This window comes from Chiloscyllium plagiosum, unplaced genomic scaffold, assembly GCF_037043375.1.
Source record: "Chiloscyllium plagiosum isolate Xiang-an unplaced genomic scaffold, Cpla_swu_hap1 HiC_scaffold_1, whole genome shotgun sequence".
NCBI classification, from domain to species: Eukaryota; Metazoa; Chordata; class Chondrichthyes; order Orectolobiformes; family Hemiscylliidae; genus Chiloscyllium; species Chiloscyllium plagiosum.
In genome coordinates this window covers 167,758,112-167,830,200 of record NW_028270139.1, presented here as the reverse complement: position 1 = coordinate 167,830,200, position 72,089 = coordinate 167,758,112, and the positions used below count along the sequence as shown (strand labels likewise).

Here is a 72,089-nt window from a genome sequence, read left to right as displayed (position 1 = left end):
TGTTGCAGGAGGAACATTGCACTGCCTTCACTGCCATCCCTCTAAAGCTAACTTTTATTTTAAAAAAAACTGGGTCTAAAGAATACAACAAGCAAAATTCAGCACTTACCTACTTACCACAACAGGTGTTATTATTAGGTTAGAGGAGGAGGGCGGGTGGGAGGCACTACCCGTGTAGTGCCTCGGGTTCCTCTCCTTCGCGCTTTTATAGGGGGAAAAAACCTACCCAGGTAAGCTTACACTAACTGCTTCCGGGTCTCGGCTGCCCCTCTGGTCGTCATCACTTCCCCCTGGTGCTCCCGCTCTTTCTGTGAAGAGAGAGTGAAAGAGAAAAAAAACACCGCTGCCCGCTACCGGTAAGCACTTTTAAAACCAAACGGTCTTACCTTCGCTGCTGCTCGCACTGGAAATGACCGACGGCTTCGAAGGGTGAGTATAAATACTCACCGCTTTCCTTCCCGGCTGCCCCTCTGGTCGTCGTCACTTCCCCCTGGTGCTCCCGCTCTTTCTGTGAAGAGAGAGTGAAAGAGAAAAAAAAACACCGCTGCCCGCTACCGGTAAGCACTTTTAAATGTTTACGGAGCTGCCTCCTCCAGCATTGTTCACAACTGGATGTCATGATTTGGAGGTGCCAGCGTGGACTGGGGTGGAAAAAGTTAAAAGTCACATGACATCAGGTTATAGTCCACCAGGTTTGTTTGAAATCACAAGCTTTCAGAGTGCTGACAAAGGAGCAGCTCTCCAAAAGCTTGTATTTGCAAATGAATCTGTTGGACTGTGAACTGGTATTTTTTTTAAACAAGTCCACACCGACCCGCCGAAGCAAAACCCACCCACACCCCTACATTTACCCCTTACCTAACACTACGGGCAATTTAGCATGGCCAATTCACCTGACCCTGCACATCTTTTGGATGGTGGGAGGAAACCGGAGCACCCGGAGGAAACCCACGCAGACACGGGGAGAACATGCAAACTCCACACAGTCAGTCGCCTGAGGCGGGAACTGAACCCAGGTCTCTGGCGCTGTGAGGCAGCAGTGCTAACCACTGTGCCACCGTGCCACCCTGTGACCTGGTATTATGTGAGTTTTAATTTGTCCACAACTGGATGTGACAGGATTGTGGAGTATAGATCTGATCCATTGGCTGCAGGATCTCTCCGTCCCATCTATTACTTTCTGTTTATGCAAGTAGTCCTGTTTGGTAGCTTTACCAAGTTCACATTTCATTTTTAGGTGAACTTAATACTGCTTATTGCATGCCATCCTGGACTCTTGATTGAATCAGGATTGATCCCCAGCTTGCTGGTAATAGTAGAGTTGAGAGTATGCCGGGCCAAGAGGCCAGGTTGGGTTGGAGTTTGATTCTGCTGCTGCTGATGGCCCACAGCACCTTGGTGTCAAGATTTGTTCAGTGTCTAGTCTAGTGATAGTTATTGTGTTTATTTCCTCCCTCATCCCCTTTACTATTTAGTATTTTCGGAATGCTTTAATCCTTCACTATTTAGTATTTTCGGAATGTTTTAACCCCTTCACTATTTAGTATTTTCGGAATGCTTTAATCCCCTTCACTATTTAGTATTTTCGGAATGCTTTAACCCTTCACTATTTAGTATTTTCGGAATGCTTTAATCCTTCACTATCTAGTATTTTCGGAATGCTTTAACCCCCTTCACTATTTAGTATTTTCGAAATGCTTTAACCCCTTCACTATTTAGTATTTTTGGAATGTTTTAACCCTTCACTACCTAGTATTTTCGGAATGCTTTAACCCCTTCACTATTTAGTATTTTCGGAATGCTTTAACCCTTCACTATTTAGTATTTTCGAAATGCTTTAACCCCTTCACTATCTAGTATTTTCGGAATGTTTTAACCCTTCACTATTTAGTATTTTCGGAATGCTTTAACCCTTCACTATCTAGTATTTTCGGAATGCTTTAACCCCTTCACTATTTAGTATTTTCGGAATGCTTTAATCCTTCACTATTTAGTATTTTCGGAATGTTTTAACCCTTCACTGTCTAGTATTTTCGGAATGTTTTAACCCTTCACTATTTAGTATTTTCGGAATGCTTTAACCCTTCACTATTTAGTATTTTCGGAATGCTTTAACCCCATTCACTATTTAGTATTTTCGGAATGTTTTAACCCTTCACTATTTAGTATTTTCGGAATGCTTTAACCCCTTCACTATTTAGTATTTTCGGAATGCTTTAATCCTTCACTATTTAGTATTTTCGGAATGTTTTAACCCTTCACTGTCTAGTATTTTCGGAATGTTTTAACCCTTCACTATTTAGTATTTTCGGAATGCTTTAACCCTTCACTATTTAGTATTTTCGGAATGCTTTAACCCCATTCACTATTTAGTATTTTCGGAATGTTTTAACCCTTCACTATTTAGTATTTTCGGAATGCTTTAACCCCTTCACTATTTAGTATTTTCGGAATGTTTTAACCCCTTCACTATTTAGTATTTTCGGAATGCTTTAACCCCTTCACTATTTAGTATTTTCGGAATGTTTTAACCCTTCATTTTTTGTATTTTCGGAATGCTTTAACCCCTTCACTATTTAGTATTTTCGGAATGTTTTAACCCTTCACTATTTAGTATTTTCGGAATGCTTTAACCCTTCACTATTTAGTATTTTCGGAATGCTTTAACCCCATTCACTATTTAGTATTTTCGGAATGCTTTAACCCCTTCACTATTTAGTATTTTCGGAATGCTTTAATCCTTCACTATTTAGTATTTTCGGAATGTTTTAACCCTTCACTGTCTAGTATTTTCGGAATGTTTTAACCCTTCACTATTTAGTATTTTCGGAATGCTTTAACCCTTCACTATTTAGTATTTTCGGAATGCTTTAACCCCATTCACTATTTAGTATTTTCGGAATGTTTTAACCCTTCACTATTTAGTATTTTCGGAATGCTTTAACCCCTTCACTATTTAGTATTTTCGGAATGTTTTAACCCTTCACTATTTAGTATTTTCGGAATGCTTTAATCCTTCACTATATAGTATTTTCGGAATGCTTTAACCCTTCACTATTTAGTATTTTCGGAATGCTTTAACCCTTCACTATCTAGTATTTTCGGAATGCTTTAACCCTTCACTATTTAGTATTTTCGGAATGCTTTAACCCCATTCACTATTTAGTATTTTCGGAATGCTTTAAAACCTTCACTATTTAGTATTTTCGGAATGCTTTAACCCTTCACTATTTAGTATTTTCGGAATGCTTTAATCCTTCACTATCTAGTATTTTCGGAATGCTTTAACCCTTCACTATCTAGTATTTTCGCAATGTTTTAACCCTTCACTATTTAGTATTTTCAGAATGCTTTAACCCTTCACTATTTAGTATTTTCGGAATGCTTTAACCCCATTCACTATTTAGTATTTTCGGAATGTTTTAACCCTTCACTATTTAGTATTTTCGGAATGCTTTAACCCCTTCACTATTTAGTATTTTCGGAATGTTTTAACCCTTCACTATTTAGTATTTTCGGAATGCTTTAATCCTTCACTATATAGTATTTTCGGAATGCTTTAACCCTTCACTATTTAGTATTTTCGGAATGCTTTAACCCCATTCACTATTTAGTATTTTCGGAATGCTTTAACCCCTTCACTATTTAGTATTTTCGGAATTCTTTAACCCTTCACTATTTAGTATTTTCGGAATGCTTTAATTCTTCACTATCTAGTATTTTCGGAATGCTTTAATCCTTCACTATCTAGTATTTTCGCAATGTTTTAACCCTTCACTATTTAGTATTTTCGGAATGCTTTAACCCTTCACTATCTAGTATTTTCGGAATGCTTTAATCCTTCACTATCTAGTATTTTCGCAATGTTTTAACCCTTCACTATTTAGTATTTTCGGAATGCTTTAATCCTTCACTATCTAGTATTTTCGCAATGTTTTAACCCCTTCACTATTTAGTATTTTCGGAATGCTTTAACCCCTTCACTATTTAGTATTTTCGGAATGCTTTAATCCTTCACTATTTAGTATTTTCGGAATGCTTTAATCCCTTCACTATTTAGTATTTTCGAAATGCTTTAACCCCTTCACTATTTAGTATTTTCGGAATGCTTTAATCCTTCACTATTTAGTATTTTTGGAATGTTTTAAACCTTCACTATTTAGTATTTTCGGAATGCTTTAACCCCTTCACTATTTAGTATTTTCGGAATGCTTTAACCCTTCACTATTTAGTATTTTCGGAATGCTTTAACCCCTTCACTATTTAGTATTTTCGGAATGCTTAACCCTTCACTATTTAGTATTTTCGGAATGTTTTAACCCTTCACTATTTAGTATTTTCGGAATGCTTTAACCCCTTCACTATCTAGTATTTTCGGAATGCTTTAATCCTTCACTATTTAGTATTTTCGGAATGTTTTAACCCTTCACTGTCTAGTATTTTCGGAATGTTTTAACCCTTCACTATTTAGTATTTTCGGAATGCTTTAACCCTTCACTATTTAGTATTTTTGGAATGCATTAACCCCATTCACTATTTAGTATTTTCGGAATGCTTTAACCCCTTCACTATTTAGTATTTTCGGAATGCTTTAATCCTTCACTATCTAGTATTTTCGGAATGTTTTAACCCTTCACTATTTAGTATTTTCGGAATGCTTTAACCCTTCACTATCTAGTATTTTCGGAATGCTTTAATCCTTCACTATCTAGTATTTTCGCAATGTTTTAACCCTTCACTATTTAGTATTTTCGGAATGCTTTAATCCTTCACTATCTAGTATTTTCGCAATGTTTTAACCCCTTCACTATTTAGTATTTTCGGAATGGTTTAACCCCTTCAGTATTTAGTATTTTCGGAATGCTTTAATCCTTCACTATTTAGTATTTTCGGAATGCTTTAATCCTTCACTATTTAGTATTTTTGGAATGTTTTAAACCTTCACTATTTAGTATTTTCGGAATGCTTTAACCCCTTCACTATTTAGTATTTTCGGAATGCTTTAACCCTTCACTATTTAGTATTTTCGGAATGTTTTAACCCCATTCACTATTTAGTATTTTCGGAATGCTTTAACCCCTTCACTATTTAGTATTTTCGGAATGCTTAACCCTTCACTATTTAGTATTTTCGGAATGCTTTAACCCCTTCACTATTTAGTATTTTCAGAATGCTTTAACCCTTCACTATTTAGTATTTTCGGAATGCTTTAATCCTTCACTATTTAGTATTTTCGGAAAGTTTTCACCCTTCACTGTCTAGTATTTTCGGAATGTTTTAACCCTTCACTATTTAGTATTTTCGGAATGCTTTAACCCTTCACTATTTAGTATTTTCGGAATGTTTTAACCCCATTCACTATTTAGTATTTTCGGAATGTTTTAACCCTTCACTGTCTAGTATTTTCGGAATGTTTTAACCCTTCACTATTTAGTATTTTCGAAATGTTTTAACCCTTCACTATTTAGTATTTTCGGAATGTTTTAACCCCATTCACTATTTAGTATTTTCGGAATGTTTTAACCCTTCACTATTTAGTATTTTCGGAATGCTTTAACTCTTCACTATTTAGTATTTTCGGAATGTTTTAACCCTTCACTATTTAGTATTTTCGGAATGCTTTAACACCTTCACTATTTAGTATTTTCGGAATGCTTTAATCCTTCACTATTTAGTATTTTCGGAATGTTTTAACCCTTCACTGTCTAGTATTTTCGGAATGTTTTAACCCTTCACTATTTAGTATTTTCGGAATGCTTTAACCCTTCACTATTTAGTATATTCGGAATGCTTTAACCCCATTCACTATTTAGTATTTTCGGAATGTTTTAACCCTTCACTATTTAGTATTTTCGGAATGTTTTAACCCCTTCACTATTTAGTATTTTCGGAATGCTTTAACCCTTCTCTATTTAGTATTTTCGAAATGCTTTAACCCCTTCAATATCTAGTATTTTCGGAATGTTTTAACCCTTCACTATTTAGTATTTTCGGAATGCTTTAACCCTTCACTATCTCGTATTTTCGGAATGCTTTAAACCTTCACTATTTAGTATTTTCGGAATGCTTTAATCCTTCACTATTTAGTATTTTCGGAATGTTTTAACCCTTCACTGTCTCGTATTTTCGGAATGTTTTAACCCTTCACTATTTAGTATTTTCGGAATGCTTTAACCCTTCACTATTTATTTTTCGGAATGCTTTAACCCCTTCACTATTTAGTATTTTCGGAATGCTTTAACCCTTCACTATTTAGTATTTTCGAAATGCTTTAACCCCTTCAATATCTAGTATTTTCGGAATGTTTTAACCCTTCACTATTTAGTATTTTCGGAATGCTTTAACCCTTCACTATCTAGTATTTTCGGAATGCTTTAAACCTTCACTATTTAGTATTTTCGGAATGCTTTAATCCTTCACTATTTAGTATTTTCGGAATGTTTTAACCCTTCACTGTTTAGTATTTTCGGAATGTTTTAACCCTTCACTATTTAGTATTTTCGGAATGCTTTAACCCTTCACTATTTAGTATTTTCGGAATGCTTTAACACCATTCACTATTTAGTATTTTCGGAATGTTTTAACCCTTCACTATTTAGTATTTTCGGAATGCTTTAACCCCTTCACTATTTAGTATTTTCGGAATGCTTTAATCCTTCACTATTTAGTATTTTCGGAATGTTTTAACCCTTCACTGTCTAGTATTTTCGGAATGTTTTAACCCTTCACTATTTAGTATTTTCGGAATGCTTAAACCCCATTCACTATTTAGTATTTTCGGAATGTTTTAACCCTTCACTATTTAGTATTTTCGGAATGCTTTAACCCTTCACTATCTAGTATTTTCGGAATGCTTTAAACCTTCACTATTTAGTATTTTCGGAATGCTTTAATCCTTCACTATTTAGTATTTTCGGAATGTTTTAACCCTTCACTGTCTAGTACTTTCGGAATGTTTTAACCCTTCACTATTTAGTATTTTCGGAATGTTTTAACCCCTTCACTATTTAGTATTTTCGGAATGCTTTAACCCCATTCACTATTTAGTATTTTCGGAATGTTTTAACCCTTCACTATTTAGTATTTTCAGAATGCTTTAACCCCTTCACTATTTAGTATTTTGGAATGCTTTAATCCGTCACTAATTAGTATTTTCGGAATGTTTTAACCCTTCACTGTCTAGTATTTTCGGAATGTTTTAACCCTTCACTATTTAGTATTTTCGGAATGCTTTAACCCTTCACTATTTAGTATTTTCGGAATGCTTTAACCCCATTCACTCTTTAGTATTTTCGGAATGTTTTAACCCTTCACTATTTAGTATTTTCGGAATGCTTTAACCCCATTCACTCTTTAGTATTTTCGGAATGATTTAACCCTTCACTATTTAGTATTTTCGGAATGCTTTAACCCCTTCACTATTTAGTATTTTCGGAATGTTTTAACCCTTCACTATTTAGTATTTTCGGAATGCTTTAACCCCTTCACTATTTAGTATTTTCGGAATGTTTTAACCCTTCACTATTTAGTATTTTCGGAATGCTTTAACCCTTCACTATTTAGTATTTTCGGAATGCTTTAACCCCATTCACTATTTAGTATTTTCGGAATGTTTTACCCCTTCACTATTTAGTATTTTCGGAATGCTTTAACCCCTTCACTATTTAGTATTTTCGGAATGCTTTAATCCTTCACTATTTAGTATTTTCGGAATGTTTTAACCCTTCACTGTCTAGTATTTTCGGAATGTTTTAACCCTTCACTATTTAGTATTTTCGGAATGCTTTAACCCTTCACTATTTAGTATTTTCGGAATGCTTTAACCCCATTCACTATTTAGTATTTTCGGAATGTTTTAACCCTTCACTATTTAGTATTTTCGGAATGCTTTAACCCCTTCACTATTTAGTATTTTCGGAATGCTTTAATCCTTCACTATCAAGTATTTTCGGAATGCTTTAACCCATCACTATTTAGTATTTTCTGAATGCTTTAATCCTTCACTATCTAGTATTTTCGGAATGCTTTAACCCTTCACTATTTAGTATTTTCGGAATGCTTTAACCCTTCACTATTTAGTATTTTCGGAATGCTTTAATCCTTCACTATCTAGTATTTTCGGAATGCTTTAATCCTTCACTATCTAGTATTTTCGCAATGTTTTAACCCTTCACTATTTCGTAATTTCGGAATGCTTTAACCCTTCACTATCTAGTATTTTCGGAATGTTTTAATCCTTCACTATCTAGTATTTTCGCAATGTTTTAACCCTTCACTATCTAGTATTTTCGGAATGCTTTAACCCTTCACTATTTAGTATTTTCGGAATGTTTTAACCCCATTCACTATTTAGTATTTTCGGAATGCTTTAACGCCTTCACTATTTAGTATTTTCGGAATGCTTAACCCTTCACTATTTAGTATTTTCGGAATGCTTTAACCCGTTCACTATTTCGTATTTTCAGAATGCTTTAACCCTTCACTATTTAGTATTTTCGGAATGCTTTTACCCCTTCACTATTTAGTATTTTCGGAATGTTTTAACCCTTCACTATTTAGTTTTTTCGGAATGTTTTAACCCTTCACTATTTAGTATTTTCGGAATGCTTTAACCCCTTCACTATTTAGTATTTTCGGAATGCTTTAATCCTTCACTATTTAGTATTTTCGAAATGCTTTAATCCCTTCACTATTTAGTATTTTCGAAATGCTTTAACCCCTTCACTATTTAGTATTTTCGGAATGCTTTAATCCTTCACTATTTAGTATTTTTGGAATGTTTTAAACCTTCACTATTTAGTATTTTCGGAATGCTTTAACCCCTTCACTATTTAGTATTTTCGGAATGCTTTGACCCTTCACTATTTAGTATTTTCGGAATGTTTTAACCCCATTCACTATTTAGTATTTTCGGAATGCTTTAACCCCTTCACTATTTAGTATTTTCGGAAAGCTTAACCCTTCACTATTTAGTATTTTCGGAATGCTTTAACCCCTTCACTATTTAGTATTTTCAGAATGCTTTAACCCTTCACTATTTAGTATTTTCGGAATGCTTTAACCCCTTCACTAATTAGTATTTTCGGAATGCTTTAATCCTTCACTATTTAGTATTTTCGGAATGCTTTAACCCTTCACTATTTAGTATTTTCGGAATGTTTTAACCCCATTCACTATTTAGTATTTTCGGAAAGTTTTAACCCTTCACTGTCTAGTATTTTCGGAATGTTTTAACCCTTCACTATTTAGTATTTTCGGAATGTTTTAACCCTTCACTATTTAGTATTTCCGGAATGTTTTAACCCCATTCACTATTTAGTATTTTCGGAATGTTTTAACCCTTCACTATTTAGTATTTTCGGAATGCTTTAACTCTTCACTATTTAGTATTTTCGGAATGCTTTAACTCTTCACTATTTAGTATTTTCGGAATGTTTTAACCCTTCACTATTTAGTATTTTCGGAATGCTTTAACCCCTTCACTATTTAGTATTTTCGGAATGTTTTAACCCTTCACTGTCTCGTATTTTCGGAATGTTTTAACCCTTCACTATTTAGTATTTTTGGAATGCTTTAACCCTTCACTATTTAGTATTTTCGGAATGCTTTAACCCCATTCACTATTTAGTATTTTCGGAATGTTTTAACCCTTCACTATTTAGTATTTTGGGAATGTTTTAACCCCATTCACTATTTAGTATTTTCGGAATGTTTTAACCCATCACTATTTAGTATTTTCGGAATGCTTTAACCCCTTCACTATTTAGTATTTTCGGAATGCTTTAACCCTTCACTATTTAGTATTTTCGAAATGCTTTAACCCCTTCATTATCTAGTATTTTCGGAATGTTTTAACCCTTCACTATTTAGTATTTTCGGAATGCTTTAACCCTTCACTATTTAGTATTTTCGGAATGCTTTAACCCTTCACTATTTAGTATTTTCGGAATGCTTTAATCCTTCACTATTTAGTATTTTCGGAATGTTTTAACCCTTCACTGTCTAGTATTTTCGGAATGTTTTAACCTTTCACTATTTAGTATTTTCGGAATGCTTTAACCCTTCACTATTTAGTATTTTCGGAATGCTTTAACCCCATTCACTATTTAGTATTTTCGGAATGTTTTAACCCTTCACTATTTAGTATTTTCAGAATGCTTTAACCCCTTCACTATTTAGTATTTTGGAATGCTTTAATCCGTCACTAATTAGTATTTTCGGAATGTTTTAACCCTTCACTGTCTAGTATTTTGGGAATGTTTTAACCCTTCACTATTTAGTATTTTCGGAATGCTTTAACCCTTCACTATTTAGTATTTTCGGAATGCTTTAACCCCATTCACTCTTTAGTATTTTCGGAATGTTTTAACCCTTCACTATTTAGTATTTTCGGAATGCTTTAACCCCTTCACTATTTAGTATTTTCGGAATGATTTAACCCTTCACTATTTAGTATTTTCGGAATGCTTTAACCCCTTCACTATTTAGTATTTTCGGAATGTTTTAACCCTTCACTATTTAGTATTTTCGGAATGCTTTAACCCCTTCACTATTTAGTATTTTCGGAATGCTTTAACCCTTCACTATTTAGTATTTTCGAAATGCTTTAACCCCTTCATTATCTAGTATTTTCGGAATGTTTTAACCCTTCACTATTTAGTATTTTCGGAATGCTTTAACCCTTCACTATTTAGTATTTTCGGAATGCTTTAATCCTTCACTATTTAGTATTTTCGGAATGTTTTAACCCTTCACTGTCTAGTATTTTCGGAATGTTTTAACCCTTCACTATTTAGTATTTTCGGAATGCTTTAACCCTTCACTATTTAGTATTTTCGGAATGCTTTAACCCCATTCACTATTTAGTATTTTCGGAATGTTTTAACCCTTCACTATTTAGTATTTTCAGAATGCTTTAACCCCTTCACTATTTAGTATTTTGGAATGCTTTAATCCGTCACTAATTAGTATTTTCGGAATGTTTTAACCCTTCACTGTCTAGTATTTTGGGAATGTTTTAACCCTTCACTATTTAGTATTTTCGGAATGCTTTAACCCTTCACTATTTAGTATTTTCGGAATGCTTTAACCCCATTCACTCTTTAGTATTTTCGGAATGTTTTAACCCTTCACTATTTAGTATTTTCGGAATGCTTTAACCCCTTCACTATTTAGTATTTTCGGAATGATTTAACCCTTCACTATTTAGTATTTTCGGAATGCTTTAACCCCTTCACTATTTAGTATTTTCGGAATGTTTTAACCCTTCACTATTTAGTATTTTCGGAATGCTTTAACCCCTTCACTATTTAGTATTTTCGGAATGTTTTAACCCTTCACTATTTAGTATTTTCGGAATGCTTTAACCCTTCACTATTTAGTATTTTCGGAATGCTTTAACCCCATTCACTATTTAGTATTTTCGGAATGTTTTACCCCTTCACTATTTAGTATTTTCGGAATGCTTTAACCCCTTCACTATTTAGTATTTTCGGAATGCTTTAATCCTTCACTATTTAGTATTTTCGGAATGTTTTAACCCTTCACTGTCTAGTATTTTCGGAATGTTTTAACCCTTCACTATTTAGTATTTTCGGAATGCTTTAACCCTTCACTATTTAGTATTTTCGGAATGCTTTAACCCCATTCACTATTTAGTATTTTCGGAATGTTTTAACCCTTCACTATTTAGTATTTTCGGAATGCTTTAACCCCTTCACTATTTAGTATTTTCGGAATGCTTTAATCCTTCACTATCAAGTATTTTCGGAATGCTTTAACCCATCACTATTTAGTATTTTCTGAATGCTTTAATCCTTCACTATCTAGTATTTTCGGAATGCTTTAACCCATCACTATTTAGTATTTTCTGAATGCTTTAATCCTTCACTATCTAGTATTTTCGGAATGCTTTAACCCTTCACTATTTAGTATTTTCGGAATGCTTTAACCCTTCACTATTTAGTATTTTCGGAATGCTTTAACCCCATTCACTATTTAGTATTTTCGGAATGCTTTAACCCCTTCACTATTTAGTATTTTCGGAATGCTTTAATCCTTCACTATCTAGTATTTTCGCAATGTTTTAACCCTTCACTATTTCGTATTTTCGGAATGCTTTAACCCTTCACTATCTAGTATTTTCGGAATGTTTTAATCCTTCACTATCTAGTATTTTCGCAATGTTTTAACCCTTCACTATCTAGTATTTTCGGAATGCTTTAATCCTTCACTATCTAGTATTTTCGCAATGTTTTAACCCTTCCCTATATAGTATTTTCGGTATGCTTTAATCCCTTCAGTATTTAGTATTTTCGGAATGCTTTAATCCTTCACTATTTAGTATTTTCGGAATGCTTTAACCCTTCACTATTTAGTATTTTCGGAATGCTTTAATCCTTCACTATCTAGTATTTTCGGAATGCTTTAATCCTTCACTATCTAGTATTTTCGCAATGTTTTAACCCTTCACTATTCCGTATTTTCGGAATGCTTTAACCCTTCACTATCTAGTATTTTCAGAATGTTTTAATCCTTCACTATCTAGTATTTTCGCAATGTTTTAACCCTTCACTATCTAGTATTTTCGGAATGCTTTAATCCCTTCACTATTTAGTATTTTCGGAATGTTTTAACCCTTCACTGTCTCGTATTTTCGGAATGTTTTAACCCTTCACTATTTAGTATTTTTGGAATGCTTTAACCCTTCACTATTTAGTATTTTCGGAATGCTTTAACCCCATTCACTATTTAGTATTTTCGGAATGTTTTAACCCTTCACTATTTAGTATTTTGGGAATGTTTTAACCCCATTCACTATTTAGTATTTTCGGAATGTTTTAACCCTTCACTATTTAGTATTTTCGGAATGCTTTAACCCCTTCACTATTTAGTATTTTCGGAATGCTTTAACCCTTCACTATTTAGTATTTTCGAAATGCTTTAACCCCTTCATTATCTAGTATTTTCGGAATGTTTTAACCCTTCACTATTTAGTATTTTCGGAATGCTTTCACCCTTCACTATTTAGTATTTTCGGAATGCTTTAAACCTTAACTATTTAGTATTTTCGGAATGTTTTAACCCTTCACTGTCTAGTATTTTCGGAATGTTTTAACCCTTCACTATTTAGTATTTTCGGAATGCTTTAACCCTTCACTATTTAGTATTTTCGGAATGCTTTAACCCCATTCACTATTTAGTATTTTCGGAATGTTTTAACCCTTCACTATTTAGTATTTTCAGAATGCTTTAACCCCTTCACTATTTAGTATTTTGGAATGCTTTAATCCGTCACTAATTAGTATTTTCGGAATGTTTTAACCCTTCACTGTCTAGTATTTTGGGAATGTTTTAACCCTTCACTATTTAGTATTTTCGGAATGCTTTAACCCTTCACTATTTAGTATTTTCGGAATGCTTTAACCCCATTCACTCTTTAGTATTTTCGGAATGTTTTAACCCTTCACTATTTAGTATTTTCGGAATGCTTTAACCCCTTCACTATTTAGTATTTTCGGAATGATTTAACCCTTCACTATTTAGTATTTTCGGAATGCTTTAACCCCTTCACTATTTAGTATTTTCGGAATGTTTTAACCCTTCACTATTTAGTATTTTCGGAATGCTTTAACCCCTTCACTATTTCGTATTTTCGGAATGTTTTAACCCTTCACTATTTAGTATTTTCGGAATGCTTTAACCCTTCACTATTTAGTATTTTCGGAATGCTTTAACCCCTTCACTATTTAGTATTTTCGGAATGTTTTACCCCTTCACTATTTAGTATTTTCGGAATGCTTTAACCCCTTCACTATTTAGTATTTTCGGAATGCTTTAATCCTTCACTATTTAGTATTTTCGGAATGTTTTAACCCTTCACTGTCTAGTATTTTCGGAATGTTTTAACCCTTCACTATTTAGTATTTTCGGAATGCTTTAACCCTTCACTATTTAGTATTTTCGGAATGCTTTAACCCCATTCACTATTTAGTATTTTCGGAATGTTTTAACCCTTCACTATTTAGTATTTTCGGAATGCTTTAACCCCTTCACTATTTAGTATTTTCGGAATGCTTTAATCCTTCACTATCAAGTATTTTCGGAATGCTTTAACCCATCACTATTTAGTATTTTCTGAATGCTTTAATCCTTCACTATCTAGTATTTTCGGAATGCTTTAACCCATCACTATTTAGTATTTTCTGAATGCTTTAATCCTTCACTATCTAGTATTTTCGGAATGCTTTAACCCTTCACTATTTAGTATTTTCGGAATGCTTTAACCCTTCACTATTTAGTATTTTCGGAATGCTTTAACCCCATTCACTATTTAGTATTTTCGGAATGCTTTAACCCCTTCACTATTTAGTATTTTCGGAATGCTTTAATCCTTCACTATCTAGTATTTTCGCAATGTTTTAACCCTTCACTATTTCGTATTTTCGGAATGCTTTAACCCTTCACTATCTAGTATTTTCGGAATGTTTTAATCCTTCACTATCTAGTATTTTCGCAATGTTTTAACCCTTCACTATCTAGTATTTTCGGCATGCTTTAATCCTTCACTATCTAGTATTTTCGCAATGTTTTAACCCTTCCCTATTTAGTATTTTCGGTATGCTTTACTCCCTTCAGTATTTAGTATTTTCGGAATGCTTTAATCCTTCACTATTTAGTATTTTCGGAATGCTTTAACCCTTCACTATTTAGTATTTTCGGAATGCTTTAATCCTTCACTATCTAGTATTTTCGGAATGCTTTAATCCTTCACTATCTAGTATTTTCGCAATGTTTTAACCCTTCACTATTCCGTATTTTCGGAATGCTTTAACCCTTCACTATCTAGTATTTTCAGAATGTTTTAATCCTTCACTATCTAGTATTTTCGCAATGTTTTAACCCTTCACTATCTAGTATTTTCGGAATGCTTTAATCCTTCACTATCTAGTATTTTCGCAATGTTTTAACCCTTCACTATTTAGTATTTTCGGTATGCTTTAATCCTTCACTATCTAGTATTTTTGCAATGTTTTAACCCCTTCACTATTTAGTATTTTCGGAATGCTTTAACCCCTTCACTATTTAGTATTTTCGGAATGCTTTAATCCTTCACTATTTAGTATTTTCGGAATGCTTTAATCCCTTCACTATTTAGTATTTTCGAAATGCTTTAACCCCTTCACTATTTAGTATTTTCGGAATGCTTTAATCCTTCACTATTTAGTATTTTTGGAATGTTTTAACCCTTCACTATTTACTATTTTCGGAATGCTTTAACCCCTTCACTATTTAGTATTTTCGGAATGCTTTAACCCTTCACTATTTAGTATTTTCGGAATGTTTTAACCCCATTCACTATTTAGTATTTTCGGAATGCTTTAACCCCTTCACTATTTAGTATTTTCGGAATGCTTAACCCTTCACTATTTAGTATTTTCGGAATGCTTTAACCCGTTCACTATTTAGTATTTTCAGAATGCTTTAACCCTTCACTATTTAGTATTTTCGGAATGCTTTAACCCCTTCACTATTTAGTATTTTCGGAATGCTTTAACTCTTCACTATTTAGTATTTTCGGAATGTTTTAACCCTTCACTATTTAGTATTTTCGGAATGCTTTAACCCCTTCACTATTTAGTACTTTCGGAATGCTTTAATCCTTCACTATTTAGTATTTTCGGAATGCTTTAATCCCTTCACTATTTAGTATTTTCGAAATGCTTTAACCCCTTCACTATTTAGTATTTTCGGAATGCTTTAATCCTTCACTATTTAGTATTTTTGGAATGTTTTAAACCTTCACTATTTAGTATTTTCAGAATGCTTTAACCCCTTCACTATTTAGTATTTTCGGAATGCTTTAACCCTTCACTATTTAGTATTATCGGAATGTTTTAACCCCATTCACTATTTAGTATTTTCGGAATGCTTTAACCCCTTCACTATTTACTATTTTCGGAATGCTTAACCCTTCACTATTTAGTATTTTCGGAATGCTTTAACCCCATTCACTATTTAGTATTTTCGGAATGTTTTAACCCTTCACTATTTAGTATTTTCGGAATGCTTTAACCCCTTCACTATTTAGTATTTTCGGAATGCTTTAATCCTTCACTATTTAGTATTTTCGGAATGTTTTAACCCTTCACTATTTAGTATTTTCGGAATGCTTTAATCCTTCACTATCTAGTATTTTCGCAATGTTTTAACCCTTCACTATTTCGTATTTTCGGAATGCTTTAACCCTTCACTATCTAGTATTTTCGGAATGTTTTAATCCTTCACTATCTAGTATTTTCGCAATGTTTTAACCCTTCACTATCTAGTGTTTTCGGAATGCTTTAATCCTTCGCTATCTAGTATTTTCGCAATGTTTTAACCCTTCACTATTTAGTATTTTCGGTATGCTTTAATCCCTTCAGTATTTAGTATTTTCCGAATGCTTTAATCCTTCACTATTTAGTATTTTCGGAATGCTTTAACCCTTCACTATTTAGTATTTTCGGAATGCTTTAATCCTTCACTATCTAGTATTTTCGGAATGCTTTAATCCTTCACTATCTAGTATTTTCGCAATGTTTTAACCCTTCACTATTTCGTATTTTCGGAATGCTTTAACCCTTCACTATCTAGTATTTTCGGAATGTTTTAAGCCTTCACTATCTAGTATTTTCGCAATGTTTTAACCCTTCACTATCTACTATTTTCGGAATGCTTTAATCCTTCACTATCTAGTATTTTCGCAATGTTTTAACCCTTCACTATTTAGTATTTTCGGAATGCTTTAACCCCTTCACTATTTAGTATTTTCGGAATGCTTTAACCCTTCACTATTTAGTATTTTCGGAATGTTTTAACCCCATTCACTATTTAATATTTTCGGAATGCTTTAACCCCTTCACTATTTAGTATTTTCGGAATGCTTAACCCTTCACTATTTAGTATTTTCGGAATGCTTTAACCCCATTCACTATTTAGTATTTTCGGAATGTTTTAACCCTTCACTATTTAGTATTTTCGGAATGCTTTAACCCCTTCACTATTTAGTATTTTCGGAATGCTTTAATCCTTCACTATTTAGTATTTTCGGAATGTTTTAACCCTTCACTATTTAGTATTTTCGGAATGCTTTAATCCTTCACTATCTAGTATTTTCGCAATGTTTTAACCCTTCACTATTTCGTATTTTCGGAATGCTTTAACCCTTCACTATCTAGTATTTTCGGAATGTTTTAATCCTTCACTATTTAGTATTTTCGCAATGTTTTATCCCTTCACTATCTAGTATTTTCGGAATGCTTTAATCCTTCACTGTCTAGTATTTTCGCAATGTTTTAACCCTTCACTATTTAGTATTTTCGGAATGCTTTAACCCCTTCACTATTTAGTATTTTCGGAATGCTTTAACCCTTCACTATTTAGTATTTTCGGAATGCTTTAATCCTTCACTATCTATTATTTTCGGAATGCTTTAATCCTTCACTATCTAGTATTTTCGCAATGTTTTAACCCTTCACTATTTAGTATTTTCGGAATGCTTTAACCCCTTCACTATTTAGTATTTTCGGAATGCTTTAACCCTTCACTATTTAGTATTTTCGGAATGTTTTAACCCCATTCATTATTTAGTATTTTCGGAATGCTTTAACCCCTTCACTATTTAGTATTTTCGGAATGCTTAACCCTTCACTATTTAGTATTTTCGGAATGCTTTAACCCCATTCACTATTTAGTATTTTCGGAATGTTTTAACCCTTCACTATTTAGTATTTTCGGAATGCTTTAACCCCTTCACTATTTAGTATTTTCGGAATGTTTTAACCCTTCACTATTTAGTATTTTCGGAATGCTTTAATCCTTCACTATCTAGTATTTTCGCAATGTTTTAACCCTTCACTATTTCGTATTTTCGGAATGCTTTAACCCTTCACTATCTAGTATTTTCGGAATGTTTTAATCCTTCACTATCTAGTATTTTCGCAATGTTTTATCCCTTCACTATCTAGTATTTTCGGAATGCTTTAATCCTTCACTATCTAGTATTTTCGCAATGTTTTAACCCTTCACTATTTAGTATTTTCGGTATGCTTTAATCCCTTCAGTATTTAGTATTTTCGGAATGCTTTAATCCTTCACTATTTAGTATTTTCGGAATGCTTTAACCCTTCACTATTTAGTATTTTCGGAATGCTTTAATCCTTCACTATCTAGTATTTTCGGAATGCTTTAATCCTTCACTATCTAGTATTTTCGCAATGTTTTAACCCTTCACTATTTCGTATTTTCGGAATGCTTTAACCCTTCACTATCTAGTATTTTCGGAATGTTTTAATCCTTCACTATCTAGTATTTTCGCAATGTTTTAACCCTTCACTATCTAGTATTTTCGGAATGCTTTAATCCTTCACTATCTAGTATTTTCGCAATGTTTTAACCCTTCACTATTTAGTATTTTCGGTATGCTTTAATCCTTCACTATCTCGTATTTTTGCAATGTTTTAACCCCTTCACTATTTAGTATTTTCGGAATGCTTTAACCCCTTCACTATTTCATATTTTCGGAATGCTTTAATCCTTCACTATTTAGTATTTTCGGAATGCTTTAATCCCTTCACTATTTAGTATTTTCGAAATGCTTTAACCCCTTCACTATTTAGTATTTTCGGAATGCTTTAATCCTTCACTATTTAGTATTTTTGGAATGTTTTAACCCTTCACTATTTACTATTTTCGGAATGCTTTAACCCCTTCACTATTTAGTATTTTCGGAATGCTTTAACCCTTCACTATTTAGTATTTTCGGAATGCTTTAACCCCTTCACTATTTAGTATTTTCAGAATGCTTAACCCTTCACTATTTAGTATTTTCGGAATGCTTTAACCCGTTCACTATTTAGTATTTTCAGAATGCTTTAACCCTTCACTATTTAGTATTTTCGGAATGCTTTAACCCCTTCACTATTTAGTATTTTCGGATTGCTTTAACTCTTCACTATTTAGTATTTTCGGAATGTTTTAACCCTTCACTATTTCGTATTTTCGGAATGCTTCAACCCCTTCACTATTTAGTATTTTCGGAATGCTTTAATCCTTCACTATTTAGTATTTTCGGAATGCTTTAATCCCTTCACTATTTAGTATTTTCGAAATGCTTTAACCCCTTCACTATTTAGTATTTTCGGAATGCTTTAACCCCTTCACTATTTAGTATTTTCGGAATGCTTAACCCTTCACTATTTAGTATTTTCGGAATGCTTTAACCCGTTCACTATTTAGTATTTTCAGAATGCTTTAACCCTTCACTATTTAGTATTTTCGGAATGCTTTAACCCCTTCACTATTTAGTATTTTCGGAATGCTTTAACTCTTCACTATTTAGTATTTTCGGAATGTTTTAACCCTTCACTATTTAGTATTTTCGGAATGCTTTAACCCCTTCACTATTTAGTACTTTCGGAATGCTTTAATCCTTCACTATTTAGTATTTTCGGAATGCTTTAATCCCTTCACTATTTAGTATTTTCGAAATGCTTTAACCCCTTCACTATTTAGTATTTTCGGAATGCTTTAATCCTTCACTATTTAGTATTTTTGGAATGTTTTAAACCTTCACTATTTAGTATTTTCAGAATGCTTTAACCCCTTCACTATTTAGTATTTTCGGAATGCTTTAACCCTTCACTATTTAGTATTATCGGAATGTTTTAACCCCATTCACTATTTAGTATTTTCGGAATGCTTTAACCCCTTCACTATTTACTATTTTCGGAATGCTTAACCCTTCACTATTTAGTATTTTCGGAATGCTTTAACCCCATTCACTATTTAGTATTTTCGGAATGTTTTAACCCTTCACTATTTAGTATTTTCGGAATGCTTTAACCCCTTCACTATTTAGTATTTTCGGAATGCTTTAATCCTTCACTATTTAGTATTTTCGGAATGTTTTAACCCTTCACTATTTAGTATTTTCGGAATGCTTTAATCCTTCACTATCTAGTATTTTCGCAATGTTTTAACCCTTCACTATTTCGTATTTTCGGAATGCTTTAACCCTTCACTATCTAGTATTTTCGGAATGTTTTAATCCTTCACTATCTAGTATTTTCGCAATGTTTTAACCCTTCACTATCTAGTGTTTTCGGAATGCTTTAATCCTTCGCTATCTAGTATTTTCGCAATGTTTTAACCCTTCACTATTTAGTATTTTCGGTATGCTTTAATCCCTTCAGTATTTAGTATTTTCCGAATGCTTTAATCCTTCACTATTTAGTATTTTCGGAATGCTTTAACCCTTCACTATTTAGTATTTTCGGAATGCTTTAATCCTTCACTATCTAGTATTTTCGGAATGCTTTAATCCTTCACTATCTAGTATTTTCGCAATGTTTTAACCCTTCACTATTTCGTATTTTCGGAATGCTTTAACCCTTCACTATCTAGTATTTTCGGAATGTTTTAAGCCTTCACTATCTAGTATTTTCGCAATGTTTTAACCCTTCACTATCTACTATTTTCGGAATGCTTTAATCCTTCACTATCTAGTATTTTCGCAATGTTTTAACCCTTCACTATTTAGTATTTTCGGAATGCTTTAACCCCTTCACTATTTAGTATTTTCGGAATGCTTTAACCCTTCACTATTTAGTATTTTCGGAATGTTTTAACCCCATTCACTATTTAATATTTTCGGAATGCTTTAACCCCTTCACTATTTAGTATTTTCGGAATGCTTAACCCTTCACTATTTAGTATTTTCGGAATGCTTTAACCCCATTCACTATTTAGTATTTTCGGAATGTTTTAACCCTTCACTATTTAGTATTTTCGGAATGCTTTAACCCCTTCACTATTTAGTATTTTCGGAATGCTTTAATCCTTCACTATTTAGTATTTTCGGAATGTTTTAACCCTTCACTATTTAGTATTTTCGGAATGCTTTAATCCTTCACTATCTAGTATTTTCGCAATGTTTTAACCCTTCACTATTTCGTATTTTCGGAATGCTTTAACCCTTCACTATCTAGTATTTTCGGAATGTTTTAATCCTTCACTATTTAGTATTTTCGCAATGTTTTATCCCTTCACTATCTAGTATTTTCGGAATGCTTTAATCCTTCACTGTCTAGTATTTTCGCAATGTTTTAACCCTTCACTATTTAGTATTTTCGGAATGCTTTAACCCCTTCACTATTTAGTATTTTCGGAATGCTTTAACCCTTCACTATTTAGTATTTTCGGAATGCTTTAATCCTTCACTATCTATTATTTTCGGAATGCTTTAATCCTTCACTATCTAGTATTTTCGCAATGTTTTAACCCTTCACTATTTAGTATTTTCGGAATGCTTTAACCCCTTCACTATTTAGTATTTTCGGAATGCTTTAACCCTTCACTATTTAGTATTTTCGGAATGTTTTAACCCCATTCATTATTTAGTATTTTCGGAATGCTTTAACCCCTTCACTATTTAGTATTTTCGGAATGCTTAACCCTTCACTATTTAGTATTTTCGGAATGCTTTAACCCCATTCACTATTTAGTATTTTCGGAATGTTTTAACCCTTCACTATTTAGTATTTTCGGAATGCTTTAACCCCTTCACTATTTAGTATTTTCGGAATGTTTTAACCCTTCACTATTTAGTATTTTCGGAATGCTTTAATCCTTCACTATCTAGTATTTTCGCAATGTTTTAACCCTTCACTATTTCGTATTTTCGGAATGCTTTAACCCTTCACTATCTAGTATTTTCGGAATGTTTTAATCCTTCACTATCTAGTATTTTCGCAATGTTTTATCCCTTCACTATCTAGTATTTTCGGAATGCTTTAATCCTTCACTATCTAGTATTTTCGCAATGTTTTAACCCTTCACTATTTAGTATTTTCGGTATGCTTTAATCCCTTCAGTATTTAGTATTTTCGGAATGCTTTAATCCTTCACTATTTAGTATTTTCGGAATGCTTTAACCCTTCACTATTTAGTATTTTCGGAATGCTTTAATCCTTCACTATCTAGTATTTTCGGAATGCTTTAATCCTTCACTATCTAGTATTTTCGCAATGTTTTAACCCTTCACTATTTCGTATTTTCGGAATGCTTTAACCCTTCACTATCTAGTATTTTCGGAATGTTTTAATCCTTCACTATCTAGTATTTTCGCAATGTTTTAACCCTTCACTATCTAGTATTTTCGGAATGCTTTAATCCTTCACTATCTAGTATTTTCGCAATGTTTTAACCCTTCACTATTTAGTATTTTCGGTATGCTTTAATCCTTCACTATCTCGTATTTTTGCAATGTTTTAACCCCTTCACTATTTAGTATTTTCGGAATGCTTTAACCCCTTCACTATTTCATATTTTCGGAATGCTTTAATCCTTCACTATTTAGTATTTTCGGAATGCTTTAATCCCTTCACTATTTAGTATTTTCGAAATGCTTTAACCCCTTCACTATTTAGTATTTTCGGAATGCTTTAATCCTTCACTATTTAGTATTTTTGGAATGTTTTAACCCTTCACTATTTACTATTTTCGGAATGCTTTAACCCCTTCACTATTTAGTATTTTCGGAATGCTTTAACCCTTCACTATTTAGTATTTTCGGAATGCTTTAACCCCTTCACTATTTAGTATTTTCAGAATGCTTAACCCTTCACTATTTAGTATTTTCGGAATGCTTTAACCCGTTCACTATTTAGTATTTTCAGAATGCTTTAACCCTTCACTATTTAGTATTTTCGGAATGCTTTAACCCCTTCACTATTTAGTATTTTCGGATTGCTTTAACTCTTCACTATTTAGTATTTTCGGAATGTTTTAACCCTTCACTATTTCGTATTTTCGGAATGCTTCAACCCCTTCACTATTTAGTATTTTCGGAATGCTTTAATCCTTCACTATTTAGTATTTTCGGAATGCTTTAATCCCTTCACTATTTAGTATTTTCGAAATGCTTTAACCCCTTCACTATTTAGTATTTTCGGAATGCTTTAATCCTTCACTATTTAGTATTTTTGGAATGTTTTAAACCTTCACTATTTAGTATTTTCGGAATGCTTTAACCCCTTCACTATTTCGTATTTTCGGAATGCTTTAACCCTTCACTATCTAGTATTTTCGGAATGTTTTAATCCTTCACTATCTAGTATTTTCGCAATGTTTTAACCCTTCACTATCTACTATTTTCGGAATGCTTTAATCCTTCACTATCTAGTATTTTCGCAATGTTTTAACCCTTCACTATTTAGTATTTTCGGAATGCTTTAACCCCTTCACTATTTAGTATTTTCGGAATGCTTTAACCCTTCACTATTTAGTATTTTCGGAATGTTTTAACCCCATTCACTATTTAATATTTTCGGAATGCTTTAACCCCTTCACTATTTAGTATTTTCGGAATGCTTAACCCTTCACTATTTAGTATTTTCGGAATGCTTTAACCCCATTCACTATTTAGTATTTTCGGAATGTTTTAACCCTTCACTATTTAGTATTTTCGGAATGCTTTAACCCCTTCACTATTTAGTATTTTCGGAATGCTTTAATCCTTCACTATTTAGTATTTTCGGAATGTTTTAACCCTTCACTATTTAGTATTTTCGGAATGCTTTAATCCTTCACTATCTAGTATTTTCGCAATGTTTTAACCCTTCACTATTTCGTATTTTCGGAATGCTTTAACCCTTCACTATCTAGTATTTTCGGAATGTTTTAATCCTTCACTATTTAGTATTTTCGCAATGTTTTATCCCTTCACTATCTAGTATTTTCGGAATGCTTTAATCCTTCACTGTCTAGTATTTTCGCAATGTTTTAACCCTTCACTATTTAGTATTTTCGGAATGCTTTAACCCCTTCACTATTTAGTATTTTCGGAATGCTTTAACCCTTCACTATTTAGTATTTTCGGAATGCTTTAATCCTTCACTATCTATTATTTTCGGAATGCTTTAATCCTTCACTATCTAGTATTTTCGCAATGTTTTAACCCTTCACTATTTAGTATTTTCGGAATGCTTTAACCCCTTCACTATTTAGTATTTTCGGAATGCTTTAACCCTTCACTATTTAGTATTTTCGGAATGTTTTAACCCCATTCATTATTTAGTATTTTCGGAATGCTTTAACCCCTTCACTATTTAGTATTTTCGGAATGCTTAACCCTTCACTATTTAGTATTTTCGGAATGCTTTAACCCCATTCACTATTTAGTATTTTCGGAATGTTTTAACCCTTCACTATTTAGTATTTTCGGAATGCTTTAACCCCTTCACTATTTAGTATTTTCGGAATGTTTTAACCCTTCACTATTTAGTATTTTCGGAATGCTTTAATCCTTCACTATCTAGTATTTTCGCAATGTTTTAACCCTTCACTATTTCGTATTTTCGGAATGCTTTAACCCTTCACTATCTAGTATTTTCGGAATGTTTTAATCCTTCACTATCTAGTATTTTCGCAATGTTTTATCCCTTCACTATCTAGTATTTTCGGAATGCTTTAATCCTTCACTATCTAGTATTTTCGCAATGTTTTAACCCTTCACTATTTAGTATTTTCGGTATGCTTTAATCCCTTCAGTATTTAGTATTTTCGGAATGCTTTAATCCTTCACTATTTAGTATTTTCGGAATGCTTTAACCCTTCACTATTTAGTATTTTCGGAATGCTTTAATCCTTCACTATCTAGTATTTTCGGAATGCTTTAATCCTTCACTATCTAGTATTTTCGCAATGTTTTAACCCTTCACTATTTCGTATTTTCGGAATGCTTTAACCCTTCACTATCTAGTATTTTCGGAATGTTTTAATCCTTCACTATCTAGTATTTTCGCAATGTTTTAACCCTTCACTATCTAGTATTTTCGGAATGCTTTAATCCTTCACTATCTAGTATTTTCGCAATGTTTTAACCCTTCACTATTTAGTATTTTCGGTATGCTTTAATCCTTCACTATCTCGTATTTTTGCAATGTTTTAACCCCTTCACTATTTAGTATTTTCGGAATGCTTTAACCCCTTCACTATTTCATATTTTCGGAATGCTTTAATCCTTCACTATTTAGTATTTTCGGAATGCTTTAATCCCTTCACTATTTAGTATTTTCGAAATGCTTTAACCCCTTCACTATTTAGTATTTTCGGAATGCTTTAATCCTTCACTATTTAGTATTTTTGGAATGTTTTAACCCTTCACTATTTACTATTTTCGGAATGCTTTAACCCCTTCACTATTTAGTATTTTCGGAATGCTTTAACCCTTCACTATTTAGTATTTTCGGAATGCTTTAACCCCTTCACTATTTAGTATTTTCAGAATGCTTAACCCTTCACTATTTAGTATTTTCGGAATGCTTTAACCCGTTCACTATTTAGTATTTTCAGAATGCTTTAACCCTTCACTATTTAGTATTTTCGGAATGCTTTAACCCCTTCACTATTTAGTATTTTCGGATTGCTTTAACTCTTCACTATTTAGTATTTTCGGAATGTTTTAACCCTTCACTATTTCGTATTTTCGGAATGCTTCAACCCCTTCACTATTTAGTATTTTCGGAATGCTTTAATCCTTCACTATTTAGTATTTTCGGAATGCTTTAATCCCTTCACTATTTAGTATTTTCGAAATGCTTTAACCCCTTCACTATTTAGTATTTTCGGAATGCTTTAATCCTTCACTATTTAGTATTTTTGGAATGTTTTAAACCTTCACTATTTAGTATTTTCGGAATGCTTTAACCCCTTCACTATTTAGTATTTTCGGAATGCTTTAACCCTTCACTATTTAGTATTTTCGGAATGTTTTAACCCCATTCACTATTTAGTATTTTAGGAATGCTTTAACCCCTTCACTATTTAGTATTTTCGGAATGCTTAACCCTTCACTATTTAGTATTTTCGGAATGCTTTAACCCCATTCACTATTTAGTATTTTCGGAATGTTTTAACCCTTCACTATTTAGTATTTTCGGAATGCTTTAACCCCTTCACTATTTAGTATTTTCGGAATGTTTTAACCCTTCACTATTTAGTATTTTCGGAATTCAATTGACTTCTTACTAATCACATGATTTCTGTGAATATAACTCAGTTCTAATCTATTCATACACTGGCATTACTGATTGGACATGGAGAAACAGAAAGTGAAAGTCCTCCTGTTTATATAAAGCCAAATGCATCTCAATGAAAAGGTCATTCCGACATCAAGAATCATCCGGGTCAGATATCATTGGGTAATTCTGCATCTTGTTCTTTACCATTTTCTGTTGTCAATTTCTGTATTTCCAATCCACCCTCTGTCTCATCTCTCCTGCTGCTTCCTCTTGCTCTTTCTGTGTGTGCTCAACTGTGTCTGAGGGTCTTTTTCTGATCTCCTCTTCCCTGTCTCGGTCTTTCTGCATTCGACTTAGCCTTTGGGAGCAGAGGGCTAGAGGGTGTGTGGAGAGAGGAAGGACAGAGATTAGGGGCAGATGGAAGAGAGGTGAGGAAAAGGGGGACAGAAAGGGGGTGCTGGGAGAGAGAGGAGGCAGTGTGCAGGGGAGAGAAGGGGCAAGAGGGAGAGGAGGAGAGAGAGGAGGGACAGGGATAGGGACAGAGAGGAGAAAACAAAGAGGAGAGCAGGGTGAAGAAGGGGGAGATGGGGAGAGTGCCGGGGATGGGGAATGGGAATGGGAGACGGGGAGGGGGCTGGTGTTCCTGGCCTGTGTGTCACTCCACTTCCCAACCTCCATGCCTGTGTTTCCCTTAATTTTCTGCCCATTCCATCCCACGTAGAGAGGGAAGCCAGAGGACAGAGAGAAAGGAAGGAAGGGAGGGGAGAGGAAGGTATGGGGGAGAGCATTTAAGGGGCTGGAGAGCTGAGAGGAGATGGAGAATGGGGAGAGAAGAGATAGATCAACAGAGGGAGAGAGGAGAGGATTGAGGGGGAGAGAAATAAAGGGGAGAGGAGGAGGCGGCTATCAAAGGAAGCTATGGATTATATCAGATTAAATGAATACATATTAAGTTGTTGGATTTAGTATTAAAGCTGATAATTATGATGTATATTGAATTCAGCAAAGAAGGCCCAGTAAACTGATCAATCAAAATTTGAATATAAATGGGGAAATCTAAATGAGACAATATTTAAAAAACTGCATAAGAGTCTTTGGGTAACAGGAAAATATTTTCTAAGATGAATGTGGATCCATCATGTGCAGAAACAGGAAATGTTATAATGGGGAATGAATAAATGGTGACTGAATTGATGGAGTGCCACAGAGGCTAGCACTGCTGCCTTACACCCTCAGGAACCCAGGTTCAATTCCACCCTCGGGTGATGCCTGTATGGAGTTTGCATGTCCTCCGTGTCTGCATGGGTTTCCTCACACAGTCTAAAGATGTGCAGGTTAGGTGGATTGTCCATGCTAAATTGACCTAACAGGATGGTGTTACAGGGATAGGATATTCTTCAGAGGGTCAGTGCAGATCTAAAACAAATGTAGGACAGATGTCCTTTATTAGAGGAGCCACACACCTTGGCAATATATCATAAACTAATTCATGGGGTTATGCACGCTTGAGCAACGAAGCTACGTGCTCAAAAAATGTGGCACACTGCTGCCTCACTGTGCCAGAGACCCGGGTTCAATTCCTGCCTCGGGTAACTTCTGTGTGGAGATTGCACATTCTCCCTGTGTCTGCTTGGGTTTCCTCTGGGTGCTCTGGTTTCCTCCCACAGTCCAAAGATGTGCAGGTTGGGTGAACTGGCCATGCTAAATTGCCCGTAGTGTTAGGTGAAGGGGTAAGTGTAGGGGAATGGGTCTGGGTGGGTTGCTCTTCAGAGGGTTAGTGTGGACTTGTTGGGCCGAAGGGCCTGTTTCCACATGTAAGTAATCTAATCTAAAAAAAATGCTCACAGTTGGGAAACACTGAGCAGGCAAACAGAGGCACCTTGAACAGATAAGCTACACTTTACCATTACCTCCTAGTGAGAAAGGAACTTAGCTATGTGCAGGAGGCTGCAAAACAGCACCCCCACTGCTACATGGAGAAATTGAGGATTGCAGATGCTGGAGATCAGAGAGTGTGGTGCTGGAAAAGCACAGCAGGTCAGGCAGCATCCGAGGAGCAGGAGAATGAATGTTTCAGGCATAAACACCACACTCTCGACTTCCATAGCTACATGCCAAGCACTATAGTTCTTCTGGATGAGGGGCACTTCAACAAAATGATTCCTTAACTGGGAGGGAAGCCATGACCAAGAAAATGGCTTCCACAGAGTTAGAAAACACATTAGAATTCTGGGAGATGATGAGTAAAGATTCCTGAATAGTTACTGCAGATCCAAAGGAAGCATTAATGTCACCCCATCATTTATGAGGGTGGGAGAGAGGGAACAGGGATTGACTGATCTGTTGGTCTTTCAATAACAGCAGGGGAATGTTGGAATCTATTAGAAGTGACAGGATTGGACAGAGTCAGCATGAATTTACAAAAGGAAAGTTGAGCTTGAAAATTTCCTGGAATTTTTTGACGATCCAACTAGAAGAATGGATGAAGGGACCAATGAATGTGGTTTATTTGGGCTTTCAAAAGATAAAGTCTCATATAGGTGGTGAGCGTGCAGTTAAAGGGCATGGGATTGGGATGCAGTGTGCTGACATGGATAGAGAACTTATTGGCAGACAGGAGAAAAAAGAATTTGGAAAAACAGACCTTTTTTCTGAGTGACAGGCAGTAACTAGTGGGGTACCACAGGGCACAGTGCTTCAACTCCAGCTCTTCACAGGATGTACTATTGATTGGGAAAGGATTGGTGCAATGAGACACAGGTTGCTGAAAGTAAGCATGCAGATGCAGCAGGAGGTGAAGAAGATAGATGATTGTGACAGGGAATTCCAGGATTTTGACCCAGCGACAATGAAGGAAAAGCGATATATTTCCAAGTCAGAATGGTGAATGGCTTGGAGGGAAACTTACAGGGTGTAGTGTTCCCATGTATCTGCTGCCCATGTCCTTCTAGATTGAAGTGGTCGAGGGTTTGGAAGGTGCTGTCTAAGGATCTTCGGTGAACATCTGCAGTGAGTCTTGTCCAGTTGAAAATATATAACAAGTTGTGGTCAGTATGGATAATGGTCTCTCTCTGTTCCCATTTCAAACATATATATCAAAGTATATGATAGCCAGAGAAGCAATAGCCTCATGGTATTATCACTAGACTATTCATCCAAAGACACATCAAATATACCTGCATCAAATGTTGCTGCAACAGATGATGAAATTTAAATATAATTCTTTTGGCATTTAGTTTGGCACAACATCATGGCCAAAGGCCCAGTCCTGCACTGTATCGTTCTATGTTGTATGTGATCAGAACTAAGAAGTTAACATTCAATAATTTTGATTTTTTGAAAGACAGAAGAGGTGGAAAAGTTGATGGGGCAGCACTGTTAATAAGAGATGAAATGAGAACAATTGTGAAAGATGACCTTGGCTCGGATGATCGAGAGTGTATTTGGGGGGGAAGTAAGAAACAGAAGGGGAAAGAGCATTTTGGTGGGAGTAATGGACAGACCCCAAACAGTAGCCACTTTGTAGGAAAAGGCAATAAATAAATAAATAATAGACGCATGTGAAAAGAATAGAGCACTAATTATGGATGACTTTCATCACAGACTCCCTACAGTGTGGAAACAGGCCATTTGGGCCAACAGGGGAGGCAATGGCCTAGCGGTATTATCACTGGACGCTTAACGCACAGGCTCAGGTAATATTCTGTGAACCTGGATTCAAATCCCACCACTGCAGATGGTGGAATTTGAATTCAATAAATATCTGGAGTTAAAAGTTTATGATGACCAGGATTCCGTTGTTGATTGTTGGGGAAAAACCCCATCTGTTTCACTAATGCCCTTTCGGGAAGGAAACTGCCATCTTTGCCTGGTCTGGCCTACATGTGACTCCAGACCCACAATGATGTGGTTGACTCTTAACTGCCCTCAGGGTAATTAGGGATGGGTAATAAATGCTGGCCTAGTCAGTGATGCCCTAATGCCATGAATGAATTTTTAAAAGGTCTACACTAACCCTCGGAAGAGTAACACACCCAGACCCATTCCCCTACACTATTACTCTACGTTTCCACTAACTAATACACCGAATCTACACATCCTTTAATACCACATGCAATTTAACATGGCCAATTCACCTAACTTATATATCTTTGGACTGTGGGAGGAAACTGGTGCACCAGGAGGAAACCCACACAGACACAGGGAGAATGTGCAAACTCCACACGGACAGTTGCCCGAGGTTGGAATCAAACCCAAATCCCTGGTGTTATGAGGCAGCAGTGCTACCCACTGAGCCACCAATCGTCAAGTTGCCTGGGCCAATCAAGTTGGAAAGGGGATCAATGACAAGAACTTCATAGTGAATCAGGGATTGCTTCCTCGAGCAATATGCAAGGGAGCCAAGTAGGGAGCAGGCTATCTATGATCTAGTAATGAGGAATGAACCATGTTTCAGAGTGAAAGGTCCCCTCAGAAGTAATGATATAATTTAATCCTCTGTTTGAGCATAAGAAACTAAAGTTAAATGAATGGAATTACAATGAAAGGAGGATAGAGTTAGCGAAAGTGAACTGGTTGGATAGATTAACAGGAATGACAGTGAGGATAAATTCAGAATCCAGGAAAGGAGGACTAAAAAGATAATAGAGAGTAAACTACAAGAGCAAACCAGTGAGGAGAATAAAAATTGTCAACAAGAGCTTCTTTATGTTGACAAAAACGAAGAGAGAGGTCAAAGTAAACATAGTCCTTTTAGAAAATGAAGCTGGTGAGACAATTTTCAGGGACATGGAGATGGCAGAGGAGTTAAACAGATGCTTTGAATCAGTCCTTAAGGTGGAAGATATACTTAATTTGATTTATTATTCTCACATGTATGTCGATACGGTGAAAGGTGCTGTTTTGCATGCTCTACAGGCAGATCATACCATACCAAGTGCATCACGTTAGCAGAACAGAGTGCAGACTTCAGTATTACAGCCGCAGAGAAGGTCATAATCAGACAGCACAGAAACAGACTCTTTGGTCCAACCAGCCCATGCCAATCATGTTCCCAAACTAAACTAGCCCCACATTCCTGTGTTTGACCCATATCCCTCCAAACCTTTCCTATTCAGAAGCGTAGCCAAACATCTTTTAGACTTTGTAACTGTTCCTGCATCCATTAGTTTCTCTGGCAGTTCACTCCACACACGAACCACTCTCTGTGCAGAAACATTGCCCCGCGTGCGCCTTTTAAATTTCACCTTAAAAATAAGCCCCCAGTTGTGAACGCCCCACCTTAGAGAAAAGACGCTTGTTATTCACCTTTTCTATGACCCTTATGATCTAATAAACCTGAATAAGGTCACCCGTCAACCTCCTACACTCCAATGAAAATTGTCCCAATCTGTCCTTTCTATTTTTATTATCTTAAGCCCACCATTGCTCACAGACTAGTCAAGCAACAGCCTGACATAATCATTCTTACAGATTCATACCTTATGGATAACACCCCAGACGCTGTCATTACCATCCCTGGATATGTTCTGTGCCACTGGCAGGACAGACCTAGCAGAGGTGACAGCACAGGGGGATACAGTCAGGAGGGAGTTGCCCTGGGGGTCCTTGACTCCAGACCCGATGAAGCCTCATGGCTTTAGGTTAAAGGTGGGCAAGGAAACCTCTTACTGGCTCAGCTGATGAGTCAGTACTCCTCCATGTTGAACAACACTTGGAGGAAACACTGAGGGTGGCAAGGGTGCACAATATTCTCTGGGTGGGGGTTTTCAATGTCCACCACCAAGAGTGGCTTGGCAATAGCACTACAGATCGAGCTGGTCAGGTCCAAAAGGATATAACTGCGAGACTGGGTCTGCAGGTGGTGGTGAAGGAACCTGCAAGAGGAAAAAACATACTTGACCTCATCCTTACTAATCTGCCAGCTGCAGAACCATCTGACTATGACAGTATTGGTAAACGTGACCACCGCACTGTCCTTGTGTAGATGAAGTCCCACCTTCACATTGAGAACAACCTCCCTCGTGTTGGGTGGCACTATCATTGTGCTAAATGGGACAGAGTTTGAACAAATCCAGCAGCCCAAGACTAGGCATTCATAAGTGCTGTGGGTCATCAACAGCAGCAGAATTGTACTCCAGCACAATCTGCAATCTCATGGCCCAGCATGTCCCCCACTTAACCATTACCATCAAGTCAGGGGATTAACCCTGGTTCAATGGAGAGTGCAGGAGGGCATACCTGAAGGTGAGATATCTACCTGGTGCCAAACAGCATAAAGAGTAAATGATAGATCTGAGCAACCCAACAACTAACGGATCAGATCTAAGCTCTGCAGTCCTTCCACATCCAGTTGTGAATGGTGGTGGACAATTAAACAACTCACTGGAAGAGGCAGTTCCACAAATATTCCTATCCTTAATGATGGAGGAGCCCAGCACATCAGTGCAAAGATAAGACTGATGCATTTGTAACAATCTTCAGTCATATCCATCTCAGCCTTCTCTGGTGGTCCCCAGCATCACAGATACTGCAAAGGCTTCCGGCCTTCTGGCAACAGTATTGAAGATGTGTGCTCCAGAACCTGCTGCTCCCCAAGTCAATCTCTTCCAGTACAGTTACAACACTGGTATCTACCCGAGAATGTGGAAAATTTGCCCAGGTATGTCCTGTACACAAAAAACAGGACAAATCCAGCCCGGCTAATTACCACCCTTTAGGGTGAGAGAGGAAAGATTTAAAAGCATCAACTTTTCCTTACAGAGGGTGGTGCGTGCATAGAATGAGCTCCCAGAGGAAGTGATGGAGCCTGGTACAATTACAGTAGTTAAAAGGCATCTGGATGGATATATGAATAGGAAGTGTTTAGAGATATGGCTAAATGCTGGCTAATGGCACTAGATTAATTTAGGATATCTGGTCGGCATGGACAGATTGGACTAAAGGATCTGTTTCTGTGCTGTATATGCCTATGACTTTAAATATTAAGGAAATAAATCCGAACATTTGGAAAATCAAAATCTAATCCAGCAAAGTCAGAATGGAATGGGAAATAGTGTCTTGACTAATTAAATTTTGGTGAAGTTTCAACCAAAATGGATTGAAGGTAACCAATAAATATGTTGTATTTGGTCTTCCGCAAGGCATTCAACCAAAGTACCTCACAACATGTTAAACCATAAGAGCCAATGATGTTGCAGATAGTAAACCCACCTGAATAATGAATTGGTCAATGAGCAGGAAACAATGAGTGGGGATAAGGGGCTGTTTTTCACATTGGTGACCTGTGGCTGGTGGAGCTGCACAGGGACCTGCATTGTGAGTGCAGTTGTTTACAATCTCCATCCATTGACTTGGAGCATGTGAATGTACTGTCGTCACATTGGCAGGCAACACAAAAATATGTGGAAATGCAAGTTGCAAAAGGAATGAAAACAGTTTACAGAGAAATGTTGATTGTTAAAAGTCAGTGGGCAAAAGGTTGGCAAATGGAATATAATGTGAGAAAATGTGAAGTTGTTCATTTTGAAAGGGAGAACAAAAGAATACTTAAATGGAGAAGAATACAGAAATTTGCAACAGTGTTTTTGGGGGTACTCGCGCACAAAACACAGAAAGCAAACATGAAGCTGCAGGAGGTAATCAGGAAGGCCGCTGGCATGTTGGTCCTTATTTCAAGGCGGTATAAGAGTGAGGAAGACTGACTGCAACTGTACAAGTTGTTAGTCAGACCAGATCGGGAATAGTAGGTCCCCCTTTTTAGGGAAAGGTAATGTTTCACTGGAGGCATTTCAAAGGATGTTCTCTTGGATAATCCTGGTTTGGAGGGATTGTTTTATTAGCAAAGGCTAAACAGTTGGGACTCTACTCATTGGGGTTTAGAGGAATGAGAAATTATCTCATTGAAACACACAGGATTCTTAAGGGGCTTGACAGTGTCAATGCCGAGAGGACGTTTCCCCTCATTGGAGAGTCCAAGACCAGGGAGCACAGTCTCAGAATAAAGTGGTGCCTATTTAGAACTGAGATGAGGAGGAATTTCTTCTCTCAGAGGGTTGACTGTCTTTAGAACTGTTTGCCTCAGAGAGCTGTGGGGGGCAGAATCCTTGTGTATATTTAAGGCTGCAATAGATTCTTGATCAGTTGGGGACTCAAAGGTTAGAGGAAAGTGGATGTGAAGAATATTGGGTCAGTTGTGATCCTATTGAATGACAGAGCAGGCAGTTTTGTGGGGGGGGGGGGGGGGGGGGGGGGGGGCATGGTGGGGGGGGAATAGCCTCCTTTCCCTATTTATTATGGTCTTGTGGTATAAAAGAATCCCATTCTGTAAGAAATAAAAGCTCCCATGTCCTGTGAAAGCTCCATATGTTGACTAGTGACTTCAGAATTCATGCAATAGATACAATCCCATGCACATTACCTGTAATTCAATCCCTATTCCAAGGGTTTCATGCACACCTAGTACTCATCATTGAAATGGTTTCAGAACTGGCAAATAAGAATTATTTTCTTTTCTAATTCAACTCTTAACTGTGTCTGACTATAGGTGTAAGAGTTGTCAAAGAAGATTGGGTTAAATCATAGATAAAATTAGATTCTTTGTAGTTTGTCTGTGTCCTGTTGAAGTTGAGATCTGAGTAACAATTTGTTAATTTTTGTTTAAGTTTTTAACTTGTTGTCCAAAATGTGTAATTTGTCAACTCTAGTTAGGAACAATTGAATAATTTTGAGTGTCTTTGAATGTTTGAATTTCACTGTGTTGTGAATCCAATGAGGGGGAGGTTGATTTGGTTTGGCTTGCTGTTCCCGTGTCATAACAATGTGGAAATTTATACGATATCTGAATGGGAGAGAATAGAGAAACGGGGTTTCGAATGATACCTTAGGGGTAACACTTAAATGGCCACCTATGGATCTTTTTAACTGGAAGCAATTCAGAAAATATTACATTTGACTGGATAAACAAGAAGCAGCCTCACACGTCTAACAATGAAATATTAACGTATTTCTGATCTTCTCAATGACAATTCAGTCCAGCCTGTTATTTTTGATTGTTCCATTGTTACATGTCCACAGCTATTCCCAAGCACTTGAAGACTCATTGTTCTGAACGTGTGGTAAGAGGAAAGGAGCAACCTACAAAGTGCACCAAAGAGAAACCTCAGACATGGAAGCAATGTTGAGCAGCAGGTCAATTTCACAATAAATTACAGGACAGGAAGTCAGACCAGTGATAAAGCACAGGACAGGATCCTGAATCTCTGGAAATCGAATTTCACCTCTGATCAAAAGGAAATTTATTTAAAAGGAAATGGGACAGACTTCAGAATGTGGTAACTGGTCTGCAACTCAGCTGCTTGAAAAGGCATCTAGTGGACTGGCACTCAAAGGAATTTTTGTCAGTAAGAATGTGAATGATCTGTTAAAGACGCGGGAAAGACTGCTGGAAGTCCCAAAGACATGCTGTCTATTGGGTCCATCCATGAATCCTACTGAACACACTGAGAGTTTCACGTCTCACACTCATGCCGAAAATTCTAAGAAGTGTGTAGAACAGTTGGGTCTTGGTATCAGAAGCAGTGTTGAGACTAAATTCTGGAGCTTTGAACTGGATGTTAAGGGAGAGCATAACACTTCCAGCAGCAGTTCTAACAGCACAAAAAATACATATGTCTCTTTTTATAAGATGATCATTGTACCTATGGCCAGTGTTGAGTTAAACTGCAAGGATCTGAAACTGTCAGAAACTGCTGTCAACTCTCTGAAAGATGTTGAAATGAATCTGCGCTATCAGGAGTCAGATCATGTGAAAGATATTTTGTGCGAGCAATTCCTGGAACGATTCGGGTCACATGTAAACAGCAGCAATATTCACTTTGGGGGAAATTACTTGATAGAAACAGAAAGTGATAAATTGAAAACCCAAGAGAAAGAAGATGCTGAAGAAGTCATGAAAACATTGGTCAACACAGATTTACAAACTAGCGCGTTAGGCTTCGTCAGTGCCAGTGTTTCAGCGTCTGCGTCTCACTTTAAATCTAACGTTAACTCTACCTGCAAAAAGACTCTATTGGATAAAATAAGTGTCCGCATTACTAAGATCGGTGGCCCTGTTGAAGCATCATCGCTTCTAGACTGGAAGAAAGGCTTACAGGAACAGGATAGCACTTGGCGAGTCATTGATCGTGGCTCTGTACACAGCCTAGTTCCTGTCTGGAAAGTAATTCAACAGAACCACAGGACAGACTTTGACAATTATCAATTACTAACTGAAAGCTTGCAGAGATGCTGGGAAAGGAAAACTGGATTACAGGCTGAAGATACAGAAACTGGAAAAGTGACGGAGGTTAATACCAGTATTCAAGATCTGGTGCAGGAAGTAAGCAAATGGAACTCCATCTCAGAATCAGAGTTTGTTGCAGACTGTATTAGGAACATTTCCCAGTGTGCACACATTAAAGCCTCTTTGGGAAAACACTTCCCGATAGACACAGACAGACTGTGGTATTGTGAATTTATTTGTAAAAGCCCCGTTCAGGAATTCTTCAGTAAAGTTTTAAAATGCATTGCAGAGAATAGAATTGTGGGTGTGGATAAAATCTATCTAAAGGTTCAACTGGCACATCTGCTGCAGCCTCAAGAAATAATAAACAGCTTAGATTTTCCAAACATCTCATCAATCTTGCAACAACTGACTGACAATATCAGTGATGAGAAAGAATTAATCTTCTCCAGTTTTGAGGAAGCAAAGGAATACATTAAGAAACTGGAGAAAATATTCCAGGGGCCAGATGTTGGGAACAAATTTCAAAGTAAAGTTTGCAGTGAGCTGGGAAAATCATTGTTTCAACTACAACAAAGTAAAGATCAAGAGACATCTTTGCTCTTGACTGCACTTCTGCACCCACTATTCCACCAACCTAGTGGAATACTGATTCAGCCTCTAACAGAGGATGGCTGTAAATACCTGATCTCTCAGTTAGATCAAATCGAAACCTTCAGGCATGAAATGGAGACAATGCAGAAGGCACAATGCCAAGCCTTCCTGCTCCTCAAAGCACTGACTGCCAGAGTCACTGAGTCAGAATATAAAGATCCCAGAATAGTACTCGAAACAATGTTTGCAAAAATGGACAAAGAAGTATCGCTTCAAGTCCGTGAGGCAGTGATGACTCAGAATGGAACCTTTTTATCTGACATGGAACTTCTAAAAGAAACATTACTACATTTATCAGCCAACAAAGATGGACTGGAAGAAAACACACCATCAGAATATAGTGAAACATTGGAAAGATTCACATTCAGTGATGACAGAGAAAAGAACATCAACAAGCTCCCAGATTCTTTCTGTGAGTGGACTGAGCAATCAGGCATATCCCACAATGAGACACCACCTCAAATTGTGAATGACTTGGGATTACAAAATTACTATCCTCATAAGCTATCCCTAAATTTCACTCGGGAGATGAGCTGGGATAAACTGAGTGACAGTAAGCTGACTGAGTTAAAAGATGTCCCTTTGCGTTTCCTCCAAAAGATCCTCTCTGCCAATTCTGTTGCAAGGAACCTTGAATGGCCACTTGCTCAACAATCAGAAAGTGAGATCGATGCTGATGAAGATTTCAATGGTTTCTTTGAAGGAAATGAAACTGAGATTTCTGAGATTAATCCTCAAGATATCATTACTACTATCTTCCTTTGTGCAGATTACTTTCTACAACAGGAGCTAATGCTGAAGATGTCTCTATGCCAGTTTGCATTACCCTTTCTGCAGCCATATAGGGATAATTATTCTACAGAAAAGAAGAGGGATTCCACAGATGAACCTGGTGGCACCCTTCTCCTGTGGGCAATGCGATCTATTGTTAAAAAATGGTGCCCACAATCCCATATATCAAGTAACAGCTTTGTGCAAGAGCCAATTGTAACTGCAGCCATGCCAACCATTTCCTTCATCAGGATTGGAAGATGCAGTATCTCCAAATCCAAAATTCTCAATTTCACCTTGAGCCAGAAGCAGCAACAACAGAATATCTTCCTGCACTCGGGGATGGACTGTGGCCATGTTCCACGTGACATATCTGATGGACTAGCCGAGATCAGCTGGTACCTTCCATCTGGCAAAAAGAATTTGGACGTATTCCCCGAGGCTGCAGCATTCATTAACCTCCGAGGAGATGCTGAAATTTATCAGAGAAACACTCGGTTTCTTGCTAAAGTCTCTGCTGCTCTCATTATATTCATTGATATCATTGGGGAAAAGGAAAGAAAATTCCTTACTTCTCTTGCACAGTCACCAGCCAAATTCTTTCTCATAATCAACTCACACAGCAATCAGCAAAAGATAACCCAACAGCAAACAAAGGAACTGTTCAAAGATCTACAGTTAAAACCTCAACAATGCATTGTTCGGACAAATTTAAATGATGCAAAGCTTGTGGAAAACCTTTGTTCGAGAATTGAACAAATGATTCTAACTCAGAAAGAGAAGACCTTTCTAAACCTGGAGCAAATGGCTGAAATTGCACGAGAAAGTGGGATTCAAATCGATGAACATCATCCCAAAATACAAAATGCTAAACAATTGGCCTCCAAAATACTGGAAGGGCTTAACCCTGAAGCCATTATTGAATACAAACAGAGGGTGTTACCCTTCCATGGGAAGCCCTGGCAAGATTGGTCTAAAGCTGAGAAAGAGAAGTCTCGCATGAAACTCCGTAAGAACAAGACTACAGAGGTATACAAGTATGAGCTGGAGCAAAAGCAGAAAAAAATCCAAGGAGATCTGATCAAGCAGAACTTGTCGAAAGAGATGCAACAATTCATTACAGAACTGTTTTCAACTTGTGCAGAAGAGAGAGCGCTTTTCCTACAATGGCTGAAGTTCAATCTGGACAGTAAATCAAGGGAGATAATGTCAAACTTATGCAGCGCTTATAAAACGTTTTTGAAAGACTCAAAGCAGAAGACAAGTGAGCTGAAAGATTTGGATCAGAAAATGTCTGATAGTTCTCTTGGACTTGAGCATTTCATGAGGGAACTGGGTCAGGTTTATGAGATTTCAGTGACAGCAAGTAATATTGGCTCCGAGAGAAAAATGAACAGGAATATATTGGAGTTACCAATAGTTGCAGCTGAACTGTTGCTGGAAGGGTTCCCGCTGGAGCTCATTGATGGAGATGTTTCCAACATACCGGTTCAGTGGGTCACTGCTGTACTGAAGGAAGTAGCTAAGAAGGTGGGCACTGCTTCCCGTGTGTTTGTGGTGACAGTGCTTGGTGTCCAGAGTACAGGGAAGTCCACACTCCTAAATACAATGTTCAGTTTGCAGTTTGCTGTGAGTAGTGGCAGATGTACACGAGGAGCCTTCATGCAGTTTCTCAAGGTCACAGGGCAACTGAAAAAAGATCTTGGCTGCGATTTCATGCTGGTGATTGACACTGAGGGCCTGAAAGCTCCAGAACTTGCAACCCTTACAGACAGTTATGAGCATGATAATGAACTAGCAACATTTGTCATTGGATTAAGCAATTTAACTTTAGTAAATATAGGGATGGAAAACCCCACCGAGATGAAAGATGTTTTGCAGATTGTTGTGCATTCCTTAATCCGCATGAAACTAACTGGCAAGCGGCCAAGCTGCCAATTTATCCACCAGAATGTTGGAGATGTGTGTGCATATGATCAGAACCTGAGGAGTCGTCAAAAACTGCTGGAACAACTGGATCAAATGGTAGAGGCTGCAGCTAAACTGGAGAAGGTGGACAAAATGAAATTCTCAGATGTGATGGAGTATGATGCTGATCAGAGCAACTGGTACATCCCAAGTCTGTGGCATGGCACTCCTCCAATGGCTGCAGTTAATACTGGTTACAGTGAGCAAGTCTTTGAGCTGAAGAAGCACATCATTCAATGTTTAGTAAAACGTAGCAAATCTGAAAGAGCTTTAACAATTCCAGACTTTATCAAGTGGATGCCTGGCATTTGGGAGCAGGTGAAAAATGAGAACTTCATTTTCAGTTTTCAGAATAGTCTGGTTGCTGAAGCTTACAATCAGCTCTCCATGAATTACAAAGAGTGGGAATGGAATCTCCGCAAATTTGCACATTCCTATACATGTGAAACTGAAAATACAATAAAGAATGAAGATGGTGATCTCACCCAACTGCTCCCAAAATTGGAACTGGAGATCAGGAATACGATTGATGACAAAAAGCAGGACACACTCAATAATCTAAAAAGACATTTTGAAAGTGGTGCTGATAATGTGCAGCTGATGGAGAAATACAGGGAGCAATTCAAACAAAGCATTTCCATGTTATGTAGACAACTCCAGGATAATTTACTACAGAAATGTAAAGATACTATCAACAGGCAAGTGGGATTATCGAAAGTGGATGCTATCTGGGAAGAATTCAACAACAAGATTGAAGAACAAGTCAAGAAACTTTTACAAAATTGTAAAGAAATTCAGCAAGTGTTACATGATGAAGAACTAAAAGCTGCCTTTGAAAGAATGTGGCATGATACGCTCTCTAAATTGAACTATCAGCCCTGCAGTAAAAAAAACATTGAGGCCGAGATTGAAAATCTTCTGAGAGATGACATGGAAACACAAGGAAGAGTGATAAATGCAAGTCTGAAAGAGAAATGCCTGTCAAAGCACGGGAAGCAAACCTTTAAGATTCTGGAGAAACACATTAATGTGTCGAAGTGGAGGTTGATTAAAAACCTTGGTACAATTAATCCATCAGATTTAGAACAAGCAGGACTGATATCAAATACACTTGAGACCGAATGTAGGGAACAGATCAATAACATTGCAAAAATGGACATAGATTATGATATCAAATATTGTATTGAACTTTTGGACAACATAAACAAAAAAATCAACGATAATGATTCAGATTCAAAGTTTAGAATGAGTGAGATTTTCAGGGCAGAGTTTAAACTTCACATGTGTGGCTACGCTGCACCAAGATTCATGGAAATGCAATCCAAATTTATCAACAAACATGATCCACAGAAGCGGCTGGAAAGCAAAAAAGATCAATACTTTGAACTATTCATGGTGATTTACAAGGAGCAGGATCAGAATCAGCAACAAGCAGAACGATTTGTAAAATGCTGCTTTATGCCAGCTGTCAGAGATGCCACACTCAACAGCCTCAGCCTGAAAATAGTGGACGATATGAAAAAAAATGATCCTGAGGGGAAGTACACACTCCGCAATAACTTCATTGTCGCACTTCTGATCTATTTAAAACAAACTAACAGCTTCGAAGAATATTACCAGTATATTAATAACCTTGAGAATTTTGCATCCAACTGGCTTCACAAGCAGGTTATTGCACAGTGCAAAATGCAATTTAAAGGAGAAATGAAATTTATACATCTAGCTAAGGAAATTGTCAAAGAAATCTCTCAACAGGCCATTGAATTTGTCAGAGATGTATCACAGCAGAACATTTCTGGAAATGTTCAGGGCTTCCTTGATCTGTTTGTTAATAAGTTCAAAACAAAAATTGCGATGCCCAAAGAGGAGTTGAAATTTGTTTTATTCCAGACTGACAGCAATGCCAAGAAATTTGCAGAAGCAGTTCTACTGTCTATTGCAGAGGCAGAGAAGCTCCTCCTCCATGAGGTGACAGGCTGGAATGTTGAAGCAAAGGTGAAAGAATTATCTGTAAAACCAAATAAGGAACTCTTTAAAGGCTTATTCAGTTGCACAAAGAAATGCCCTTTCTGTGGCGTTTTCTGTGATGCAGAGAGCCCTGAGCACCAGCAGCATTTCAGTAAACAGCACAGGCCTGAAGGATTAACTAGTTGTCAATGGACAGACAGCCAGCGTCTTGTGGTGGATGTTTGTACAACTTCAGTAGCAACCAATGCACAATTCTGCAATGGTGACACAAATGGTAAGTACGTACCCTACAAGGACTACCAAACAGTCAATGATTACTATAAATCCTGGACTATTCAAAAGGAACTCACTGCAGAGGCAACATCCTACTGGAAAAAAGTTTTTTATACTTACAATGAGAAATTTGCTGAGAGATATGGAGCAAAATGTGCAGAAATGAGCAAATCCTGGGACATTGGATGGGATGAAATAAAGAAGCAGCTGATCAAAACATATAACACAAATATCGAATCCCTGTAGGAGCCTTTTCAATATCTTAGCAATGCAAACACCTTAAATCAATCAGAAATTACAGAGTATATATGGAAATGTCAAGAAATGCATTACTGTAAAATTTCAAATGCCACAATGCTAAATTAAAACTTAGGAGAAATGTTTTCACTCACGTTTTATTAAGTATAATTAAGTTATGGAATGTTATTAGGGAAAGGAACTGGAGAGGACATTAGAAATTAGGTCAAGAAACAGCCAGATATATTTCTAACAGGAATTTGGGATATGACGAAGAGGGATTGAAAGGTGTAGAGAGAAAGTGTTGAGGGATAGGGTGAGAGAGACCGAGGGACATGGAGAAGGTATTGAGTGACATGGACTGAGTAACTGAGGGACAGGGTGAGAAATTTGTTAAAATTGTGGATTGGCCACGTCAACATTTGTAAGAAAGGTTTAATCTCACTGCCAATTCCTGATTCTCTTTCTTAAGAATAGAGCACTATATCAGACACACAATCAGCTTCCAGGTCAGTTTCTTCTCAGTTATGTATTAAATAGCTCTGAATGCATCAGTCTAAAGTGTAGGGAAATGATATTTGCTTATGAATCTCTACCAAGAAAAGCTTACACAATGTAATTATATTCTTAAATATTGTTAATATGTTGCAGGCTCTGCAAAGCCACATTATTCATATTTTTTATATGTGAATTTGAAAAGATTCACAAATATTCAAACTGAAGCAGTAACAGGCATCTGCAGGTACAATGTGAGGCAGGAATCTGAGTAGATAGTTTCAGATTAGAAACCATTTCTAGTACAGAATGGGCTGAATAGCCAGTTTTGGTGCTTTAATTCTGAGCATTCAATGATTTATGTCAGTTCTGCCTGTAACCTCTATCTCTGAAACTGAAGAACCAGAGGATGCATGACCTTAATGGGCAGAGTTGGTTTTACTTCTGTTGACAACTAGAGACAAGGAAATTGTCACAGTGGGACAGGAACAAGTTCCTTTAGGAACTGCAACAGAACAAACACAAAGATAAATTACTTCACTAGGAAATGCACCTTCGTGCCATCTGAATTCTCCCTCCACAGAAACTCTACAATCTACAAATCCACACACAGTATCTGACTTAGACAATAAGACCTTGGAGCAGAAGTAGACTATTCAGACCATTGAGTCTGCTCCATCATTAAATGGGATTATGGTTGAGTTGATAATTGTCAACTCCACTTTCCTTCCTTTTCTCCATCGTAATTAAAATAAATCTATCTCAGCTTTGAATATACTTCATAACCCAGGCTTGAGTGTCCTTTATGGTAAAGAATTTCACAGATTCACGACCCATTGAAAGAAAAAATGCCTCCACATCCTTGTCTTACATTTGCAATCCCTCATTCTGAGATTACGACTCTGGTCGTAGACTCTCTCGTAAGTGGAAGCATATCTTAGAATCATAGTATCATAGAATCCCTACAATGTGGAAATAGACCATTTGGCCCAAAACGTTCACACAGACCCTCCAAACAGTATCCCACCCTGACCCTATCACTCTACATTTACTAGATTAGAATGGTGCTGGAAAAGCACAGCAGTTCAGGCAGCATCCGAGGAGCAGTAAAATCGACGTTTCGGGCAAAAGCCTTTCATCAGGAATACAGGCAGAGAGCCTGAAGGGTGGAGAGATAAATGAGAGGGGGGTGGGGTACATTTACCCCTGATTAATGCACCAAATGTACACATCCCTGATCACTATGGGGAAATTAGCATGGTCAGTCCACCCAGCCTGAACATCCTTGGACTGTCATGTCTCAGCAGAATAATCTCTGAAAGGAATTTCTGCAAAGGTAGAGTCCGATAAAGAGGATAATAAGTGAAACCTGACAGTACTTGCTCCTCCTTACGTCTCCATTGTCTGAGTAGAATTGTGTGAAACAACCCAAGAAACCACTGGGGCCATTACAGCTTTGGATCATCTTCATACAGAAGGAGAAACAGCAGAACTAACATTGGGTTAACTGATGAGCAAGGGATTTGAACCAGGAAAGTGCTGATTCCTTGATGAGATGGCAGCACTCACAGTGAAATTGGAAGAACGTATAATGAGACATGTCATTTGAATAATGAAAAAGCGCTGCTTGCAATTGTCATTTTAACTGTGTGTTCTAATGACAATCTAGGTGTACTTTGTGTCCTCTGCTAATTACTGAGCACAATAACTCAACAACAGTGAAGATAGTCATTCGGCTAAAAATGTGTAGGTGCCTTCAAGTAATTAATAGTACTTTTAACGTTAATCATCAATTATTTTTAAAAATCACATAACACCAGGTTATAGTCCAACAGGTTTAATTGGAAGCACTAGTTTTCGGAGCACTGCCCCTTCGTCAGGTGGTTGTGAAGGAGCAGCCAGCGCTCCGAAAGCTAGTGCTTCCAAATACACCTGTTGGGCCATAACCTGGTCCTATGGGATTTTTAACTTTGTACACCCCAGTCCAACACCCGCATCTCCAAATCATCAAGTAATGATTGGTTACAGTGCTTGCAGTAAAATAGTAAATTTGATAAAGTTAAGCATTCTGAGTTAGTTCAGTCCATAGCTGGTTTGTAATAAAATAGAATAATGCAAAGTAACAGTATAACTCAGACAACTGTTGGTAGAAGTTTAAGACATTATAATGTATCACTGCAAGTTGGTGCAAAAAGTAACCTTGAATTCATGGAAAGACGGAGGGAGAAGAATAGTTAAGATTCAGAAGTTAGACTCCAGATCCTTGAAGTAATACCAGAGGCTAACTACTTACACTTTTACTTGGTTACAGTCATTGTATCAACAATAATAAATGATTTAAAACTGAAAGCTCAGAATCACAGCTATGTTACAGAAGAGGAGGAGGTCATTCAGCCCATCAAATCTACACCTTGAGCGCTTTATCCACTGCCAATCTCCCACTTTTTACAATATTTTTGCAGTTATATTTATCAAAATAATCATCCAATGCCTTCTCCTGTTACCGTGGTGTATAAACTGAAGCCCAGCTCCTCAATACAAAAGCACCAAGAACTCAATGTTTACTGTTCTGGTATGTGTATTTGCCTTCAGCCATTACTGTGATGCTTTAATCTGAACTACAGTTGCATTTCCATGATATGATGTGAAATTAACATAGTGAACTGTTATTGCTTGAGTAGCTGTAATTGAATAAAGTAGATTTTAGCTGTACATGAATGGTGTCCTGTCAAATCCTTCACTGAGCTGAGCAAAGAATTCCCAGTTCCACACTATGTTTACAAAGGATTGTCTGTGCAGCTGAATCTTATTCCTTGATCCAGTTTATTTAAACATTGGTCATTATCAAAAATGCCCAAAATCCTGAAACCCATTTGCATTCTCATATCCCCCAGTCCATTACTGACTTGATATGCCCAAAACATCGATTCTCCTGTACCTCGGATGCTGCCTGACTAGCTGTGCTTTTCCAGCACCACACTCTTTGACTCTGATCTCCAGCATCTGCAGTCCTCACTTTCTCCTTCCTCTATTCCCTGCCTGTTCATGTGTCTGGCTAAATGTCTGTTAAATATTGCTATCATATCTGTGTCTACCAGTTCCCCTAGCAACATGTTCCAGGTCCCTCAGCCTCTGGGGCTCTAACAAAAACAAAGTTTGTCCAATCTCTTCTTATTTGACAATGGGTCCACCTTGATCTCCTCTGCAGTTGGGGTGAGTGATCCACCTTCCAGAATTCACCTCAGTCACTTCTCACTATTGCCCTCTGCTCATTATAATGCTGAGTCTGGGATCTACCAAGCTTCATTGCAGCGTTGACTCAAACATGGACCAAAGGGCTTAACTCCAAGGGGTGAGGAGAGAGTGACTACACTCCACTGAATGGGGCATCAAGGAACCCCAGCAAAATTGAAGTAATTGGTAATATGGGAGAAAGCCTCTCCATTGGTTGGAATAACACTGAGCACAAAGGAAGATGGTTTCAATTCATAGGATCACAGGCAAAATGATGCCATTCAGCCTTTTAGGTCCACGTGGTTCTCTGGGTATTCCATGTTATCTCCTCCACTTCCCGTACCCCTGCCCTTAAACCCCAGGCCTTCAACTGCAAAAAGGATAGAACCCCCTTGGTCCTCACCTTCCAACCCATTACTCTCTGGATACAGCACAATATCCTCCGCCATTTCTGCCATCTACAAACAGACCCCACCATCAGAGATATATTTCCCTCCCCACTCCTATTTGTCATCTGCAGAAACCATTCCCTCCTTGATTCCCTCATTAGGCGCCCCCACCAACCCACCCTCCACTCCCGGCACCTTCCCTTGTTGCAGCAAGGGGTGTAAAACCTATGCTCACACCTCCCACCTCAGCTCCGTCGAAGGCCCCAAAGGATCCTTCCATAGTCAACAGAGATTTCCCTGCACATCCAAACACCTCATCTACTGCGACCATAGCTCTCGATGTGGTCTCCTCTACGTTGGGGAGACAGGACGCCAACTCACGGAATGTCTCTGAGAACATCTCTGCGACACATGTAGCAAATAACCTCACACCCTGTGGCTGACCACTTCAACTTCCCCCTCCCACTCCTGGGCCTCCTCCACCGCCAAATCCAAGCCATTCGACATCTAAAGGAAGATGGCCTCATATTCCGCCTTGGGGCCCTCCACCCTCCGGGATCAATGTTGACTTCACCGGTTTCCCTTTTTCCCAACACCCCCCACCTTATCCCAGATCCAACCTCCCAACTCAGCACCGCCCTCTTGAACCATCCTACCTATCCCCCTTCCTTCCCACCTATCTGCTGCACCCTCCCCTCCGATCTATCACCATCACCTCCCACCTGTATCTCCCTATCACCTTTCCAGCACCCCACTCCACCCTCCTATTTATCCATCAACTCCCTTTCCCCCCACCCACATTCCTAATGAAACATCGATTCTCCTGCTCCTCGAATACTGCCTGACCTGCTGTGCTTTTCCAGCACCACACTTTTTGACCTCATTCTAACTTGTCACCAATCTGCTGCTGTTTCTCCAAATCCTGAACATTATTTCTATTTAAATATCATTCAACAGACTCTTGAATGCCTCAACTGAACCTACCCCTGTCACACTTTCAGGCAGTGCATTCCATACTCCAACTAATCACTGTGTGAGAAAAGCGTTTTCTCGAATTACATTTGCTCCATTTGCAAATCACTTTGAAGCCATGCTCCATGGTTCTTGATGTGTTTAAAAGTGGAAAAGGTTCTTCCCTGTCCACTCTGTCCAGACCCTTAGTGATTTTGAAAGCATCAATCAAAGTTCCTCTCAGCCTTCTCTTCTCCAAGAAAATCAGTCCCAATCAATCCTTGTCATTGAAGTGTGTCTCATCCCTGAAACTACTCTCACAACAGGGGTCACGGAGCTGTATAGTACAGAAACAGACTCTTCAGTCCAACTTGTTCATGCTGACCAGATATCCTAAATAAATCTAGTCCCATTAGCCAGCATTTGATTGATGTCCCTCTAAATCCATGTCTCTGACTCTATTTACGTACCCATCCAGATGCCTTTTAAATGTTGTAACTGTACCAGCCTCCACCACTTCCTCTGGAAGCTTGTTTTATACATGCATACCCTCTGCATGAAAACCTCGCTCCTCAGGTCCCTTTTAAATCTTTCCCCTCTCTCCTTAAACCTATCCCCTCTAGTTTTGGACTCCCCATCCTGGGGAAAAGACCTTGTCTATTCATCCTATACATGTCCCTCATGATTTTATAAGCCTCTATAAAGTCACCCCTCAGCCTCCAACACTCCAGGGAAAACAGCCCCAGCCTCTCCCTCATGCTCAAACCCTCCATCCCTGGCAACATCCTTGTAAACCTTTTCTGAATCCTTACAACATCCTCCCTATATCAGAGAGACCAGAATTGCGTACAGCATTCCAACAGTAGCCTAACCAATGTCCTGTACAGCCACAATATGACCTCCCAACTCCTATACTCAATGCTCTCACCAATAAAGGCAAGCGTACCAAATGCCTTCTTCATTGTCCTGTTTACCTCAGACTCCACTTTTAAGAAACTATGAACCTGCATTGCAAGGTCCCTTTGTTCAGCAACATTCCCCAGGACCTTATCATTAAGTATTTAAAGCTTGCCCTGATTGGTCTTTCCAAAATGCAGCATCTCATATTTATCTAAATTAAATTTCATCTTCCAAAGACTAAGAAGCTTACATGAAGTCACTCCAGGACTTACAACCAAGGTAATAAAGGAGGTTTGAAATAAAATTTTAAAGATGATGTTCTGCTGCACTTTAGAGATGATACAATTCCATCAACCTCCCCAAAAAGAACAGTAACAAGAGAAGCTGAACAGTGGGGTTGGTTAATATAGAACACAATGACTTTATCCACCATGTACATCAACATATATGCTATACAGTATTCCCAATTCCTCCGCCGGATCTGCTCCCAGGAGGGCCAGTTCCATCACAGAACACACCAGATGGCCTCCTTCTTTAGAGACCGCAATTTCCCTTCCCACGTGGTTAAAGATGCCCTCCAATGCATCTCGTCCACATCTTGCACCTCTGCCCTCAGACCCCACTCCTCCAAACATAACAAGGACAGAACGCCCCTGGTGCTCACCTTCCACCCTCCCAACCTTCGCATAAACCAAATCATCCGCCGACACTTCCGCCACCTCCAAACGGACCCCATCACTAGGGATATATTTCCCTCCCCACCCCTTTCCACCTTCCGCAAAGACCGTTCCCTCCGTGACTACCTGGTCAGGTCCACGCCCCCCTACAAGCCACCCTCCCATCCTGGCACCTTCCCCTGCCACCACAGGAATTGCAAAACCTGCACCCACACCTCCTCCCTCACCTCCATCCAAGGTCCTAAAGTAGCCTTCCACACCCATCAAAGTTTTACCTGCACATCCACCAATGTCATTTACTGTTATCCTTTGCTCCCAATGCGGTCTCCTCTACACTGGGGAGACTGGATGCCTTCCAGAGCGCTTTAGGGAACATCTCTGGGTCACCTGCATCAATCAACCACACCGCCCTTGGCCCAACATTTCAACTCCCCCTCCCACTCTGCCGAGGACATGGAGGTCCTGGACCTCCTTCACCGCCGCTCCCTCACCACCAGACACCTAGAGGAAGAATGCCTCATCTTCCGCCTCGGAACACTTCAACCCCAGGGCATCAATGTGGACTTCAAGTTTCCTAATTTCCCCATCCCCCACCTCACCCCAGTTCCAAACTTCCAGCTCAGCACTGTCCCCATGACTTGTCCTACCTGCCTATCTCCTTTTCCACCTATCCACTCCACCCTCCTCCCTATCACCTTCATCCCCTCCCCCACTCACCTATTGTGCTACTTTCTCCCCACCCCCCACCCTCTCTCACTTATCTCTCCACCCTTCAGGCTCTCTGCCTGTATTCCTGATGAAGGGCTTTTGCCCGAAACGTTGATTTTACTGCTCCTTGGATGCTGCCTGAACTGCTGTGCTTTTCCAGCACCTCTCTAGTCTAGACTCTGGTTTCCAGCATCTGCAGTCATCATTGTTTTTACTTACCTGCTATACAGTTTTGTCATAGGCACACTAAAATAGATGTGACTGATATGCTTAGTCCCGAGACATCTAAATCATGCTCTAATGTGAGGTCCACATGAAATCCCTGCATTTGTTATTCATTCACAAGATAGATCCAGTGGCTAGGCTGGTGCTGGTGCTGGAAACAGGGACTGACATAGATTTGGCCGTGCAGACTTGACCAAGGAGCCTCTTCTGTACCGTATGATTCTATGATTCAAAGTCACTCAGTTCCAGGGCAGTTAGGGATGGGCAATAAATACTGGCTTAAATTAGGAATCCTACATCCCATGGATGAATTTGAAAAAGTGGATTTTTCCATCGACTTGGTTCTCTCACTGCTAGTTTGACAAAGATCCATCATTCAGGACTTGGCTAGCACAGTCAATATTCATTCTATTTACTTTTAGCGATGAACTTAAAGCCCTAAATCTACACTGTATTTAGTGCCTTTTCCAACCTCAGCATTCTTGCAAATAACATAGATGGTAATGGAAATGGCAGTAGGTGATAATTAGGCAGAAACTCTCTGACCCGTATTTAGCGTGAAACCAAGAGATTTCATTGGATAATGCAGGCAATGTTGAGGACTCCCAAAGCCACTCTCTCTTGACTGTATAGCATGGAGCCATTGCTTCTGGTATATCTGCCTGCCAGTGATAGGTAATTAATGCAACTCCTACTAAAGGAGAGAATAGTAGAACACCGAGAAATAAGAAATATAATAATGAATAGGCATTACCGTAACAGAAAAAGCAGACAATGGTAATGCAGTCAATGTGATTAATTTGAATTTACAAACAACTTCAAATAAAGAACCCCCCAACACATCAATTAATAAGGTCAATAAAGATGGAGTCACAGGACAAGTGGCAGAATGGATCGTGAATTGCCTTCAATACAGAAAGTAATGAATGGGAATCAATAGTACTTATTAACGTGGTAGGAGGAGAAGTGATGGTCTTCCAGGAGGATCAGTTCTGGACCACTGATGTTCACAATTTATATTAACAGCTTGGACTTTGGAGTTAAACACACAATTTCAAAATCTGAAGATGATAAATTGTGCATGAGAGGGGTCTAGGATACTGTGAAGGTCTGCAACAGATTACAGAACTTTAACACATTTGCAGAATGGACAAATAAGTGCCAAATAGAGTTCAATACAGATTGATGTGTCATATTACATGTTAGTAGGAAGAATGGAAAGTTCACTCGTTTTAAAATGCAAGTTTACGTCAGGCTGAGAAATAAAGAGATTTTGAAGTTATGACTCAATGACTAATTTTATTTGACTATAGTTTTCAGAAACAGTTGCTTCAAGCCCTACAATGAGAGGGTGTGTCCGAGATGGACATAAATAAACCCTCCCACTGGTGCAGTACACAGCACAAACTTAACATTTTAAAACAAGCTGGAAAATCCATACGATTGGTAATGCTTATGGCAGGATTGGTCACATTTATTAAAAGCAGATAACTTATATATGCACATTGTCAGCTGAACAGTCTGAATACAAGATTGCCCAGAGTTATGCATATCTAGAAGAGCAAATGTTTTCTTTAATAAACACCGAAATATCTACAACCGAATATGAAAAACAAACAGTTTACAATTCAACTACAGAGCACTTTCAACAGATCCTTCCCGTTTGCTTCCTAATTAACTCTCAAGATGTGGGTGTCACTACTGACAAGGCTGGTATTACTCCTCCATTCCACAGTTGCCAAGATGGAAGTGACCAGAATTTGATCTGTTGATAAATGGTTTGGGCCTTAGATAATTTCAGAGGCAGTTAAGAATAATATTGTTGTGGATTTACAGTGAATATATCAGCCAGAGAAAGGAAGGAGAACAAAAGTGTCCTTTCCAAAAGACATTCAGAAAATAATTTCTTTCAAGTAACATAGTGAGAGTAGCTTTTAATTAATATTCTAAACTGCTGTGGTGCAACTTAAAATTATCTGTTCTCTTTCTAGTGTGAGATTACTAACTTTGTGACATAGCCAGTTTAGCTATTTTGTAACAAGATCAGTGATCATTCACAATGAGTTTCTGCCTCAAGTGGGGGAAAATTACAGAAATTATTTCTTTGCAGTAGTTTAAAAACTCCATGCCTATGGGAATCAAACCACAGAATCCCTGCAGTGTGGAAGCAGGCCTTTTGGCCAATCGAGGCCACACCAATCTTCCAAAGAGCATCTCAGCCAGACCCACACCACCCTACCTTACATCTTTCCCATTGCTGATCCACCTAGCCTGTACATCCCTGGATAGTATAGGGCAATTTAGCATGGCCAATCCAAATAACCTGCACATTTTTGGACAGGCAGATATGAGAGGCATATCACGTGACATTGTGATGGTTAGTCCCTGTTAAATTGCCTAGGTTCTGAAAGCCTGTGCTTTCCAGGCATTGTCCCCAGCTCGTGGTCTTTCGCACGATCCCATCCATCTGCAATTACACCAGGACATAACGAATAATCTCACACAGGTCATATCCTGTCACTGCAAAGGCGTTTCCTTCAGGGTCACAGAACTTGGCTCCACATATCTGCACATCAGTTACGCATTCCATGTGCTCATGTTCCACCTGACAAGGAAAAGTATCCTGTTATATTCTTGGCTCACAAGCTGGAGAGAACATTTCTTGCTCAGCAACAGAAATTTGCCTTCATACTCGATGAATCTCATAGCTTGCTGCTTGCTAGGTCCTTGTTACATCTAGCCTGCATGCAGTTGGCCCCTCTGTTACAGATGGCACTCAGTTACAGATCAGGCCTCAGTATTACAGATGGCCCTCAGTCACAGACCAGGCCTCAGTGTTACAGATGGCCCTCAGTCACAGACCAGGCCTCAGAGTTACAGATTGCCCTCAGTCACAGACCAGGCCTCAGTGTTACAGATGGCCCTCAGTCACAGACTAGGCCTCAGTGTTACAGATGGCCCTCAGTCACAGACCAGGCCTCAGTGTTATAGATGGCCCTCAGTCACAGAGTAGGCCTCAGTGTTACAGATGGCCCTCAGTCACAGACCAGGCCTCAGTGTTACAGATGGCCCTCAGTCACAGACTAGGCCTCAGTGTTACAGATGGCCCTCAGTCACAGAGTAGGCCTCAGTGTTACAGATGAAGCTCAGGCCTCACTAGGCTTCTCTTTTCCACCTTCACACTAAACCCACCCCATCCCATTTTTCTCTCCACCCTGGCCGTTCCCTTTCTTTATTCCTGATGAAGGGCCTTTGCCAGAAATGTAGATTTTTCACCTCTTGGCTGCTGCTTGACCTGCTGTACGTTTCTAGCAACACTCTAATCTAAACTCTGATTTCTAGTATCTGCAGTCCTCACTTTTGCCTCAGTGTTACAGATGGCCCTCAGTCACAGACCAGGCTTCAGTGTTACAGATGGCCCTCAATCACAGGCCAGGCCTCAGTGTTATTGATGGCCCTCAGTCACAGATTAGGCCTCAGTATTATAGATGGCCCTCAGTCACAGTTTAGGCCTCAGTGTTGCAGAAATAGAATGCTGAGTGTCCGTCAGGAAAGATACACAGTTGAGAGGGCAAAGGGATGGGTGAAAGTGTGTCTGTTTCAATGCAAGAAGTATCAGGAATAAGCGTGCTGAACTTAGAGCATGTATCAGTACTTGGAACTACGATGTTGTGGCCATAACGGAGACATGGATTTCACAGGGGCAGGAATGGTTGCTGGATGTTCCAAGGCTTATATATTTTAAAACGAACAGCGAGGAGTGTAAGAGAGGAGGGGGACTGGCATTGTTAATTAGAGACAATCACATCTGCAGAAAAGCAGGTTTTTGAGGTGGAAGTCAGTAACAGGAAAGGAGCAGTCACTTTATTGGGTGTTTCTTATACAACCTCCTCGATAACAGCAGAGAGAGGGAAGAACAGCTTGGACAGATCTTGGAAAGGTGCAGATATAACAGAGTTGTCGTTATTGGTGACTTCACCTTCCAATTCCAAACTATTGTTTGGAAGCACCTTAGTGCAGATGGTCTGGATGGAGTCGATTTTGTCAGGTGTGTCCAGAAAGAAATCCTGACTCAATATCTAGATAAGCCGCCTAAGGGAGAGGTCATATTGGATTTGGTGCTAGGCAACAAGCCGAGCCAGGCCAGGTGTCAGATCTCTCGGTCGGGAAGCATTTCAGTGACAGTGACCACAACTGCCTCACCTTTACCATAGCCATGGAGAGGGATAGGAACAGACAGTATAGGAAGGGGGAGGGGAATTTATACTGCTATTAGACAGGACCTGTAGAATATAAATTGGGAACAATTGTTCTCAGGAAAGGCAGAACAGAAATGTGGAGGCTGTTTAAGGAGCACTTTTTGAGAGTGTTGTATTTTTTTTTCCCACTGAAACATGGAATGAATGTTAAGGAGAAGGAGCTTCTTATCAAAAGGAAGAAGTAGATTGATATTAAGAAAGTGGATGTGCTGGAATGTCTGGGAAGCATCAAGATAACTAAGTCCCCCAGGGCCAGACCAGATATATTTAAGGTTACTAATGGTAAGGTCCTGGGGAGTGTTGCTGAACAAAGAGACCTTAGAGTTCAGGTTCATATCTCCCTGAAAGCGGAGTTTCAGGTAGATAGGATAGTGAAGAAGGTATTTGGTATGCCTTCCTGTATTGGTAGAGTGTTGAGTACAGGAGTTGGGAGGTCATGTTGCGGCTGTACAGGACATTGGTTAGGCCACTGTTGGAATATTGCATGCAATTCTGGTCTCCTTCCTATTGGAAAGATGTTGTGAAACTTGAAAGGGTTCAGAAAAGATTTACAAGGATGTTGCCAGAGTTGGAGGATTTGAGCTATAGGGAGAGGTTGAACAGGCTCGAGCTGTTTTCCCTGGAGCGTCGGAGGCTGAGGGGTGACCTTATAGAGGTTTACAAAATTATGAGGGGCATGGATAGGGTAAATAGGCAGTCTTTTCCCTGGGGTTGGGGAGTCAAGAACGAGAGGGTATAGGTTTTGGGTGAGAGGGGAAAGATATAAAAGAGACCTAAGGGGTAACTATTTCACACAGAGGGTGGTACGTGTATGGAATGAGCTGCCAGAGGATGTGGTGGAGGCTGGTACAATTGCAACATTTAAGAGACATTTGGATGGGAATATGAATAGGAAGGATTTGGAGGGATATGGGCCGGGTGCTGGCAGGTGGGACTAGATTGGGTTGGGATATCCGGTTGGCATGGATGGGTTGGACCGAAAGATCTGTTTCTATGCTGTACATCTCTATGACTCTCTGACTCTACTATGGGAAGTGAGGAATGACATTGCTGCAACTCTGGTGATGAGCTTTGCTTCCTCACTCTCCACATGAGTAGTACCCGATGATTGGAGGGAGGCGAATGTTGTTCCTCAGTTTAAGAAAGGGAATAGGGAAATCCCTGGGTATTACAAACCAGTCAGTCCTATGTCTGTGGTAAGCAAAGTACTGGAAAGGATTCTGAGAGATTAGATTTACGAGTATTTAGATAAACATCATTTGATTAAAGATAGTCAGCATGGCTTTTTGAGGGGCAGGTCTTGCCTCACAAGCCTTATTGAGTTCTGTGAAGACGTGATGAGACAAGTTGATGAAGGTCGAGCAGTGGATTTCAGCAAGGCTTTTGGTAAAGTTCCCTACGGTAGGCTCATTCAGAAAATTGGGAGGTATTGGATACTGGGAAATTTGGCTGTCTGGATACAAAATTGGCTGGCTGAAAGAAGACAGCCAATGGTAGTAGATGGAAAGTTTTCTGCCAGGAGGTCAGTGACCAGTGGGTGTCCCGCAAAGATCTGTTTTCTGCTCTTTGTAGTTTTTATGAATGACTTGAATGAAGAAGTGGAAGGGTGGGTTTGTAAATTTGCCAGTGACACAAAGGTCAGTGTCAACAGCTGTTGCAGGCTGCAACAACACTGACAGGATGCAGAGCTGGGCTGAGAAGTGGCCGATGGAGGTCTTCCTAGATATATGCAAAGTGATTCATTTTGGAAGGTTGAATTTGAATGCTGAATACAGGGTTAAAAACAGGATTCTTGGCAATGCGGAGGAACAGGAGGATCTTGGGGTCTACATACGTAGATCCCTCAAAGTCGCTACCCAAGCTGATAGGGTTATTAAGAAGGCATATGGTGTTTTAGCTTTCATTAACAGGGAGATTGAGTTTAAGAGATGCAAGGTTCTGCTGCAGCTCTATAAAACCCTGGTTAGACCACACTTGGAATAGTCCAGTTCTGGTCGCCTCATTATAGGAAGGATGTAAATGCTTTAGAGAGGGTACAGAGAAGATTTACCAGGATGCTGCCTGGTTTGAAGGGCTTGTCTTATGAGGAGAGGTTGAGGGAGCTAGGGCTTTTCACATTGGACAGGAGGAGGAAGAGAGGTGATTTGATAGAGGTGTACAAGGTAATAAGAGGCATAGATAGAGTAGATAGCCAGAGACTTTTCCCCAGGGCAGAAAGGGATCATAATTTTAAGGTGATCGGAGGAAGGGGAGATGTCAGAGGTAGGTTCTTTACGTAGAGCATGGTGGGTGTGTGAAATGCACTGCTAGCGCTGGTAGTAGAGTCAGAGACATTAGGGACATTCAAGTAAAGAGACCAGGCCCCAGTGTTACAGACCAGGCCTCAGTATTACAGCTAGCCCTCAGTCACAGACTAGACATCCCTCTCCTCTCACCAAACACAACACAGATTTCTCCCTTTCGTTCTCACTCTTTCTGTGCAACTAATCTTCATCTCATCCACAGCCCAGACCTCAATCACAGCCCAACAGGTTTTTTTTTAATTTACGCAACAAATCAATCACAACACAGTTCTCTCTCTGTTTGCTTAGACCTCAATCAGAAACCAGCTTCCATGTACAGCTAGGCCTCACCCTAATCACAATACAGGCCTCTGTATACAATGCTGCAGATCTCGCATATAAAGTGTTGAAGGAGGTCTGGCAGCCTCTTGTGGAAACAGAAGCAATTGAGTTTCAAACACAATGGCGCTTCTCTGGAGTTGTAAAGTTCCAAAGAAAAACAGTTGGATGTGAAATGTAACTCTGTTTCTCATTCCACAGGTTCTGCCAGAACTGCTTGAATTGTCCCATTTCCTCTCTCTGTACAGCTGAGGCTGCTGTCAGTACATATAGACCTCACATCAATCAATTACACTCCTGATGTATCCTATATATTCTTCCTATGTCAATCAAAATTTGCACATTCAACAAAAGTGGATGGAGAGTGTGTAGGTGAAAAGGAACTCTGGGTGTCACTGGCTGGAATTGCATTCATTGCCCGTTCATTGGCCTTGCAAAGGTGGTGGTGAACTGCCTTCTTAAACCACTGCAGTCCATGTGCTGTAGGTATGGAGTTAAAGAGAGAGTTTCAGGATTTTGACCCAGTGACACTGAACAAATGGCGATATACTTCCAAGTCAGGATGGTGAGTGGCTAAGGGATGAACTTATGGTGGTGTTCTCATGTATCTGCTGTCCTTGCCTTCCTCAATGTAACTGCCCCATGAAGTCGGAAGCTGCTGTCTAAGGAGCCTTGGTGAATTTCTGCACCACATCTGCTGCTATTGCATGTTGGCCGTGGAGGAACTGAATATTTGTGGATGTGCTGCCAATAGATCAGGCTTTGTCTTCAGTAGTGTCAGGATTCTCCAGTTTTGTTGCAACTGCACACATTCAGGCAAACAAGCAGTGTTCCATCATGCACCTGACTTGTGCCTTATAAATGGAAATAGGTCTCAGGATGCTGGAGGTAACTTCTTCACTGAAGAAGGGTTCTGAAGGAGGGTCACTGGACTCAAAACGTTAACTCTGCTTGCTCTCCACAGCTATTTCCATACCTGTTGAGACTTTCAAGCAATTTCTGTTTTTATTTGCCATTTTTGACTTATTCACTGTAGGATTCATAGAATCAAACAACACAGAAGAGGCCCTTTGGCTCCTCAACTCTCTACCACCAAAATTAAACGACTACCTACACTAGTCCCAGTTTTCTGCACTAAGCCCATGATTCCTCGCATCTGATTTACTGTGATCCACAGCGTTTATATGGTGAGTCCAGTTCAGTTTCTGGTTAATGGCAACCCCTGGGATGTTGACAGTGGGAGATTCAGTGATGGCAATGCCACCAAATGTCAAGGGGCATTAGTTACATTTTCGTTTGTTAGAGATGGTCATTTCCTGGTACTTGTGTGGTGAATATTACTTTCCACTAGTCAGCCTAAGCTTGGATATTGTTCAGGCCTTGCTGTATTTGGACATGGACTGCTTCTGTATCTGAGGAATTATAAATAACACTGAACATTGTTCACTGATTATTGCACAACCTTCTTGTGACCTTATGATGGAGGGAAGATCATTAATGAAGCGGCTGAAGATGGTTGGATCTATAATATGACCCAAGGACCTCCCACAAAGATGGAAATTAGCTGGATGATCTCCAAAAATCACAATCATCTTCCTTTGTGCTTGATTAGATTAAATTCCCTTCAGTGTGGAAACAGGCCCTTCGGCCCAACAAGTCCACACCGACCCTCTGAAGAGCAACCCACCCAGACCCATTCCGCTACATTTACCCCTGACTAATGCTAATACTATGGGCAATTTAGCATGGCCAATTCACCTAACCTGCACATCTTTGGAATGTGGGAGGACATCGGAGCACACCCACGCAGACACGGGGAAGGTGTACGAACTCCACATAGACTGTTGCCCAAAGTGGGAATTGAACCTGGATCGCTGGTGCTGTGAGGCAGCAGTGTTAACCACTGAGCCACTGTACCACCCCTTGGGTATGACTCCAATTAGCAGACAGAGTTCCCTTGATTCCATTCAAAACTCATTTGGTCAGGACTACTTTAATGCCACAATTGGTAAAATGAAATCTTGATCTCAAGGCTAGCCTTTGTAGTATTCAGTGCTTTCAATTGTTTCATGGATATCACATGGAGTGAATAAAATTGGCTGAAGACTAGTATATATGCTGCTGGAGACCACTGGCGAAGGCAGAGATGGATCATCCACCCAGCATGTTTGGCTGACATTCTTGCAAATGCTTTAAATTGATCTTTTGCACTGATGCATTGTGCACTTTACCATTGCGATTGAGGATGTTATGGAGCTTCCTCCAGTGAGTAGTTTATGACTGGATGTGGCAGGAACTCAGATCCCATGGTTATGAGAGTGCTTAGCTCTATTGCTTTCTGTTTTTGTTGTTTAGCACACATGTAGTCCTGTGATGTAGCGTCAGACTGACCTCATCATTACGTAGGTCAGATATTCCTCGGACATGCTGTCTTCCACTCTTCCTCAAACCAGAACTGAATATCTGTCTTTGCAGATTAGATGTGCGTACTATTTAACCAATGCTCATGGCCCTCAATAACTCCTTAATGGAAAGGATAAGGTCAGGTATGTTTTTCCCTCACCACCTGCTGCAGACCAGGTCTAGCAGCAATGCCCTTTAGGACTCAACCAGTTTGGTCAGAGATGATGTTGCCAAACAACACTTGATGAAGGACATTGAAATCTCCCACCCAGTGTATATTCTGCACCCTTGTCAGCACTTCCTCCAAGTGAAATTCAAAATGAAGGAACAGAGTCATTTGCTGAGGTTTTTTGGGAGGGGGAAGTGAGCAGCAGATTTCTTTGTCCATGTTTGACCTGATGAAATGAGATGATTCTCATGGCAACTCCCTCCTGACTGTAAGTTATTATGCTGCTATCTCTGCTGGTTCTGTCTTGTTGGTGGAACAGAACATACTAGGCATAAGTCAGGAATACTCCCCACTTGCCTGGATGGGTTCTGCTCTAATGACCCCAGCTCAAGAACCTTCACACCATTCAGGACAAAGCAGCCCGCTTGACTGGCACCAAATCCACAAACATCCACTCCCTCCATCATTGATGCTCAGTAGCAGCAGTGTGGACTATCTACAAGATGCACTGTGGAAATTTGCCAAAGACTCTTGACAGCACCTTCCAAACCTAAAACCAACTTCCACTCAGGAGGACAAAGCCAGCAGATATATTAGAATGTCACTCAAGATCCCCTCCAAGCCCCTCCTGACTGACTTGGAAATATATCATAGTTCTTTCAGTGTCGCTGGGGTCAAAATCCTGGATTTCCCTCCCTAAGGGCAATGTGGATCTACCTACAGCACATGGACTAAAGCGGTTCAAGATGGCAGTTCACTCCCACCTTCTCAAGGGAAACTAAGGAAAGCTACACCTCACAAGTGAACATAAAACAGTGCCAGGGAGGTGGTGGCGATGCTTTGAACATGGACTGCGAGATATAATTCCACGGTTATGACTATGTCAGGCTGAATCTGTGAGACAGCTTTCTCAGTATTTGTGCTGGCTCCCAGATGTCAGCAAGGAAAATTTTGCATGGTTGTCAGGGCTGTTTGTTATTGTCGTTTCTGGTGCCAGGTCATCGCCCATTCTTAATTTTTGGTCTTCTTAACATGGTGTAGATAGTACACACTGCTGCTAGTGGGCATCCCTGGAGGAGCAGGCAGCAGGCCCAGGAGGAGATAGTCCTGCACTTACCTTGGAGCAGCTGAGTGCCGATACGGAGCAGACTTGGGCTTGGAGGGAAGCAGGAATGGCCGTTGGACTGGGATCTGATGTGGGTGGTCAGACCACATGCAGAAGCCCTGTGCTAAGCTGTTAAACTGTAATGTCTATTTCAAATTTCCAATCTTACTGTAATGCCAACCCTTTAATGATGTCCTATTTTCAATTTCTTTGTCAACTCTGTAAGTAATGTAACTACTTTTAACCCTCTGCTGTATCCAAGAATTGTACTTAGTTACTTGTATCTAAGATGTCATCATAAGGCAGCAGACATTGGAAAAACCTTTCCCTGTCCTCCTGCAATGGAGTACATGTGACAATAAAATGATATTGACATTGACAATAAAACAATATCGAGGACGGACTGAGTCTTTGTGGATGAGGAGACAATTAATTGGGCAGCTTTGTCCAAGATGGTGTCAAGTTTCTGGAGTGTTGTTGGTGCAGAGAGTTTCCCCCACCAACTCCCACTGATTCCAGTTTTGCACAGGCTCCTAGATGCCACACCCGGTCAAATGCAGCCTTGATGTTAAGCAGTTTTGTCTATGTTTGAACCAAAGCTCGAATGAGGTCAGGAGTTGCTGTGGTGTTACGCGAATCCAGGTTTCCCACAGATTACCTCAATTTCTAGATTACAATGACCATCAAAAATACCACTGTGGCTTTTTGGCAGGTGCACGAGGCTGTTACCAGTTGTCACAGGGAAAAACCATGCGTTGAAAGGACAGAACTGCTAGATTGATGGTACACCCACAACTTCTTTCTCTCAGTGAGGTGGGAACCACACTTCGTCCTCCTCTTTCTACTTACTTCACTCCAGCACTAACCACATTCTCAATATTATTTTCTCATAAAGCTGATTGGTGCTGAAAATGTCTCGGTAGTGAGGAGGCCCAAGGAACAGATGGACAGACCTAATCAATAAGCTGGGGAGGGAAGGGGAGAGTGGACAAATATTGGCAAGAGCCTGAGGCTACTACCAGTGGTCCTGTCACAAGAAGATCAAGGAACTCAAATACAGTCCGGGGTGCTTTACACGTTATATCAGTTGGAGAAGACAGCGATCTTCCCTGAAAACTAATCGAGTTGGATAAAACTGGTTGGACCGTTTGCAATACAGTGTTTGTGAGCTGGCGAGGAGCTTCTGCATGTACACTAATTTTAAACCTGGATAAATCTATTGTTTAATTTTGTTTAATGATGCACTTGTGGACATTAAGCCCAACTTACCTCAATGGTGTTGGACTCAGAGTTCCGATAAATCCTCCAAATCCTGAGAAAAGAATCCTCAGCTCCCGACAGCAGCTGTTTGGAAATTGAGATGCTACCACATGGTAAAGGGATCTCACAAATTATGTTGTAGATTATATCAATAAAGATGCAGTAGCAGACATTTAAGATGATATTTCAGAATGTGTAAAGTAGTGTGATGAAAAGGATCAGATTTTTTTTAGAACTTAGGTTTAAAACAGGGAAGATTACTTAAGAATATCTGGTCGGCACAGACGAATTGGACAGAGAGGTCTAATTCCATGCTAAATGACACTACGACTCCAATTGAATACAAAAGTATGAACTGAATACAAAATATAGAGGGGACTGGTGAAACTGCATCTGGAATTCCATAGACAACACTAGTCTCCTTATTGAAGAAAGGATGCAACAGCATTGGAAGGAGTTTGGAGAAGATTTACTAGACCAACTCCAGGAATGGGTAAGTTGCCTTATGAGGAAAGGTTGTTCGAGGTAGGCTCATATCCACTGGAGTTGAGAAATATAAGACGGACCTTGATTGAAAAATGTAAGATTCTGAGGAGCCTTGAAAGGGTGGATGTGAAAAGGAGATGTCTTCATATGGGGAAATCTAGAAATAGGGAATTACTATTTAAATGTAAATAGTCATTCATTTAAAACAGAGATAAGCAGAACTGTTGATAGAGGGTTGAGCATCTTTGGAACTTCTTTCACAAAGGATGATACAAGCAGAGTCTGCATCACTAAGGCAGAGGTAGATAAATTCTTGATAGGCAACGGAGTAATAGGTTATCGAGAATGGTGCAATAATTCGCATTAATCCAATTGAACTGCAGAGCAGGGTCAAAAGATTGAGTGGTCAACTCCTAATTAGTATGTCTGCAAGTTCATATTTTGTGATGCAAACAATCCAACTCCTTCAGGGAGCAACATAGCAGGGAGAGAAAGTACACAGCCTGTCAGTGTCATGCAGGACAGCAGAGCTCCAAAGAAGCTTGTGGATACCTTGCCACTTTCAGATGCGAGGTCGAGAGCGCAGATCCAGCGTGCGTGAGCATTCACCTCCACATGCACTGTACCAGTCGCTGCATCATAAACCAGGATCTGGCCACTCCCATATCCTGCTGCAATGATCCCACTCCACATCTTCACAGATGAGCAAGTGCCTCTGGAAACAGGTAATAATTGGCTAGTTAGCACTGATGGTTCAGTAGTGAGTCTCAATCTACTGCAATGTGATTGATTCTTAACTACCTTCCTGGCAATTAAGGCTGAGCAATGAATGCTGGTTGAGCCAGGACCCACACCTCACAAGTGATTTAAAAAAAGCTTTTTCAAAATAGAAACATACAACTTTGGAACAGGTCATTCAGCTCCTTGAGCTTGCTCTACCACTCAATAAGCTGATGTTAGTGTGATCTTAAATCCCCTTTCCTATCTATGCCTGATACCCATTGACTTTCTCGTTCATCAAAGAAAAGTGCAGTGTGGGGGAATAAAGGTACATGCAGGCCAGGACGATGGGATTTTAACTCCGGGTAGCTGGTCCAGTATTTGAAATACTGAGCACTTCTAAAGTTAGAAAATAGAAATCCTACAGTGTGGAAAACAGGCCTTTCGGCCCAACAAGTCTGTACCGATTCTCTGAAGAGCATCCCACCCACACTCACACCACTATCTTATCGCTGCAACCCTGCATTTCCCATGATTAGCCCCACCTACCTTTACAGCCCAGTGATGATATGGGCAACTTAGCTAACCTGCAAATCTTTGGACTGTGGGAGGAAACTGCAGCATCTGGAGAAAACCCATGCAGACATGGGTCGAATATCCAAACTCCACACAGACAGTCACCCCAGGCTGGAATTGAACCCAGGTCCCTGGTGTTGTGAGGCTGCAGTGCTAACCACCAAGCCACTGTGCCGCATCAAATGTGTCAACTCTGGAAAGTTCAGATCCAGGGGCCCAGTGCGAACTCATAGCTGTAGTGGAGCTGCATTCTGCATCAACGAAGCGGTTGTAGCACCAACTCATGGCTGTTGTGTCAGAGGTGAGTTTGGGCTCCCGGCACTGTTTGCGTCCAAAGCAAATTCATGGAAGCAGAGGCAGCTTTGGTGCCCAGTAGAACACCCACCAGCATCAGCAGCTGCTGCATTGGCAAGGTATGCTTGAAGTGGACTGGTGATGGCGGAATCGGGTTTGGGCTGGTGCAGTACCCAGCAGCAATGGTGGCATCTGCATTAGTGAGGTCCAGCAAGGATGCATAGTGGTAAGTAAACTGGTGGACAAGCAGAAGGCTGGAAGATCACAGGAAGCCAGGCAACATCAGGAGGTGGAGAAGTCAATGTTTTGGATATAACACTTCTTCAGGACTGGGGTTGGGTGGAAGGGGAGCTGCAGATAAAGTGGGGGTGGATCAGGCAGGAGGAATAGGTGACCGCAGGCAGAGGGCACAACCTGGTTGGTCGATGGGAGGAATGAATCTGGTTGGTAGCTGTTTCATTGGCTTTTCGGTTTCAAAGTCTCTTCAAACCAAACTGGTGGAGGCTTGACAGCACCAAAGAGTGGCGACATTCATTCCAGCTGCGACAGTAAGGTAAAGGGAACTTGTGCCTCACTACCAGCCTCATGGCCCATGCTGGGGTGCTTAACAATAAGCAGTGGAAAGCAGTGCCTTTGTATTCTATGTTTTGGTTTATTTTTCCATGTTTTGAGATGACACCAGAGAGTGGTGACATATACAACATTTTTCACTGTATTTTGTAACAAAATACACATGGCAATAAGTAAAACCAGTCAGGTTATTAATCAACTTTGTGATTCTCCATTACACTTATTGGAGTGAGACAAGACAAAGACATCACCTACCCATAAGCTGCCAACTTATGCATTAATTTAAAATCTTCCCCTGATTTCCAGATACACAGGACCCCAGAGTCATCTGCCGTCACCAGATCTGCAACATACTCCTATAGAATGAAACCAGCATCAATCAATCCCAGTAAAACATTCTATTATTGGATACTTGGGAAAAAAATGGGATATGAGAAAAACTCGGATTGTATTTGGAGTCCCCCTGTGCAGTGAACCTTGCTTAAAGTGCCCCACCAGTCCTCTCAAACAGTGCACACTCAGAGTCAAAAGGTGTGGTGCTGGAAAAGTACAGCAGGTCAGGCTGCAGCCAAGGAGCAGTAGAGTCGACATTTCGGGCATAAGCCCTTCATTGCCCGAAACGTTGACTCTCCTACTCCTCAGATGCTGCCTGACCTGCTGCTGTGCTTTTCCAGCACCACACTTTTCAATTCTGATCTTCAGCATCTGCAGTCCTCACTTTCAGATCCAATTCAGTGTCACCTCTCAAACACCTTCAGCAATGGCTTCACTTCCCAGAAAATAACATGCAACATACATACACAAAATCATATTATAGTAAAGACCACATGTTTAAAATTTATTTTATGTCACAAAGGAAGGCGCAGCTATAAACCAAGGAGGCTGTGCAAAGTGGCTGCAGTTTCAAAAGGTCTTGTTATTGGAACACTTTGTGAATCATATACAATTTGGTGTTTTTCTTGGGGCAGTGAGAATAATCAAATGCCATGGAACCAATGGGTTATGAACTAAGGAGCAACAATATTTTGATTGCCTCCTGACCAGGTGACCACAGCCTGTATGTAGCCAGTGCAGTGGAAAACACCTTGAGAAAGCATCAAAAACGACCTAGAGCTTTAGCTTTTGCAGAAGTACCAGGAAGTCCCCAGTAACAGCTAGTTTTCTTCCATTCACCTTTCTCTGCAAATCCTCTGGTGAAACTTCAAAGATTTTGGAAAGATACATTCTCAACTAGTGAAAGAAAATGTGCATTGATGTGCAAACAACTTTGTGACAACAGTAAAGAATTAAAAGAAATGAATACAATCTGAAAGAAACAACTCAAACTCGTGAGATTCAGACTGATTCTACTGCACTGTGTTTCCATGATTTCTTCTCCCCACTTTTGATTATCCATGTTTTATCTGCCTGGAAAAAGAAGTTAAGTTAAACTGTAAAGACCTATGAGGTTATCAGTTTGTGTTTTGTTTCTCCCATTTGGATAATTTGATTAATTTTTTGAAACAGATAGAAATGTTTAAAAATGAGACAATGACTATCAGCCATTTCCAAGAAATACCGAGACAAAACTAGGCTATGGTCATAGCCATTAATAGACAAAATAACCACTGCCCTTTGACATTTAGTGGTGTTACCATCACTGAATCCCCCACTATCAACATCCTGAAACTCAATTGGCAATGCCAGATAAATACAATGGCTACAAATACAGCTAGGAATACTGCAGTGATTAATTCACCTCTTGAATTCCTGGACCAAATCCTGTCCACAAAGTACTAGTCACAAGTGTAATGGAATACTCCCCACTTAACTGGATGGACGCAGCTCCAGCAACACTCAAGAAACTTGGCACCATCCAGGACTAAGCAGCCTGCTTGTTTGACACTGCCTCCACAAGCATCCACTCCTTCCACTGCCAACGTTCAGTAGCAGCAGAGTGTACTATCTATAAGGTGCACTGCAGAAATTCACCAAAGATTCTTAGACTGCAGCTTCCAAATACAGGACCATGTAGATCTAGAAGCACTTCAGTAAGGTGTTTGATAAGGTACCCCATGGTAGGCTGATGGAGAAAGTGAAGTCACAAGGGTGTAGTGGTTAGATGGATAGAGAACTGGCTGGGCAGCAGCAGTCAGAGCGTAGTAGTGGAAAGGAGTTTCACAAAATGGAGAATTGTGACCAGTGGTGTTATACAGGCTTCGTGTTGGGACCACTGTTGTTTGTGATATACATAAATAATCTCCAGGAAGGTAATGGTGGTCTGATTAGCAGATGACACAAAGATTGGTGGATTGCAGATAGTGAAGGGATAGGTCAGAGAATGCAGCAGAATATAGATCGATTGGAGAGTTGGAAGGAGAAAAGGCAGATTGAACTCAATCTGGGCAAATATGAGGTGGTGCATTTGGGAAGATCCAATTCAGAGTGAACTATGTGGTAAATTAGATTCCCTACAGTGTGGAAACAGGCCTTTCGGTCCAACAAGTCCACACCTACCCTCTGAAGAGTAACCTGCCCAGACCCATATCCCTCTGACTAATGCACCTAACATTATGGACAATTTAGAATGGCCAATTCACCTGACCTGCACATCTTTGGACTGTGGGAGGAAACCGGACCACCCGGAGAAAACCCATGCAGACAAAGGGAGAATGTGCAAACGCCACACAGACAGTCGCCCATGGCTAGAATCGAACCTGGGTCCCTGGTGCTGTAAGGCAGCAGTGCTAACCACTGTACAGAGATCTGAATGGAAATCAGGTCCATTGTACCCTGAAGAAGTGTTGGAGAAATTAGCCGAATAAATTAGAGATTACAAAGCACAGTTCGAAGTGAAATTGACAAATAGTTTATTAGTAAGGCGATATCGCGGAAGAAAAATTGACCAAGCTGAAATAGCACAGACAATCTGTCCAGGTAGCCGAGAATTCTCTTCTTCGAGCTGAGGATGAAGCCAGGTTTTATAGGAATCTTGTACAATGAGGTTAATTAAAATGGGGAAAGATACAATATATTTGGAAATTCAGTAATCCGGTTACAATTACGATAATTGAAAAACAGTTATTGGCAGAATGTCCTGATTGTTGATAAAATGCAACATCCTGACAGTATCAATGTGATCAAGAGATTCCAGTTCTCTTTGCAGGTAGGTGAGCATGCCTCCTTTGAACTAGTAAGGAGCTTCCATTGTCCTTCCTGGGAGCGATGTCCTGAATTATTTTCATTAGAGAGACAGAGTTGAGGGGGGACCTGACTGAGGTCTACAAAATCATGAGAGGTATAGAGAGGGTGGTTAGCAAAAAGCCTTTTCCCCCCAGAGTGGGGGACTCAATTACTAGCAGTCATGAGTTCAAGGTGAGAGGGGAAAAGTTTAAGAGAGATATGCATGGTAAGTTCTTTACGCAGAGGGTGATGGGTTCATGAAACGTTGACGTGGTAGAGGTGCACACAACAGCGTCATCTAAGATGTATCTGGACAGATACGTGAATGGGCAGGGAGCAGAGGGATACAGATCTTTAGAGAATAGGTGACAGGTTTAGATCGAGGAACTGGATCGGCGCAGGCTTGGAGGGCCAAAAGGCCTGTTCCTGCGCTGTAACTTTCTTTGTTCTTTGACAAGGGCAACAAGTACATGGAAACACCACCATTTGCAAGTTCCCCTCCAAGTTATTCACCATCCTGACACTCCTCTTAATGACGTTGAGAGTCAGCCTACGGCATATGGACTGCAGTGGTTCAAGGTAGCAGCTCATCACCACCTTCGCAAGGGCAACCAGGGACGTGCAACAATCTGGCCAGCCAGTGACGACCATGTGAGTAAACAAATGCAAACTCGTAATGTTATCGCATCTCTAATCTTTGCATTGAACATTCCAGTTTAGTTAACACAAAGGAAAGTAGATAAAAAAGGACAAAGGAGACCATCAAAATCCAATTTGGTTTGCCTTGCTGCTAACAGCTCCAACAGTTATCTGACCCAAAATACAGTGGGTTAGGAGTGAAAGACGCAGGAACATAGGTAGCCACTCAGCCCATCAAGACTGCTCCACCATTCAATAAGATCATTGTTGATCAAACACTGCAGTTCCTTTTACACACCCCGAACCCAACATCCCTGTACACAAGTGGAAATCAGAAATCTATCAATCGCCACCTTAACCATATTCAACCTTCTATAGCCTCTCCATGATAAGAATTACAAACATTCAGAGTATTGAATGCAGGAGTTGGGAGATCATATTGCAGCTGTACAGGACATTGGTTAGGCCACTGTTGGAATATTGTGCGCAATTCTGGTCTCCTTCCTATTGGAAATATGTTGCGAAACATGACAGGGTTCAGAAAAGATTGACAAGGATATTGCCAGGGTTGGAGGATTTGAGCTACAGGGAGAGGCTGAACAGGCTGGGGCTGTTTTCCCTGGAGTGTCGGAGGCTTCAGGGATGACCTTATAAAGGTTTACAAAATTATGAGGGGCATGGATAGGATAAATAGACAAAGTCTTTTCCTTGGGGTCGGTGAGTGCAGAACTAGAGGGCATAGGTTTAGGGTGAGAGGAGAAAGATATAAAAGAGACCTAAGGGACAACTTTTTCAGAGGGTGGGACGTGTATGGAATGAGCTGCCAGAGGAAGTGGTGGCGGCTGGTACAATTGCAACATTTAAGAGGCATTTGGATGGGTATATGAATAGGAAGGGTTTGGAGGGGTATGGGCCGGGCACTGGCAGGTGGGACTAGATTGGGTTGGGATAGCTGGTTGGCATGGACAGGTTGGATTGAAGGGTCTGTTTCCATGCTGTACATCTCTATGACTCTAATTAAAAGTAAATTCTTCTCTTCTTGGAGATAATGTCATTTACTGTCATTAAAGACTACGCTGCACATTTTGGGTGAAGGACATCTCATCTAGGCTGGACAGGAAGCTGGAGAAGAGGGATCCAGTTGTTGTCATCTGGTACTACTTACTTGAGTGAATGCATAAAAGAAACTAATTCACTGCATAAATGGAGATTAATGGGTAATAATCATTATAGAGATATGGTCATATGGAAGTTGAAATTGAGAACTGAACATTCAGGGGTAGAGACCTTTTGAAAGAACTGGCAGGAAGGGAAGAATGGTGATATGGCATTCTTAGTACAGGATGGAATTAGTACAATAACAAGAAATAATCTTGGATCGGAAGATGTAGAATCCATATGGGAGGAGGTAAGAAAAAAATAAGGGAACGTTGTTGTAGTCATCTAGAGGCTCCCTAATAGTAGTCACACAGTGCAAGGGCTGATTAGGGATAGTCAACGTGGCTTTGTGCGTGGGAAATCATGTCCACAAACTTGATTGAGTTTTTTGAAGAAGTAACAAAGAAGATCGATGAGAGCAGAGCAGTAGATGCGATCTATATGGACTTCAGTAAGGCGTTCGACAAGGTTCCCCATGGGAGACTGATTAGCAAGGTTAGATCTCATGGAATACAGGGAGAACTAGCCATTTGGATACAGAACTGGCTCAAAGGTAGAAAATAGAGGGTGGTGGTGGAGGGTTGTTTTTCAGACTGGAGGCCTGTGACCAGTGGAGTGCCACAAGAATCGGTGCTGGGCACTCTACTTTTTGTCATTTACAAATCCATGATTTGGATGCGAGCAAAAGAGATACAGTTAGTAAGTTTGCAGATGACACCAAAATTGGAGGTGTAGTGGACAGCGAAGAGGGTTACTTCAGATTACAACAGAATCTGGACCAGATGGGCCAATGGGCTGAGAAGTGGCAGATGGAGTTTAATTCAGATAAATGTGAGGTGCTGCATTTTGGGAAAGCAAATCTTAGCAGGACTTGTATGCTTAATGGTCCTAAGGAGTGTTGCTGAACAAAGAGACCTTGGAGTGCAAGTTCATAGCTCCTTGAAAGTGGAGTCGCAGATAGATAGGATAGTGAAGAAGGCATTTGGTATGCTTTCCTTTATTGGTCAGAGTATTGAGTACAGGGGTTGGGAGGTCATGTTGTGGCTGTACAGGACATTGGTTAGGCAACTGTTGGAATATTGCGTGCAATTCTGGTCTCCTTCCTATTGGAAAGATGTTGTGAAACTTGAAAGGGTTCAGAAAAGATTTACAAGGATGTTGCCAGGGTTCGAGGCTGGGGCTGTTTTCCCTGGAGCATCGGAGGCTTATAGAGATATACAAAATTATGAGGGGCATGGTTAGGGTAAATAGACAAAGTCTTTTCCCTGGGGTCGGGGAGTCCAGAACTAGAGGGCATAGGTTTAGGATGAGAGGGGAAAGATATAAAAAAGATCTAAGGGACAACCTTTTCACGCAGAGGGTGGCACATATATGGAATGAGCTGCCAGAGGAAGTGGTGGAGGCTGGTACAATTGCAACATTTAAGAGGCATTTGGATGGGTATATGAACGAGTTAGGGAACTGGAACTGGAGTTGGATGAACTGAGGATTATTCGAGAGGCTGAGAGGGTGATTGATAGAAGCTACAGGGACATAGTTACGCCGGAGAACAGAGGTAGCTGGGTAACAGTTAGAGGTGGGAAGGGGAAGAAGCAGGCAGTGCAGGGTTCCCCTGTGGTCGTTCCCCTAAAAAATAAATATACAGCTTTGGAAACTGTTGGGGGGGACAGCGTTGCAGGTGTAAGCTGCAGTGAAGGGGTCTGTGGCTCTGAGACTCAGAAGGGAAAGGGGGAGAGGAGGAGAGCGCTAGTTATAGGGGACTCTCTAGTTAGAGGGACGGACAGGCGGTTCTGTGGACATGGGCGAGACTCACGGATGGTTTGTTGCCTCCCGGGTGCTAGGGTCCGAGACGTCTCAGACCGTGTCTTCAGAATCCTTAAGGGGGAGGGTGTGCAGCCAGAAGTCATGGTGCACATTGGCACCAACGACATAGGTAGGAAGAGGGGTGGGGAGGTCATTCAAGAGCTCAAGGAGTTAGGCTGGAAGCTAAAAGCTAGGACAGACAGAGTCGTCATCTCTGGGTTGTTGCCGGTGCCACGTGACAGTGAGGCAAAGAATAGGGAGAGAGTGCAGTTGAACACGTGGCTGCAAGGCTGGTGTAGGAGGGAGGGCTTCAGATATTTGGACAATTGGACTGCATTCTGGGGAAGGTGGGACCTGTACAAACAGGACGGGTTGCACCTGAACCAGAAGGGCACCAATATCCTGGGGGGTAGGTTTGCTAGCACTCTTCGGGGGGGTTTAAACTAATTTGGCAGGGGGATGGGATCCGGACTTGTAGTCCAGCAAGTAGGTTAGCTGTTTGTCAGGATGCCCAAGACTGTAGGGGGGCTGTGGAGAAGGTAGCACTGACAGGGACTACTAGCGGACACAGAGATGGGCTCAAGTGCGTATACATCAACGCAAGGAGTATCAGAAATAAGGTGGGTGAACTTAAGGCGTGGATCGGTACCTGGGACTACGATGTTGTGGCCATCACGGAAACGTGGATAGATGTGGGACAGGAATGGCTGTTGGAGGTTCCTGGTTACAGGTGTTTCAGTAAGATTAGCGAGGGTGGGAAAAAAGGAGGGGGGGTGGCATTGCTAATTAGAAATGGTATAACGGCTGCAGAAAGGAAGTTTGAGGGGGATCTGCCTCTGGAGGTAGTATGGGCTGAAGTCAGAAATAGGAAAGGTGCAGTCACCTTGTTGGGTGTTTACTATAGGCCCCCCAATAGCAGCAGAGATGTGGAGAAACAGATTGGGAAACAGATTGTGGAAAGGTGCAGAAGCCACAGGGTCGTAGTCATGGGCGACTTCAACTTCCCAAATATTGATTGGAAGCTCTTTAGATCAAGTAGATTGGATGGGGCGGTGTTTGTGCAGTGTGT

At 39.6% G+C, this 72,089-nt stretch overlaps 2 protein-coding genes across 2 annotated transcripts; one reads left to right on the top strand and one right to left on the bottom strand.

Annotated features, from left to right (window-relative positions):
- The first annotated feature begins 29,694 nt into the window (after positions 1-29,694).
- Positions 29,695-45,423, top strand: LOC148152268 (interferon-induced very large GTPase 1-like). The gene is made up of 2 exons (XM_087992139.1): positions 29,695-29,758; positions 35,139-45,423. The coding sequence occupies exon 2, from the start codon at positions 35,374-35,376 to the stop codon at positions 42,223-42,225; it is 6,852 nt and encodes a 2,283-aa protein (XP_087848265.1). The 5' UTR covers positions 29,695-29,758; positions 35,139-35,373; the 3' UTR covers positions 42,226-45,423.
- Positions 45,424-50,626: 5,203 nt separating this feature from the next.
- LOC148152267 (WD repeat domain 54-like) lies at positions 50,627-64,660 on the bottom strand. The gene is made up of 4 exons (XM_087997184.1): positions 64,514-64,660; positions 62,651-62,813; positions 61,622-61,696; positions 50,627-52,400 (listed from the first exon to the last, which is right to left on the bottom strand). The coding sequence occupies exons 1-4, from the start codon at positions 64,534-64,536 to the stop codon at positions 52,269-52,271; spliced, it is 393 nt and encodes a 130-aa protein (XP_087853310.1). The 5' UTR covers positions 64,537-64,660; the 3' UTR covers positions 50,627-52,268.
- Positions 64,661-72,089: the final 7,429 nt, after the last annotated feature.

What these genes read in the sequence shown, in the direction of transcription:
- LOC148152268 (XM_087992139.1), top strand. Translation starts at nt 35,374, where the DNA reads ATGGGACAGACTTCAGAATGTGGTAACTGGTCTGCAACTCAGCTGCTT.
- LOC148152267 (XM_087997184.1), bottom strand. Translation starts at nt 64,536, where the DNA reads ATGCATAAGTTGGCAGCTTATGG. An exon ending in CATAAGTTGGCAGCTTATGG is followed by an intron (nt 62,814 to 64,513) that starts GTAGGTGATGTC and finishes ACCTGTTTCCAG; the next exon opens with AGGCACTTGCTCATCTGTGA. An exon ending in TCGCATCTGAAAGTGGCAAG is followed by an intron (nt 61,697 to 62,650) that starts GTATCCACAAGC and finishes ATTTCCAAACAG; the next exon opens with CTGCTGTCGGGAGCTGAGGA.